The sequence below is a fragment of the Coccinella septempunctata genome, chromosome 5 (genome assembly GCF_907165205.1).
Source record: "Coccinella septempunctata chromosome 5, icCocSept1.1, whole genome shotgun sequence".
NCBI classification, from domain to species: Eukaryota; Metazoa; Arthropoda; class Insecta; order Coleoptera; family Coccinellidae; genus Coccinella; species Coccinella septempunctata.
This window is the reverse complement of record NC_058193.1, coordinates 10,051,168-10,123,256: the sequence shown is the minus strand read 5'-3', so window position 1 is coordinate 10,123,256 and position 72,089 is coordinate 10,051,168. Positions and strand designations below refer to the sequence as shown.

At 37.1% G+C, this 72,089-nt stretch overlaps 2 protein-coding genes across 2 annotated transcripts; both read right to left on the bottom strand.

Moving 5' to 3' along the window:
• Positions 1–26,962: 26,962 nt before the first annotated feature.
• Positions 26,963–60,048, bottom strand: LOC123313579. The gene is made up of 3 exons (XM_044898523.1): positions 59,863–60,048; positions 27,212–27,513; positions 26,963–27,084 (listed from the first exon to the last, which is right to left on the bottom strand). Exons 1-3 carry the CDS (start codon positions 59,941–59,943, stop codon positions 27,036–27,038), a joined length of 432 nt encoding a protein of 143 aa, XP_044754458.1. The 5' UTR covers positions 59,944–60,048; the 3' UTR covers positions 26,963–27,035.
• LOC123313578 lies at positions 33,482–34,715 on the bottom strand. The gene is made up of 2 exons (XM_044898522.1): positions 34,354–34,715; positions 33,482–34,262 (listed from the first exon to the last, which is right to left on the bottom strand). The coding sequence occupies exons 1-2, from the start codon at positions 34,412–34,414 to the stop codon at positions 33,832–33,834; spliced, it is 492 nt and encodes a 163-aa protein (XP_044754457.1). The 5' UTR covers positions 34,415–34,715; the 3' UTR covers positions 33,482–33,831.
• Positions 60,049–72,089: the final 12,041 nt, after the last annotated feature.

Genomic DNA, 72,089 nt, shown 5'->3' with positions numbered 1-72,089 from the left:
ATTCCTTTTGGAACATTCGTTAGAAATGTAGTTGACCCTGTAAGTAAAAATATCTCTACACGGGTTCCATCTAAAACCCAAAACCTTTACTAATGAGTTAGTATCAAAATCGAATGCATTTTTTTCAGATTTATCAGGCAGAAATTCTAACAAATCAGGGCTCTCTCGAAAATACCCACAAGTTGGGTCACTATCAAACGTGCTTCTTCTAACGAATCAGTACCACTAAAGGATATCATCTATACAGGGTCTTTCACGAGGAATATCACCCATATTTATACGGGAAACTACTGAACGTATTTTCGTGAAATTCAGCACTTATAAGTATTTCACGATGCTGATGAAATCTATAAAATATTTTCAAGGCATGAGCACCTCCGTCAACTGACGTCAACTTCCGTTTTTCAAATTAGAACACCATTTTTTTATTGCAGAAATAGATTCCTTAGAAAATTTCAAGTTATTTTGATGTAACATTTTTCAGTTTTGGTTGGAAAATTCTCTCTGAGCGGGAAAATTCGAAAGAAAAATCTAAAATAGAGCTCCGCTGAAACAAGAATAACTTCGAGGTTTTTGAATGGAAAATTTTCATTTTTGGGATTTTTCAAGATGTAAGATTGATGTATCCACTTCAAAAATCGAAATCGCGATTCATGATACAGGGGGTGAAAAAATCGCTTTCAAAGTTAGGGATGACAAAATCGTGAAAAATCAATTTTTTCAAATTAGAACCCCATTTTTTTATGGCAGATATTGAATCTACGTTAAAAAATAATGTGAGTGTATGCATCACACCCTTGCCCTAAAATGGATATTTTCTGAGTTATTCACAAAAAACTGTTTTTCGTCTTGAATTTTCAGCTATTTCTTTTCCCTTCACGCCAAAAAGATGAAATTTTCAGGAACTGTTATTTGAACCATGCTGTAGATTTTTCACCCCTTCTTGAAACCGACTTCAAGTTACTATTAGGAGAACCATGGCAAACTCTCGCAGTTATAACTAGAGAAGATGCTCAAAGTTTTGACCGTTAATTTCTAGACATTTATTTATACGTCTCAGGAATGCTTCGTGCGTTGCTCTTCTTATTTCATCGGGAGGAAGAGATCTGCAAAGGTGTTTTAAAACCAAATTGAGTTTCAAAACTATTAATCTAAAAATCTAAACAAACCTGAACGCATTTCTGACTCGTTCTATGCAGCCCTCTTTATCAGTCAGGGGAGTTGAGTAGACAATATTTTTTATCCTACCCCAAACATAATAGTCTAAAGGAGTTAAATCGGGAGAACGTGGTGGCCAAAGATGTGGACCATTGTTCGCCAACCATCGATCTTCAAATAGCCTGTAGAGGATATTTGACACATTGAGTGAATTGTGTGGAGGCGCGCCATCTTGTTGATACCATAAGTCATTATGGTTCTGTACTAACGGCTCAATTATTTGAGCCAATATGTCAGAATATCTATCTCCTAAGGGAGAACATTCTTTAAATAATGCAAACATGTGTAGTGTTCTATCTTACCAGTTAAAGTCCCATTATAAATGTGAACATCGAGAATTGCATTATTTTTGATGGCGCAAAAAACATTGAAACTCCAGGTCTCTTGAAAGTTCCATTGTCTGAAGTGGTGGTTGTTCTCTTCATCCCAATAATGACTGTTATGCCTATTGAAAGAACCATTCTTTGTGAATTTAGATTCATCTGTCCAAATTATACAGTCCAAAAAGTTTTCATTCTCTTGCAATCGAATCATCATAGCTTCGCAAAACTCTGTTCTCCTGACGAAATCAGTTTCCTTCAAATGCTGTACCCTATTGAATTTATATGGGTGCATTTTATGTTTTTTTAATATTCTCCAAACACTCTATTGAGATAATCCCAGATCAATCTCGGCATCTTAGAGAGAATTTTGAGGATTCACACGAAAACATGCAAGAACTGTAATTTCGTTGTTCTCATCTTCTACTACACATTTTTCTCTGTGTATAGTTTTCTTAACGAAAGATCCGACATTTCTCAAGTTTGTCATGGTTCTGTTAATGGTATCTCTCGTTGGTCTGGGTCGGTCAGGAAACCTCTCAATGAACAGTCGAATCGTTCTATCTACAACTTTATTACATTCTCCATGAAGTAGAATGAGATTTAAATAATCTTCATTGGTAAAATTAGGCATAGTGATCGATTTTAGAACTTAATACGAATTATCATCAAATTAATAGTAAACACAAAATGCTACTGCATAAAGAGGAATTTGGCAGATGTATTAATAATAATAATTAATAATTAATAATAATAATTAATGATATCTATCATTAAAAAAAAAAGATGTTAAACATGGTAAGTTTTTGCATATGGTTCATAAGGAATTATTTATTTATCACTGGAGAGAAAACCGATGGCCGATTAGTTGAAATAAAGAGGTTTCCGATACAAATTCGAATCAAAATTCGCCATCTATTTAGGAACAATCTGTAACTTTTTTCTCTTGCATATTAGGGTAGTAAAATCTAAAACATGGTGTAAGTAACCGTTCCTGAAAATTTAATCTTTTTGGCGTTAAGGGAAAAGAAATAGCTGAAAATTCAAGACGAAAAACAGTTTTTTGTGAATAACTCAGAAAATATCCACTTTATTGTAAGGGTGTGATGCATACATTCACATTATTTTTTAACGTAGATTCAATATCTGCCATAAAAAATGGGGTTCTAATTTGAAAAAATTAATTTTTCACGATTTTTTCATCCCTAACTTTGAAAGCGATTTTTTCACCCCCTGTATCATGAATCGCGATTTCGATTTTCAAAGTGGATACATCAATCTTACATCTTGAAAAATCCCAAAAATGAAAATTTTCCATCCAAAAACCTCGAAGTTATTCTTGTTCCAGCGGAGCTCTATTTTCGATTTTTTTTTCGAATTTTCCCGCTCAGAGAGAATTTTTCAACCAAAACTGAAAAATGTTACATCAAAATAACTTGAAATTTTCTAAGGAATCTATTTCTGCAATAAAAAAATGGTGTTCTAATTTGAAAAACGAAAGATGACGTCATTTCCGGAAAAACCGGAGGTGCTCATGCCTTGAAAATATTTTAGATTTCATCAGCATCGTGAAATACTTATAAGTGCTGAATTTCATGAAAATACGTTCAGTAGTTTCCCGTATAAATATGGGTGAGGTTCCTCGTGAAAGACCCTGTATAAATATCCTCATTTAAAATCGAAATGACAAGTGGAAAGTTCAAACCTTCATCGATAGCTAGTTGTTTAATAATAATGATAATAATACTATTTATTTTCATAGTCAAATTTACATTTGAAAAAAAAAATCGTCACTTAACAAGTGGATGAGAACCCTCTGATCTGAGGCCATGAGATATTCCATGACTGTGTACGGTTCTAAATCAATCAAAAATTTCTTAATTGAAATTTTGAAATATTGAAAGTTATGTATAATTTGGTATTTCTTAGGTAATTTATTGAAAATCCTAATGCACATATATTCCACATTTTTGTGTGTTAGTGTTAGGTGACATGCAGGAGGAATATAAGGATGCATACGTCTTGTTCTATTAGCATTTTCGTATGAACTAAAATAATGACCATTTTTTTTCAGGAAAATCAGACATTTAAAGATATAGAGTCCACTAGTTGTTGGGATCCCTGGGTCTTGAACTATCCGCGACACGAGGTTTTGGGTGTTAAACCTAACATGGTTCTAACGGCCCTCTTTTGAACTACAAAAATTCTCTGTACATCCGAACTGTTCCCCCATACAACAATTCCATAAGACATCGTCGATTGGAAATTGGCGAAATATACCACCTGCATCAACTCCATGTCTGCCTGTTGAACCAAAATGCGAAGGGTATACAGTATTGAATTCAACTTACCCTGTAGTAAGTTCACCTGATCGTACCAATTTTAACAATTATCGACAGTGAAGCCCAAGAACTTAGTTTTTTGGGTAATTTTAATTGATTCACCTTGAAGGTCTATAGTTGCTGGTTTTTTTATTTTCGTGTGGGAAGTTCCGTAAACAACGCACTCAGTTTTTTTAGGGTTAATATTGAAGTGATTAAGTGTACACCGATTAGAGATATTTTGAAAGTACTGTTGAGTAATTTTCACTGTCTCTGAAATGTCAGCTGTTGAAATTAAAAAATTATTGTCATCAACATACTTAATCACTTGACAATCTTTTTTTGATGTTCGATCTCTGGTATGTGCTCCGACCAATTTGTTGTTATCGACTGAGTGGCTGTCAGTATCAGCCTCTTTTATGACTCTGGGTATGTCATTGGTGTAGACAACGAACAATATTGGTCCAATAATGCCACCCTGTTGTACCCCCATATTTGGTTCTTCATCTGAAGATTCATACTGACCTCCAACAATCTCTAGAGATACCCTTTGTCTTCTGCCTTGCAGGTAGCTACGTATTAAATTGAGCTGGTTGTTTCTTACTCCATATAGGTCTAGCTTCTTAAGAAGTTCTTCGTGGTCTACACTGTCAAATGCTTTTGATAAATCTACAAACAGACCCATGGGTACATTTCGTGTCTCCAGTGCTCGAAGGATTGATGTTGTCAATTCAAAGATAGCTGTCTCTGTATTTTTAGATTTTAAATATCCATGCTGATGGTTTGTGAATATGTTGCATTTATTAAAAAAGTTCAGAAGCCTGTTGACCAAAATCTTATCAAATATTTTCGAGAAGGATGTGAACATGGATATTGGTCGATAATTGTCGAGATCTTCAATATTATCTTTCTTGAAAGATGGTTTTACAATCGTAATTTTTAAAGATGTCGGGAAGATTCCTTCTTGGAAGGACATATACAGGGTGGCCATTTGAAAACGAAACAGACGAGATTACAGACGAAATAAATTTTTTCGATAGAAATGCTCGGACAGGTCGATTTATATTTCGAGGGGGACAACTTAAGATGTAGGTTACGGACGCATAGCGCTTCAATTTGCAGTATTTCCAATAACATGCGGTAACACTTGATCGATAGAAATCTCCAAAAAGTCCAAATACGTACATATCTCTAATCAGATTACCAGGTAAGAAAATCAAATCATTAATGATGCCAATAACATGTATGTTATTGGAAATACTGCAAATTATATCGAAGATAATTTAGATTGAGTTTCGGCAAGATTGAGCTACTTCGCAATACGCTTTGTTTGTTCGACATTTTGATTAAAGATTTCTATGTCAGTGGATTGGAGGAAGGAAGCCACAGTCATGGTTGTTTTGAAGCTCAAAATGTCGATTTTTCACAAAAAAACACTACAAGTGCCATGAAAACACTGTGTGCTGAAATCAGTATAAAAATACCTTTCAAATGAGGTATCACTCACCCCATCTTTCCTATTCAAAAATTGGGGGTGAGGGTTGTAGTAGCAAGGGTTGAAGCGCTATGCGTCCGTAACCTACATCTTAAGTTGTCCCCCTCGAAACAGAAATCGACCTGTCCCAGCATTTCTATCGAAAAAATTTATTTCGTCTGTAATCTCGTCTGTTGATCTCTCGACCTCTTGATAATTGACATAGGAATGCCATCATACCCAAATGCGTTCATATTTTTCATGCTTTTAACCGTTTTTATTACCTCATCGGGTGTTATTTCGAAAACGTAAAAAGATTTTGAGTTTCGCGAGATTGGAGAGGATTTAGAATGGCTTACGGGATAGGTCAACCGTGTGTTTGTCGATGAAGATGTATTGATGAACTGTTTGTTGAATGCGTCAGCTAGTTCTTGGGGGTTAACCGTCTTATTAATATTCCCTAACGTATTAGTTCTTGTTTTCCGGTTAGTGAGCTCATTTATCAACTTCCAGACCGTTTTATTTTTGTTATTAGAATTCAAGACACGGGATTTCAAATAATATTTCTTATTATTCTTGATGGTTTCGTCATATGATTTTTAATTTTTTGTAGTGTGGAAGATACTTTGGGTGAGAGAGTATCTGTGAAGAAAAAATCCAATTGTTTTTTCAGGTCCACAACTTGTGGAGATTTATCGATATATTTCCTTTCATGTTTATGCACTTTCTTATTGATGAGGGGAAAAACAGTGTCAAATATGGCTTTACATCTTCCGAAAAAACTATCCCAGAGGTCATCGACGCTATATTGATCCTGTATTAGAATTGGTATGTCCCATTTTTCGTCTATTAAGAGTTCTAGAAATTTGTTTATCTTATGTTCATTTAGCGGTCTGATTTGTCTCGTTACCGATTTCACGCTTGGGTTGTGTAGTGAAAAAGCTAATCTCTGCGAGGAATGATCAGATAGATGTGTCGTTATTACTGTAGTCTCGGTATGTTCAAAGTTTGTGATCATGTTATCAAGACAGGTGGCTGAAGTAGGTGTGATGCGTGTTGGTTCACGTACTGTTATATGTGCGTTACATCCGTCGAGCATAGAAATGAAACACTGTGCCTCCCTATTATCATTTAGTAGGTTAATATTGAAATCTCCAGTAATGATGTAAAGATTGTTTTCTGTTGTTAGTTTGTGCAATATTAAATTCATTTTCTCGAAAAAAACTTTTATATCGCTTTTTCGTCCATTCGGACGGTAAACTGAACCAATAGTTATTTCTTTAGAACAAACATAAGCATCAATTGCCGAGCATTCAATCACATATGGCACACTATATGACTCGGTCAGATCTGAACGATCTCTACAAGTAATCTCAGTTTTACAAAAAATGGCGGATCCGCCATGACGGCGTCGTAATCTGCAGTATTTGGGCACTAATTTATAACCATTAATATGAAAAGAATTTAGTTTTGCTTCGCTCAGCCAATGTTCTGTGAGAGCTACAAAGCATGCGTTTTGATTGGTTATGTATTGTTCTAACCTAAGTAAAGAATTATTGAGAGATCGAATGTTCTGATGAACAATTATGAATTTCTTTTCAACTTTTCTGTGTTTTTCATGAGCCGGAATAAAAAATGATTTATTCTGGTACCTTCGGGCCATAGACTTGGATTTTTGATGTCTTCAAAATTTTCTGCTGGAACCGCGTAAGTTCAGGGCCGTCGCTAGGGGGTAGGCATGGTAGGCGGCCGCCTAGGGCGCTAGGATTTAGGGGCGGCATTTTGAGCTTAAGCCCGTTTGCAACGGCCGAGATTTCTCTAGAAAATTTACTCGAGAATTCATGCGTCGTAAAATCTTTACCGTTACATACGCACTTTCGGTAGTTCTTACCAAAATTTGGTAGAAAATTCTCGGCTGTTACAAACGGGCTTTAGACAAGACAAAAATCAATTTATGTACCGAAAATAAATGCAGTTCAGTCAGCAACAACAGGAATACCGAGAAATTTATTTAGGCGCGGACTCATTGATGAACGCAATATGCAGGGGCAATAAAAAACCATCAAAGGTGCCGCATTCGCATTCTTCTCATAAATATCCCAGACAGCCTGTACGGTCCGCACTGTAGTGGCCACTTCCCATTTTTAAGAGTTATTGATCTTATAACTTATCAAAGTTTTCGGCTTCGCTTTGATAAATATGGCCGACTACTGTTGGGTTTTTGGGTCGGCTTTTTTTTTTTGGTGTAGCAGGGGGAAAATCTGCTAGTCAGACGAACCACTCTCTCCTGATGGGGAACAAGTGTGAGGTTTCTCACTCTCCTGAGCTCGAGACCCACTAAAAACCCTCAACTGCTTCTTGAATTTTGGTTCCGGGCACTTGCCTATAAACCGTTTATCTCTTAGTCGGTTTTCTTCTCGCACACTATCGTGCTGGGATTTATCTGTTTATCCCCTATTGGATTAACACTTTATTGAATTTTTCAATTAGTTTCTGTTGTTATTTTAATCTCTTTTTAATTGATCTCTTGGTCTCCTTCGGTTAATTCGCATTCTCCTTTTGTCTTCCTCTGGGTCGTAGTCCACTAGTCTCCCGAGTTCTTGATTCGGATAGTTTTTCGCTGTTTCGAATAATTTCTCTGCTTTTCTGTTCATGAATTCCGTTATGGTTTCCCATTTTGGGTCCCTATAAATCTGTCTATTTCTGACAAACCAAGGTCCATCTATTGCACATCGAAGCAGCTTGTTTTCAGTGGCCTGAATTCTTTTGATGTGGCTCTTCGCCGCGAAACCCCAGGCAACTGATCCATAAGTCAGTTGAGGCCTAGCAACGGCTTTGATTATCTTCAATTTTGTCTCGTTAGACATGTGGCTTCTTCTTCCTATCAGAGGGTAGAGTCTATTCATCGCTGCTTTCATTTTGTCGATTGCTTGTTTGATATAACTTTTCCAAGTAAGTCCTTTGTCAAGCGTTATTCCTAAATATTTGGCTTCGCCGTCAACTTCCAGTTTCGTTGTGGGTCGCAGTCTTCTCTTCTGTAGTAATATTGCTTGGCTCTTTTGTCCATTGAGATTGATTTTCCACTTTATGCACCAGTCATTTGTTTTGTCAATCGTTTCTTGTAGAACTCGTTCTATTACTTCTGGGTTGCGGTGTCGAGTTGCTATGCCTGTTTCGTCAGCATATAACGTTAGCATGGTTCTTGGATTCTTCGGAATATCGTGAATGTATATGTTGTACAGAAGTGGCCCAAGCACTGACCATTGGGGTACTCCAGCCTCTATATATTTTGTTGAGGAGCATTCTCCTCCCACTTTCACGTAAAATCTTCTATTTTTGAGATAATTCCTGATCAACTTGCATATTTTGATCGAATATCCAGAACATCTCATCTTATATATTAATCCTTCATGCCATACTCTGTCGAATGCTCTGGCGACGTCTAGTAAAACAAGACCTGTAGCTTGTTCATTTTGGAATCCCTCTGTAATGTATTCTGTGAGCCTTAATAATTGTTGCTCTGTTGAATGCTCTCTTCTGAATACGAACTGTTCTGGTGGAATTAGTTTCAGATTTTCAGTTTCCTCATTTAGCCTCGTGGCGATAATTCTTTCTACTAATTTTCCTAACGCCGACAGTAGACTTATCGGTCTGTAGTTTTGTGGGAACTTTTTCTCTTTGAATGGTTTATTGAATACTATGACTTCTGCTGTTTTCCATTCTTCTGGGTAGTGTTCTGTCCTCATAATTCCATTCGCGATATTTGTTAGAGTGGCTATACCTTTTCTAGGTAATTTCTTTAACATAACATTCTTTATTTTATCGCTTCCGGGAGCTTTCCTTTTCTTCAAACTTCTAATTATTTCCCTGATTTCATTTGGCGATGTTGGATTGTCTATTTCAGCAGTCGCTGGTAATTCATCCATTTCTTCATCATTTTCTTCAACCAGTTCTTCCAAATCTTCATTATCGTCGTCTATCCTGTAATTTATTCTCGATTCTCGTTCGATCGAATCCGCCAATGCATCTGCCTTATCAGTATTGGTATACGCCATTCCCCTTTCTCCGTGTAGGGGTGGAATTTTAGTCTTTTCTCCTCGTAGGCTTTTTTGCATTCGCCATGCAGAATGATCGATTGTATTCAGTTCTTGAACTCTTTTGTTCCATCTGCTTGTTCTTAGGTCTTTCAGGGCATTTTTCAGAACTTGGCTATGTCGGTTGACGTTTCTTCTATACAGATCATTTTTATTCATTCTATATATTCTTCTGAGTCTTCAATTTTCTCGTTTAAGATTTTTTACTTCTTCATTCGAGATCATGTCGTCGAGCAAGAAAGGTGTCAGCGAGTCTCTGCAGATATCGATTCCTGAATGCGGTATCTATCTATAGCTTAAAACATTGTGAAGTGCAAAATCTGTACTAAAGTTTATCACCCTGGTTGTGCTAACAGAATTGAAAGATGTTGTGACGAGGTCATAGCAAATCAAAGTGAATCCAGTACCTGTGACGTATCCCCAATGTCGGATACAATTGGTAGGTGTATTACAAATGAATCTACACATCAAGAACTTCTACTCAAGATAATTATGGAATTGGAAGCAGAGAAATCATTATTGATTGAGAACAATTGTTTACTCAAATTCAAAATCTCTTCCCTCGAATCTATTATTATCGATAAGAACAATGAAATCGAACACCTTAAGAAAGAAATCGACACGATTTCATCTGGTAACAATGCAGATAATGAAGTACCTACATATATTCCACCGTTGAGTACTGGAGATGAAAGCGTAATTAGTAGATCCAAATTGAATTTGTCCAACTCCAAAACTTCAAATTCGAGAACCTTTATGAATACCCTAACCGATTCATCCCATGGTAATTTACAACGATGTTCTGATGTTGTCAAAATTAATAATGTACCGAACTCGCAGAGTTCAGAGAGTAGGGGAGATGACTGGAAGCTTGTTTCTCGTCGGAAATTTTCTAAGCGAAACCGTTCTCTGGTTATCGGTAGTGGATCTGGTGATTCTTCTATTGAAGGCATAGAAAAATTTAAGGCTCTCTATGTTTCTAATCTGAAACCGGAGACCACGGCTGAAGATCTTCAAAAGTTCCTAAAAGGTAATTTCTCAGAAGTGAAATGTGAGAAACTCAAGTCTAAATTTCCGGATAGCTACTCCTCGTTCAAACTGTTCAAAGTTCTCATTCCAAGCTCAGAGTATGAGAAAGCACTCGATGGTTCGAATTGGCCAAACAAGGCTAGTATAAAACGATTTTTTCAACCAAGGAAAGCCTATCGTCCAACGGACCGAATGGTACAGAAAAACTTGCTGTCCCCACACGAATTAGAGAAGAACTAGTGATATCTCAAATCAACGTTCAATGTCTGTCCAATAAACTGAATACTCTTGAGGTTCTCTTCAAGGAAAAGAATCCGGACATTGTCAGTATTGCTGAGCATTGGTGTGGAACAATGATTATTCCCGGATATGTCCAAGCTGACTCATATTGCCGTCCCAACAGGTTACATGGAGGATCGTTGATCTATCTAAAACAGAATATACCTACAAAATCATTATTCGTGTCAAGATACTCTGAAGAAATGGTGTTCGAAGTATGTGGAACTATTCTAGTGACTAAAAAGTGTAGATATGTTATTCTTAGTATATATCGACCTTGTGCAGGTAATTTTGAATCTTTCATTAAGCATTTTTCGTACACACTTGACCACATTTCAAAATCAGGTGACATATTACTTGTTTGCGGAGATCTGAATGTAGATCTTTTGGATGATGAATGTCCTAATCGTATTTTATTTTTAGATTTACTGCAATGTTATAACTTATATATCTCATCGGATGCTCCCACTAGGGTTTTTAAAAATGTTACTGGCCACACATCCATTTCTAAGATTGATTACATCTTGACCAGTGTGGATTCTTCTAAATCTGCTGAGGTTTATGAAGCTCACATCAGCGACCATAGAGTTCTGTCACTCAAGTTACCGATGACTTTCATGCCTAAAAATTCTATTTCATACAAATTGGTCAGGGATCTGAGCCCGCAAAATCTCGACAATTTTAATCATTTTATCAAAAATTGTGATTTTCGTCATGTTTATTCTTCTCTTGATGTGGATGTATGCTTTGGAGTATTCATGTCACTTATTGAGGATGGTTTCCAGAGATTTTGCCCATCAATTGAATTTTCATATCGTGCTAATTATGACAAATTATGGATCACTCCTGCTGTAGACTTGGCAAAACGTAATTTGAATAATCTTTATTGGCTCTATACTCAAATGAAATGTCAATCCACTTATGATAATTATAGGAAAGCCAAATCTTCATACAAGTTTCTAATTAGGAAAACAAAATTCAGATATTATAGTAACCTTCTTGAAACTTCTGACAACCGAAACAAAACAGTGTGGAGTATCGTGAATTCCCACACTGGCCGTACAATGGAAAACTGTAAACCTATTGAGTTGATTATTGATGGAACATCTTATGCTGACCCTGAAAATCTGGCGGTTATTTTTGCTGAGTTTTTTTCCTCAGTTACTGAGAATGCCCTGCGCGAGTATTATCGCTCTAGCTTGTCCAGTGCTTGCACAACCTCATCAATCCTGAACTTTAACTTCTTCTTTCAACCAATTCTGGATCATGAGGTGATTGATGTGATTAAAAAATAGCAAGTGTTCTGGAATAGATAATATTTCTTCACGTGTACTGAAGAAGATAGGAACTGAAATCGCACCCCATTTCGCCCATATAATGAATTTGTCAATAAGCTCAGGCGTATTTCCCAATCTTTTGAAGAAAGCCATAGTTGTGCCCATTTACGAAAAAAATGATGTACATGATATTGCTAATTACCGACCAATCTCCATCCTTAGTGTCTTCTCGAAGGTTTTTGAGAGAATTGTTTTCAGTCGAATGATGAACTATTTAGACAAGTACAATATATTGGACACTGCCCAACACGGCTTTAGATCAGGTCGCTCGACTCACACGGCAGCTTTATCTTTCGTTGAGTTTGTACATGGTTGCCTCGACAAAGACTTATATTTTTGATTTATCAAGGGCTTTCGATAGCCTAGCCGTCGAGTTCACCATTGATAAATATTATAACATTGGTTTCAGAGGCATATTTCTAACATGGCCTCGAAGTTATCTAGTAAGTAGAATCATACTTGTGAAGGTTAACAAATCTTTTTCGCAAGAAGAGAATATTGATCTAGGTGTACCACAAGGGTCCGTACTCGGACCACTTGTTCTTTTGTTATTTATCAATGATTTACCTGTAAATTTGAAGAACATGCTATTTTTGTTATCAGGTTATACAGATTTCAATTTATTCCTGAACATTTTAAGATTGGTCTTGTTTGCTGATGATACCTCAGTTGTGATCAGTGCCAAGACGTTCGAAGAATTACAGACTTTATGTCAACTGTTGCTGCAGTGTTTTGTAGAATGGTGCCGTAAAAATAATATAATAATTATAATAATATCAGCAAAACTGAATGCATCCACTTCCAAAATAGAACTGATGGTCTCAATAAATTAACTTTACGGTTTTCGGATTATGTGATAGAAGCTAAACAAAGTGCAAGATTTCTGGGAATCTATCTTGATCAGAACTTGAAGTGGTGCTCGCATGTACATTCTGTTTGCAAAAAACTGAATAGCTCCTTTTATGCCATGAGAAGAGTTAGAAACTTAATTTCCCTACAATCTTTGATGAATGTATACTACAGCCTTGTGTACAGTCACAGTTCTTACAATATAATGTTATGGGGCAACTCATCTGATTTTTGTAGAGTGTTCATAGCCCAAAAACGGATTCTGCGCATGATGTTCAATATTCCACCTCGAACTTCATGCAGACCTTACTTTAAGGATAACAATATTTTGACTGTTACATCTATATTCATCTTCCGGTGTCTTTTGTATGCGAAAGAAAATGAAAATCATATCACGAAACTCACAACATTTCATAGTTATAACACCAGAAATTTCAGAATTATGTGTTTACCCAAGCACAGAACTGCTAAGTTTGAAATGTCATTCTTGTATATGAGTATGAAGCTTTTTAATCACCTTCCAAGTGGTGTACAGTCGCTTAGTCTCAAGGAATTTAGGAAAGCAATTAAAGATACACTTTATGTAAAATGTTATTACACTGTCGGTGAATACTTTTCCGACAGATTGTAAATGTTGAATCATTATATATTTTGACCTGTCCTATGCATGTATAATGTCTTACAGGATGAATAAAGTTATGACTTTAGCCTTGCGGCTTTCACACTCCTCTCAAGAAGAAAATTCCCTTATTCCAGATATCTCAGATATCAAAAAGATTAAGCTCTGTTGGAGCCCTTTCCAGGTTTTCGGGCTCGTGGTGGTGGTCGGGTCCGGGTCGCTCCTCGCCTCCCTGCTGTAGGTTGGATTCCTGCTCCACCCGTACTTCCTGTCGGCGCAGACGGTGTTCCTCTGCATTCCCCATGTACTTGCGTACAGTTCTCGCCGTTCCGAGCAGTACCGCCTTCTGTATGACTCTATAGATATTTAAGTCCAACTGAAGTTTCCTCAAGTTCTCCAGTAGTTTCTTCGGTATCAGGTCTGTAGATGAAATTACAATAGGGATGGTCTTGATATCTTTCAGCTTCCACTGTCTTCTGGTTTGTTCCTCGAGATCTCTGTATTTTGAAATTTTTTCAGTGTGCCTTATTATTATTATTATTATTATCGCCATGCGGATGACTTGGTGCTGGTCTCTTCACTCTTCTCGTGCTTTTTCGTAAGCTTTCAATATAATCTCTTCCAGTCTATCAACCGCACATTCCAGATCCTCTGGAGTGCTTATTGTTGGAATTTCTGTTATTTCCGATTGTATTAAATGGCTGTATTTAGCCCAATTGGTATATTCTCTTATTTCCAGTAGTTTTCCTCTTGGTTCTTCTCCAATTGTCAATTCCACGGGATTGTGGTTTGAGGTTCCATCTTCCAAAGTTTCAATCGAGAATTCTTGAGTTATATTTTTCAGTATTGCGATATCTATTACATCTGGTATTCCTCTACCAAAAGCAAGATATGTCGGTAACTCTGGTCCAATCATTATGGCATTTTGTTTTTTGGCGAAATCCTTGAGTTTTTTGCCATTTCTATTATCTGTTATGCTGTTCCATAATGAGGATTTACAGTTGAAATCTCCGATGCGTCGTCAAGATACTTCTTTTTCAAATAATTTGGTTGCTAGGGGGTTTTTCTAGGAGAGCGGGCTATGATTGTTATTTTTAGACAGATGGTAAAAAAATAAAATAAAGAGACGTACGTCGATTATAAATTCAAACAGTCCTTGTATTTAACATTGGTCCTTCGAGCTTTAAGAATAGTCCTATGGAAGACAGTAAACAGGACAAGATTGAGACGAAATTGAACCATGGAAGGAAACGACGGGAAAACGCCGGCACGCGTTCTCTTGATCCCAATTATGAGTGGCCAACGAGTTTTGGAAGATTTAATGCGCTTGCGAAGGATAATGATGTTAGAGAAACCCTTGAGAAAGACATCATGACATCCCACCAGACAGCAAGTTCCGTTCATACAACGAAATCGAAATACTCAAATTCCAGAAGTGATATCCAAAGGAAGAAACTTGCCTTTGAAACGGAAAAACAAAAAATGGAACTAGAAAATATAATAGAATGATGGAAATGGAAATGCAAATGCAAATGAAGAAAGAAAAAATGAAGTTGAAGTTAATCGAAATGGAGAGTGCAGTGAAAGAAGCTGAAATCATAGAAATGGAAGATACAGGTTCAGAATTAACTTCAGTGCCAAAATGAAAGTTTCTCCGGTGAAATCATGGAAATACAACGAAGACAAAAAATTAAAAGACAAAGTAGACTTCGCAAACTTATGCCCATGATCGATAGTAGAGGTATTCTAGTGATTCAGGGAAGAACTAATTTGGCACCTTTCATGAAAGAATCTTTAAAGCATCCAATAATATTACCAAATAAGCACCCCTTCACACGTCTCCTGATACAGCATTATCATGAAAAATACGGACACCAAGGAATTGAATTAGTTCTTAATGAATTAAGGCAAAGTTACTGGATCATAGACGGTCGCTCAGCTGTTAAATCAGTCTTTGCCAGCTGTCAATTTTGTAGAATAAGGAGAGCTAAACCGCAAGTACCGGTGATGGGACAGCTGCCAGTAGAAAGATTAACACCCAGAGTGAAACCCTTTACATTCACTGGAATTGACTACTTCGGACCTCTAACTGTAACAGTTGGTAGAAGACACGAAAAGAGATGGGGAGTTTTATTCACTTGTTTGACGATCCGAGCAGTCCATCTCGAGGTAGCCCATTCCCTTTTTACAGACTCAACAATCATGGCATTGAGAAGGTTTATAGCACGACGAGGACGACCAAAAACAATTTTTTCGGATAATGGTACAAATTTACGTGGAGCTATGGATGAATTGAAAAAAGCGATTAGAAACATTGACCAAAATAAATTTGAAAACGATATGCAGCTAAAAGAAATCGAATGGAAGAATATTCCACCTGCAGCTCCTCACATGGGGGGAGTATGGGAACGTTCCGTTAAAAAAACCTTTTATGTCATTCTAGCGACACACAGGTTAAAAGACGAACTATTGTTGACACTTTTTGCTGAAATTGAGAACATGATCAACACTAGACCAATTACTAAAGTCTCTACTGATCCAGATGACTGGGAAGCTTTTTTCTTCAAATAATTTCCTCCTTGGAACCTCCAATGGTGATTGTTTTGGAGAAATGGGAAATATTGAATTGAAACGAGAATGGAGGAAAGTACAAAGAATTACAAATGACTACTGGAAAAGATGGATGAAGGAGTACTTACCAAGACTGACGAAGAGAAATGTATGGTGTAATGATAGTAAACCAATCACGAAAGGAGATATTGTTATAATAATTGAAGACAATGTCTTGAGAAACTTTTGGAAATTAGGCAGAGTTGAAGAAGTTTTTCCTGGTCCAGACGGTCGAATAAGAGTAGCCAACGTCAAAACCAAAAATGGAATTTTAAAACGACCCGTGACAAAATTAGCGAGAGTGTTAGAACAGACCTAACTACTGAACTGCGAGGGGAAGAATGTTACGTCGCGTCGTCAAGATACTTCTTTTTTTTCAATTTTCAAATAATTTGTTATTGATTGTTATTTCAAGACAGATGGTAAAAAAATAAAATAGAGAGACATACGTCGATTAGAAATTCAAACAGTCCTTGTTTTGAAAAATGTTGTTTATCTCTTCTTCGAATAAATTGTTTTGTGGTGGCTTATATGCCGAGGTAATTTCGACTCTTTGACGATTTAATTCGGCAACAATCGTCACTTTTTCTGTTTTTCCTTGTGGTTCGTCGGATCTACTTTTGAAGTAGTGTTTCAGATCTGTTCTCACCAATGTTGCTACTCCTCCTCCGGTGTTTGTAATTCTGTCACATCTATATGTTTCATAATTGATGAAATTCAGTCGTCTGTTCCGATTTATTATTGTTTCCTGTAAGGCTATAATACCAGGTTGTCTCTCTGATATTATTTCTTCTATCTCGGCTTTCCGAGTGTTGATCCCGTTCATGCTCCACGAGATTATCTTGAGGGATTTCTTCCTAATATCCGTAATGTCCATTAATTCAGTTTACTGAATAATGCTTGGAGTTTTTTCTCCATTTCCCTCTCAATTTTCAACATTATCTTGTTGAAAATTTTCTCCGTGAAGATATCTAAATCATCGGCTGATTCAGATATCTTTTTCTTTTCCTGTTGACTGTTCACAGCCTGTTTTATTGGAGGCTTCTTCTGTTCTTCTTTTTTCTGAACCGGTTTTGAAGTCTCCCTCTTTTTTTCCTGTTCGGTAGGTTTGGCCTTCGCTACTTCCTGAATTTTTTGAACAGTAGTTTTAGTTTTAGTTACCGGCCTTTTCTTTTCAGCTGGTTTTCGGGAATTCTTTTTTCTGGTCACCAGCTTGAACTCGCTACATCCTTTGTAGCTAGCTGGATGGCCCTCTTCTCCACATAAGACGCATGTGGCATTTCTCTCTTCACCTTTTCTGGTGAGTGTGCAGTCATTGCTGCTATGGCTTCCTGAGCACTTCACGCATCTCCACGGGAAGGAGCATTTGTTCTGTGCATGTCCGTACCTTTGGCACCTAAAGCACTGACTTGGACTTTCAGGCCTCTTTTTGTGTTCAACCACAATACAGAGATTGTAGAGTCGCTTCACTTCGAAGATTTCCTTTTTCTGGGTTTTAACCAGGTAGAGAGGTATGGACTTCTTCGTCTTGTACGATGTCGTTCTGGACACCTCAGCGTCTGATATTCCCTGGAATATCAGGTCGTCCTTAATCAACGCAAGATCAGCGTCGATTGGTAAATGCCTGATGACGGCATATATCTTCTTCTCTTCCTCTATTTGGTAGGTAAAAAATTCTTTACCATGGTGTTCGAAAAATTTGGTAATTTTTCTATAATCATCTACGGTTGATTGGGTCGGCTTCTTTCACATTTCGGACATTATTCTCATTTACAATTCTCCAATCAGAATTCAGAAAGTTGATTCCGGAGTGGAGTGTGAAAGGCTTCAGGAAGTATTTTATTTCCATATGAATATTCAGTATTCGTACGAAAAGAAACGAAAAGTTCATAGTTCATTCCTGAATGTATCAATTATATCATGCATTGCTTGTGTTAAATAAGTTATCAATTTGAAAATCTCTATAACTCGGTATTTTTCAAGAGTTGTTTCTGCACCGGGTAACAGGATGAAAATTTATAGAAAATCCTTATCTATAATATCTATATATTCAATATTTCATATTTGCAATATCTTCACGACTCAGGGAATACTTTTGGACCCAATATGGTTTGAAGAAAAATATAGTTCGTTGATTTTCCAGAATTTAATATGAATGTTTTCAATACATAACTGTGCCTATTTTAATATAGCTCCGTTTTTTTTTCTTCATCATTCGCTCATAGCTGATAGCTGAATAGGTTCAGGAATTTGGACCCAAATAAATGGAAGGAATTTAAACCTGGAAGGAATGGCATTTTATTTTGTGGGCATGCTTTACCGATAAAAAGGCTCCCAATGAATATTTTTTAAATTTTGTTGTCCTCTTAATTTTTGACTATAGATCTTTTCAAAATTTCTCAATTTGCAGATATGTGTTAAAAAGGGAACGATTCATTGCTAATCTATTATGACACTTGTATAATGCCTGTAAAAGCAATTTTCCTGTAAAAAAAATAAAATACGACGTTTGAGCATAAACGGATGGAATCAAAAAATCTAGATGTAAAGTCGCTCTGATATCTATTGTAGCCTTCTTATTGGTAGATCCCCAAAAAAAATGTGATTTCTTCAACTCTTCAACACTTAAAAAATTATATGTATTTTTTTCCTCATTCTCATACAGCTTGAAACTTTTCAAAGAAAGAGCTATATGAGTTCATACGAAAAACCCCCTCAATTTCCGCAGAGGAATCACCTCTTAAAAAATTTCGCTAATTATTTGTTACCACCCTGTATATATTATTCACCTCTTATCAATACCAAATGTATTTTTATACTATAATTCGGAACTATGCTAATTTTTGTTGTTGAGTATGTCTCCATTGCTGATTTAATTTTCTAGAAAAGATTCAATTTTTTCACACTCAGTTTAGGCAATTTGTCGAAGTTGATTTCTCTGTTAGGGCGCCAATTTAGAGCTTTGCCTAGGGCGCCAGTTTGGCTAGCGACGGCCCAGCGTAAGTTTGAAAGATGAATATTCATAGGGCCTTTTGGATTGTATCTTCTCACATGTTGTAGCCGTTTGTTCTAAGATGTTCTTCCAATAAATCTGCTTCCAAAGTAGGATCTAATTTACAGATATGCAGGTAACCGTACTTTGGAACCCCTTTTATGGCCATTTTCTCTGCACTTCCATCCCCAATGATGCTTCTGTCGATGCGCTTAGACTTTTTGTTCTTAACCAGGGTAAAATCACGTTTTTTCTCCTCTTGTGATTCAGTTAGCAGGTTTGTTTTGGGTGTTTCATTCTTGTTGTCTCTCAACAGTATTAGATTTCCATTCGATGAATCGATGTTTGCGTTGTCTGCTGGAGTCTTGTTCAAATTGTGAATAAAGTTTATGTTAGTAGTTGTTTCTGGTTTTTTCTTGGCTTTTTTCATTGTGTTTGATTTCGGATCTTCAATCTGTTCGAGAAGTCTCGAATTCTCCTCTTTCAAATTAGTGACCTCATCTCGAAGACAAGATATTTCAGATTTTAAGCTTTCGATTATTGGAATGACTAGACCATTGAAAGATTTGGTGATAATGCTCTGTATGTTTTGGAGCAATTCATCTGTAGGAAGATGTTATTTTCCTGATGTATTTTCATCTGCAGTTTCTACTTTTGAGGTTATGTCTGATGAACATTCAAAACAAAATCATTTTCTAATTTCTCCGGATTTTCTGATAGTCTCTAGCTTCTCCACACTAATGTTGACACATTGTGTATGAAATAAATGGGAACTATCGTTGGAACATTGAATAGAATCGTCGTAACGACTAAAGGCGGAAACATATTATCAACACGCAACGCGAGCTGACGCGTAAATTGTACGCGCGTGGCGTCGCGTCGGGTGTCCATAGTATGATTCTGGTCTATAGAAAGCAATACATTTGATTCGACTCAACACGCATCACGTTTCGTCAGCTCGCGTCGTGTGTTAATAATGTGTTTCCGCCTTAATAGTTTTAGAGCACTTGCTACATGTAACCGCCATTTTGAATCTACTCTAAATAAATACATCTATTTGCTAAGAACGGTGAAGATGAAACTCCAAATGTAACAGTGTTTAATACGTATTCAGTCACCGATTCATCTTTAGAAAATCTCCAGAAAAAACGTTGAAAATCTCTATGTTTAGGAGAAATGAGAATTTGTCTGAACATCTGCTTAATATCAGCAACGAACACGATTTTGTAGGTTCTGAAACGAGCTAAAAGTTTAACAATATCATTTCGTTATTTCGGTCCAACGTATAAAGAATCATTCAATGACAATCCCGACGAACATTTCTGAGATGCATCGAAAACTACTCTCAGTTTTGTTGTTGGAGAATCATGTGTGAAAACTGCCTGATGAGGAAGATAGAGTGATCCCCCTTCATCAGAAAGTAATGGTGCAGAAGACTCACGACCAGACTTCAAGTAATCACACATAAAATCAACGTATTGAACAAGAATATCGGCATTCTTATATAAACGATTTTTTAAATTATAAAATCTCTTGAATGCAATCTCTCTGGAACCGATGAAATCCGAAGCACAATTTGATAGGAATGGCAATTCAACGATATATCTGCCTTTACTATCTCTACAAGTAGTTTCTGTGAATATTCTTTCGCAACATTCGTCAGCTCTTCAGAGACGAAATCATGTTCTGGAATATGTTCTAATTCCCAAAAATTTTGTGAACTATTTTCTAGCGAATGATAATCAGTCGAATGCGATACCACAAATGATGATATTTTTTTAGAAGAATCACAACAATCAACATTAACTCGACCAGTCAGAATCCAGCCGAATAAAGTGTTTATAGCAGTTGGATCATGTTCACAAAAGCAAAAAGATCAGCAGATAATAACATATCGATCAAACTAGAACGGTAAAATTCAGGATCTGCTAAATCCAGACCAGAAATATGAGACCAATTTTTCGCGGGAATATTGAAATTTGGCATATCTGTACAAATTTTAGGTAAAACCAACATCTCAACCCGAAATTCTCGTTCAGGGGCGTAGCGTGAACTCATACTACAGGTCAAAAAACCTTTAGGTCTAACAGTTCTAGTGTTACCTATACCATTAATTGACGTAGACAATGGAATACACTTCAAACCTAATCTATTCAAATATTTTGACGTAATAAAACTAGCCTGACTAGCATTATCCAGAAGCGCACGCACCTTTTGTTTTAGGGATGGGCGAAAAATATCGATATATCGATATTTTTTCAGAAAATTATCGATAAATATCGTCGATATTTTAAATTCCGATACTATCGACTATCGATATTTTTTGGGAGTATCAAATTCGATATTTTTGTGTGAAGGACGTTGATCTGATGTATTGTATTGTGTGTATAATGGCGACGAGTTATGTAATTGAGTTTCACTATGAATCTATAGATCAATCTAGTCACAGTCGTTCTAAACGAAAAAATATGAGTGTGTACCCATGCACGATCTAATATTGGACCTTTTCATGCTTTCTGCTTACTCGGGATTACAGTGAAGCAGCGATTTCGATTTTAGTCAATTACAAGTTGGCAGTTAGTTGAATGTCGTTGAATTGCATGTGGTTGTACAACCACGTACGTTTTTCATACAGTTCATTCCGAATACTTTGATAAAACTCACGTTTGGTGAAACTACCGATATATCGAAATATCGATATTTTTTCCTCGATATATATCGATACTATTGAAAAATATCGATACAATATATATCGATATTTTTTTCACCCTTGCCCATCCATATTTTGTTTACAACCATGAATATCAGTCACGAAAATTTCTGCTGTGGAAAGCAGAATGAAAGAATTCTTTAAGACCGGAGAAGACTTACTATCAAATGGATTTGAAGTTTGCAGTGAAACAGCCTTACTCGAATCATTATCAGCTTTAAGTTCGCAAGATGAGGAAGAGGAAGGCACTGAATTTTCTGAGGGATTATTTCCCTTAGATACGCTTTCGGATTGGTTGAAATGTAACAACGAGTGTGTCTATCACTTCCGCAAACTCTACATGATGATTTGCTAGAATAAGAGAATATACCAATTGGGCTAAATACAGCCATTTAATACAATCGGAAATAACAGAAATTCCAACAATAAGCACTCCAGAAGATCTGGAATGTGCGGTTGATAAACTGGAAGAGATTATATTGAAAGCTTTCGAAAAAAGTACGAGAAGAGTGAAGAGAACAGCACCAAGTCATTCGCATGGCGATACGCCTAAAGAAGTAAAGATCTTATACGAGAAAATCGAAAACTCACAAGAATATATCGGATGAATAAAAATTATCTGAATAGAAGGAACCTCAACCGCCATAGCGAAGTTCTGAAATACGCACTAAAAGATCTACGAACAAGCAGATGGAACAAAAGGGTTCAAGAACTGAATACAATCGATCATTCTGCATGGCGAATGCAAAAAAGCCTACGAGGAAAAAAGACTAAAATTCCACCCCTACACGGAGAAAGGGGAATGGCGTATAACAATACTGATAAGGCAGATGCATTGGCGGACTCGGTCGAACGAGAATCGAGAATAAATTAAAGGATAGACGACGATAATGAAGATTTGGAAGAACTGGTTGAAGAAAATGATGAAGAAATGGATGAATTACCAGCGACTGCTGAAATAGACAAGACAACATCGCCAAATGAAATCAGGGAAATAATTAGAAGTTTGAAGAAGAGGAAAGCTCCCGGAAGCGATAAAATAACGAATGTTATGTTAAAGAAATTACCTAGAAAGGGTATAGCCGCTCTAACAAATATCGCGAATGGAATTATGAGGACAGAACACTACCCAGAGAAATGGAAAACAGCGGAAGTCATAGTATTCAAAAAACCTTTCAAGGAGAAGAAGTTCCCACAAAACTACAGACCGATAAGTCTACTGTCGGCGTTAGGAAAAGTAGTAGAAAGAATTATCGCCACGAGGCCAAATGAGGAAACCGAAAATCTGAAACTAATACCACCAGAACAGTTCGGATTCAGAAGAGAGCATTCAACAGAGCAACAATTATTAAGGCTCACAAAGTACATTACAAGCTACAGGTCTTGTTTTACTAGACGTTGCCAGAGCATTCGACAGAGTATGGCATGAAGGATTAATATACACTGTGCAAAAAAATTAACGCACATTCTGAAAATCTCAATTTTAATGAAAGTTAACTCTACATTGACTTTATAACTTATTTTTTATGTTCTCTCGGGATGTTTTTGAACGAAAAAAGACATCTTAAATGGAAGAAAAATTCAGGATTTCACCGAATCTTATGAGAAAGAAGAGAAATGAACAATTTTCAAAATACTGAAATGCTGATAAGTGATTTAATACTTGGTATTTCCACCCCTTGCGCTAATTAGAGCTCGGCAACGACGGTTCATACTCCAAATGAGTGATCTTAAAATGTTCTGATCTAATCCTTCCTAGATTTCTCCAAGTTGGATTCGTAAGTCATTAAGAGTAGCTGGATAATTTTCTGAACTTCTCAGCCCTCTATTGAGGTTGTCCCAAACCTGCTCAATCGGATTGAGATCTGGACTTCTTGCTGGCCATTCCATTCAACCTCTTCAAGGTAGTCCTGAACGATGCGCGCACGATGGGGTCTGGCATTATCGTCCATAAAAATGAAATTTTCACCAATGTATGGGGCAAATGGCACTACATGCTCTTCAAGAATGTTCCTTATATACTTATCAGCATTCATAGCTCCATTATCAACGACCACTAGGTCTGTGCGAGTAGTCAAAGATATTCCACCCCATACCATAATCAATCCTCCCCCGAAACCAGTAGTATTTTGCACTGAGCATATCTTTCAGAATCTAGACTCATCTGTGGAGAGAACTCTTTCCCAATCGGCCTCTTCCCAATGGATATGCTCTCTCGCAAAATCCAAACGCGCCCTTCGATGGGCTAGGGTAAGAGCTGGGCCTCTTGCCGCGACACGAGGCCTTAAATCATATTCTCTGAGGCAATTTCTTATTTTCTGAGTGCTAATTTGCACCTCATGAGTTTGCTAGTTTGCTCAAGCTGAATTTGAAGGAGGCGAGCGGTTGCGAACCGTTGTCTCAACGAAAAAACTCTCAAGTAACGTTCTTGAATGGCAGTTGTTAGCCGTGGTCTACCCTGTCCTGGTCTTCGGACATTCATACCTGTCTTCCTGAATCGCTGCAACATTCTGGACACACTTGTATGGGAAACTCCAAACCTTTCTGCAATTCTTGTGTATGTCCACCCTTCTTCTCGCAAAACTACCGCTTGGGCATATTCCTCTTGGGTCAAATTGCGTGTGTTGCATAGCGATCGAGTGTAGAAAATCAAACGAAAAAAACTATTGATCACTAGAATTGATCGAGAACAACTGATTTTAGAATGGAGCCAATACATTCAAAATCTGATAATATCTTTTTTTATTCCTGCTGGGAAAAAACATCTGTATTGAAGAAAACCGTTGAAAGTGGATAACATATGCATGCATAATTCTGATAAAAATAATTATCATTGAGAACACCTTCAGTTGTAGAATAAATTTGAGATTTCCATAATGTGCGCAAATTTTTTTGCTCAGTGTATAAGATGAGATGTGCTGGATATTCGATCAAAATATGCAAGTTGATCCGGAATTATCTCAAAAATAGAATATTTAACGTAAAAGTGGAAGGAGAATGCTCCACAATAAAAGATATAGAGGCTGGAGTACCCCAAAGGTCAGTGCTTGGGCCACTTCTGTACAACATACATTCACGATATTCCGAAGAATCGAAAAACCATGCTAACGTTATATGCTGACGACACAGGCATAGCAACTTGACACCGCAACTCAGAAGTAATAGAACGAGTTCTACAAGAAACGATTGACGAAACAAATGACTGGTGCATAAAGTGGAAAATCAAGCTCAATGGACAAAACAGCCAAGCAATATTACTAGAGAAGAGAAGACTGCGACCCACAACGAAACTGGAAGTTGACGGCGAAGGAATCGACTGAAAAAACGAAGCCAAATATTTAGGAATAACGCTTGACAAAGGACTTACTTGGAAAAGTCATATCAAACAAGCAATCGACAAAACGAAAGCAGCGATGAATAGACTCTACCCTCTGGAATATAGGATATTTCAGATATGACTTGATATATTTTGAAACTTTATATGACTTATGGAACCCAAAATCGTAAGCTCAATTATACAGTTAATTCTTACAAACAACAACTTCTATTTCTAGCATCTGTTGGCTTGAAAACATGTAAATGAATTATTTATTAAAGGTTTCAACAATAGGAGTGTTTTTAGGCATTTTGTTACCTCATACACAGCACTTCAGGATGGGATTTTATGAAATCCAGAGACATGGCTTAAACAGGTAGCGCTATGGGCTTTCGTATAAAAGGATTCTCAGATGGAAAAAAACTTTTTGAGGGGCGAAATTCACTTTTTGGAAAAACAGAAAATAAAGTTCTACCACATTTGTCTCGGAAATCGCGTTATTTTCTCGGGTTCTCCAAAAAAAATTTTTCCTCAAAAAACGAACTGATAAATATTTCTTCAATCTTTGCTCGATACGACGCCTCTTTCTTCACTCTTTCAATATTACTTTTCTGTTTGACAGAAAATGATGAACAAATACTTCTCAGCATTCTATTTTTGAACCGAGTGGAATCAGATCATTTCTTGTTGAATATCGTTTCAACGACAGTGAACTTTCCTTGAAGAACTTTATCCTTGAAGAAGTCATTAAAAATCAAGATTGCCATATAAAGAAATTTTCACTGAGGATGATTATGTCACACACACGAAAAAATTAGCACACGCTTCATAACATTTTCCTACATGAAAAAAAAGGCAATTCAAAATACTACCCGGCCTGTTTGCAGTACTCCTGGTCCGGATCATGCTTCTTATCAACAAATGGAAATGAAAAAAAAAAACGAATGAAACCTACTTCAAATCCATCGTTTTAAATAAAATAAATTCGAACAACGAGCTACCTCTATCAACAACTCGGAGCATTCGTGAAGGAACTAGGCGGAAAAACTATGTTTAAACGGCCATTTAATTTGAACTATCTACTTTCTCTGGGTAGCATGGAATTGAATATGGCCATCTAGAAACACACGGTATCTCTTAACCTGAAATTATATGCCAAGCAGAGTAGTGAACGAACTCCTCTGTTTTTGTTTTTGTGTTCACCCCTTTTCCGAGGCTCAGTGTTGTATGTGTATGAAGAGTAGAAGTCGCCATGATGGCCTCCTGGCGCGTTGTGTCCCAGTTTTTCTTCTTCTATTAGAAGAATTTAACTGCTGCTTTTTCTTCAACAAAATTAATCTGCTGGTCAATGACCAACGTCAAGACCATTAAAAAAAAACGAGCTACCTTTTTTTCGTAAATTACAATTTTGAGTGGGGACCAAGTGGCATAATTATGATATTTTGCTTTGTTTAAACTCTCATACAGTTGAAAATATTAGATAACTATATATTTCAATATATTAATGTACAAAACGTGTCATATGATGAAACCATCCGACGATGTTAAATTATTTGTAGGAATAATGAAGTAAAAATTTTGAAAATCTGGCCGTCAAGATCATTAAAAAATGCTAGAGCTACCTTTTTTTCGGAAATTACAATTTTGAGTGGGGACCAACTGGCATAGGTATGGTATTTTGCTTTGTTTAAACTCTCATACCATTGAAACTATTGGATAACTATATATTTCAATATATTAAAGTACAAAACGTGTCATATGATGAAACCATCGGAGGATGTTAAATTATTTGTCGGAAAAATGAAGTAAAAATTTTGAGAATCTGGTCGTGAAAAAAAGTCGACGTGAGCATTCACAGTCTAAGAATTTAGCTTGCAATCGGTAGCGGAATGATATTTCTAACGTCACTTCTATATCTGCAAGGAATACAAGAAATAGCACCAAAGCGGGAGAAGTTGCGAGAGTGTCTTCATTTTTTCACTGGAGTCAAATATCTATTTACACAATGCTGAGTTTAAAAAATAAATTGAAATAAAATCTTACCGAACATTGGCTAAGGTGTGTCGCCTATTCCGTAAATATCTGTTATGGTATTTCTGAAGATCCCCTATGCTTCCTTGCTCAGCCTGCATCTTTCCTGCTATACAGTAGCAGAGAGCAGCTGCTTGTTTTTGTTTATTTTTTTCTGCTCTCACGGAAATAGTAAGCGAAGGAGTAAGTATGTTTCCCCTTTCTTCGTTCGGCGACTTTCTTTCTGGTAGTTGATTCGTTTCCGCTTGTTCCTCCTCCTGAATACCGTAAAGATGAAATTGTGGACTTATTCTCAAGGAAGCCTCTGTCTCAATCTGAAATGGTGTTGAAGTGGAAATAGTGGAAGATTCGATTTCGGTTAGGGCGCATCAGGGGAAGCAAGCAACACTTCCAGACTTCAACCAGGTTGCCGGATTTTCACTACCTATAGGACATTCTGAAATAATTTCTTGTTTTAATGCAGTTGTACATTGGGAAGAATCTCGCGGTTGCATTTGCTTACAAGATTCAAGTTTAAACTGAATAGCAAATTCAGTCCTAGCTCTTTAAATGCTTCACTATAAAAATACTCTATTATTACTAAAGGTTCTTCCATTAGAATCTTACAAATGTATTTCATTGAAACCCATTGGTGGAGTATAATTCGAAAAAAATTTTTGACCAGGTTGTCAAGATTATATTCAATATGTATTTATCAGCAGAGCCTTCAGATAAAATAAAAAAATTTCTCTTCAATTCAGTTTTTGTATTGAGAGGGATTTTCTAGCCATCCGTATAAGACGTAAAGGGGGAAAGACTACCAGAATGTAGGGTGTTACTAGAACACTTGAACGATAAGTAGAAGTTACGAATATCTACAATAGTTTCCATTATCGTCGAAAGGATGGCAGCACTTACCGAACGTCTTCTTTCAATTTCACCAGTCAACGAATTGTAGCGAGAAATGTAACAAGAATATTCGAGAAATTTTTTCATGTGCAAATTCATAAAAGAGATAATTTCACCTCAGAAAGTTACTAACATGAATGAATATTCCGTTTTTTTTTTGTTTTTTATCTCAAAAAAACCACGAAGGTTATTAGCGGCAGTACAGTATAATATTTACATGTAAAATGAAAAGACAAATTCTAGATTTCTTCCAAGATATGAATAGACTTCAAGTCTAGTCAAGTCAAGTCAAGGTTCTTTGGATCCAAGGCATCTTGAATGTTCTCTGGTAGTCCTGAGGATTGCCGCTCTTCTCAGAAGTCGAGACACTCCATCATACGGGTAATGTCAGACGCGGCGATTTTGTCCGAGACGTTTCTCGAGAGTAGAACCGTATCGGAGAGTCGTCAATGGGTTTCAAATGGACCATGTCAGACGTAGCGGTATGAATCGCCAGGCGATTTTGAAACCGACTCGAAGGATCGTCGGGACCACTATCCGTCTCGGTTTTTATGAGCCTTTCGTACAGTCATCAGTGGTATGTATATGGAATATGTCAGACGCGGCGGTTTTATCGTTCTATTCAGGACCTCACACCGCCTTGTATTTTGGATATAAACCGACGCGATTAAATCGACGCGTGTGACATCGAACAGGTGATCGCTAGCGGGAACCGTCTCGGTCAAAACCGCCGCGTCTGACATTACCCTAAGGCTAGGAACATAGTGAAGCGACCAAGAGGTGCGAAGAGGATAGTAGAAAGGATAGCGGTTCCCGAGAGTAGCGGCGATGACGAGGTGTTATCTCATAGTGAGGCGACCAAGAAAGCAAAGCGGCAGTCGGATTTAAATGAATCTATACTGTTGTTGGTACTGAACCTATGGTGTCTGATAAAAAATGATTTCGTATTCACGAAATAAATAAATCTAGGAAAATACATGGCGAATTTCATCACTTCAATAAAGAATTACGCAAGCATGCAGAAAAATTTCATTCATATTTCCGAATAAAAATTGAAACGTTCGACTACATTTTGGAAAAAATTGAATCCAAATTAATGAAACACTGGACTAATTTCATTCGCGACCTTATCACTCCCACAGAACGTCCAGTGGTGACATATCTGATATAATGTTGAGCATCTCTTTGATCCCACAAAGCAATCTTCACAAATATCGAACTTATGAACGCTTCAATATCCATTTGTATTCAATACTTGCTACGTGGCGATGAGAGAAAACAAACTTCCCCGATCGCGCTTTTATCCTTGCTTAGGCTATGTACACATGAGAGCGTTAGACGCCGCGTTGAGCGCGCGTGCATGTGTACGCTCCAATGCCCAGTCTAGTAACTCGAAGCGCGCTGTAAACGCGACGGTCGAAGTAAAAACTGCAAACGCGCGCTCAACGCGGCGTCTAACGCTCTCATGTGTACATAGCCTTAAACGCATCGCGCTAGCGTGATCACGACCGCGGCACTATGTACTCCCCTATTACAATTCATTCGTTTGAATTTGCCTCTATCCTCTCTACTATCCTCTTCGCACCTCTCGGTCGCTTCACTATGTTCCTAGCCTTAGGTGTCTTACGGTCATCACCGCGTTCAATCTGGTATGGCCGATTCTGGGGCGATTTAATATGACTTGATGTTTTCGTGTCATCCGTTCATAATAGACTGGATTCAGATTCGTGTTAACAGTCTTAAGTTTGTTTTTTCTAAAGCTTGCCATCTTTCCTACCATGTTTCTGCAGAAAAGTCGGAAATTCGATAATAAATCTTCATGTGGCACTCGAAAGATCTGGTGATGTGGAGTTTCTGGATTGTTGTCTTTGGCTATGGTATCAGCTATTTCATTTCCAATTATACCAACATGAGAGGGGACCCAAACAATAGCTACACGTTTACCCAACTTTGTCAGTTTTCCCAATTTAGACTTAATGATTTTTAGCAATGCATTTTTGGGGTAGAGCTATTTTATACCTTCTCCTCCTTAGGGAGTCCGTAAAAATAACGACATTTTTGTCTGCTTCCCTCGAGTGAACAAAAGCTTTTTCTATAGCATACAATTCTCCTGTGTATATACTTGAATATTCGTTTTTCAATGAAAAAAATTTTTCGTCTTTGTCCGTTTCACGAATAAAAATAAATTCTGACTTTAGTAGAAGACGAACTGAATTGAATTATAATGAAAACCTCATATGAATTAGTGGTTTCCGACGTAAGATATTCATTTTCTTTTTGAACGGGCCATTAAAACGGTGTAGACCTCTCTTAACGACGAACCAGGACAATAAATCCTCATTTAATATTGAAACACGAGAAAACAAATAATATAATGTATTGAAGCGAAGAGCTCGCGTTTAATAACAAAGAACACTGGGAGCATTTGAAATTTTTATCGCCATGAGCTATTTGGAAGATACTGGCAGATCAGGAGATCCATCTTTCCGGTTGATTAGCCCTAAAAAAACATAATGAAACGAGTTCAATAGATACCGAGACAAAAAAAAAATGCTACTTCTCGCTATCGATGAGTTGAATCGGTAGTACCCAATCTTGTCTGGGATCTCACCTTTGTCGGTTTGGCAAACTGAAAACTAACGTAGATTTGTGCAATTGGTAAACGTAAAATATCTCGAATCTCTGAAGCGTTTGTTCCTTATTTCCTACTAGCTGCCCCAGCTAACTTTGTTTGGCCTTAGAGATACATAAAGTTGTACTATTTTTTTTTCAAGCAGGAGATATATTAGGTGAAATCAAAGTACAAAATATACAAAAAGTTTAATTACATTGAAATAGGTATGTACATTGTTATTTACATTAAAAGAATTCTCTTTACTTAAGAGGTAGGTACCGAATTGTTGTACATATAAAAAAATTTTGTTTCAAATATTTTACAATTCCTTCATTGTAGTACCTTGTGATGAACGACATTTTTAGTTTTTTTCCCGGGTGCGAGAATAAAAAGGACAGAAGGTTTTCCAACTCGTGAACACGCAACATACAACTGGCCATGAGAAAACTACTATTTTCTAGATTTAAGCCACACACACCCAAGAACTGGAATTGCGATTTGTGAATTGTCATAGCAAACGCAAGACGAATGGGAAATTGAATTCTCTTAAACTCAAATGGCATATCTATTGGGATTATCGGAATTCTGGGAATAATAACTTCCTCAACGTTATACTTTCCCTTGAGTATCGTGCAATGAATCACGTTACTTTTAAGGTGTTTCACCACCAAACGTGTTCCGTTGCATAATTTTGGCTGGTTAAGATTTCCCAACATAATTACAACTGATCCAACCTTAGGTTGCAAATTGTGTGGGGCAAATCTGGTAAATCCATTGAGTTCAAAAACTCAGTGGGATTATTTGTAGTTTCATTCTCGTTTGTTGCACTATCTATAGATTTAAAACAAAGCAGTGGAACAATAATTTCACTTTGAATGATCAAATTTAACTAATCAACATCTTTGTTCTTTACCGCAAGAATGGCTCGTTCACTCAACCAATTCAGGTTTTTGTGGTTGGCACTAGTATTTGGAAATACTTTGCTTATGAGCTCATCCTTGGTTGATACAAAAGTGCAGAAATTTGGAGGAAATGATATCAAACCTTGATCGACCGGAACACGGCCATTACCTATATCCAGCAATTGTTCAGAGAAAATTCTTGCAGATGGATCACTCAACAATGCAACTCGCATGTTTGTAGTTAATTGTAGTTTTCGCACATAGCGCCACAAAGTTGATGATTTTAGGCAAGAATTAATTTCATCGGCAGCCGTTGATTTTGGAATGACCGGTAATGTTTGTCGAAAGTCACCAGACAATCAAGTCACCAGACATAATCAATGCGCCCCCAAAACATCTTGAATCATTGCGCAAATCTTTCATGGTCCGATCCAGTGCTTCCGATGCTCGTTTATGTGCCATTGTGCATTCATCCCAGATAATTATTTTACTTGCAGTCAGAACCTTTGCCACTGCTGACTGCTTTGCAATATTGCATGTTGGGTACTCAACTGTCCTCAGGTTTAACGGTTACTTAAACGCAGAATGAGCTGTTTTGCACCCCTCTAGCAACGTGGCTGCTATCCCAGAAGAAGCGACTGCTACTGCAATTTCTGGTTTTGCACGAATAGAGGCTAAAATTATTGAGATTAGTAAAATTTACCAGTTTCAGCGGTGGCATCAAGAAAAAATAAGCCCCCCTTCCCTTCTTCAATTGTCTTCATTATCCTATCATAAACTCCCTTTTGTTGTGAATTCAATGGTGGTACATTTGTTTGTACTAATTGGTTTAAGGCATCTCGATCATACTCTCGTTCGCGTTCCAATTCTCTATTGAAAACGTCGTTAGTTCCACGATGGGGCGATGGCATTCCTAACTTAACCAACAAACTGCCAGACATGAGATAACACAGGATCTCCGCATTCACCTCTAGATTAGGATTGCCTGACGAATACGATGTAATATGTCTTCCGACATGTCATCTTTGTACTTATTCCACAGTTCACATGGATTCTACGGAAAGCATGCCGAAATAATGATGGCAAATAATGTGCGAATCTGACTTGCAGATGCAGAAACAATTGCTTCAGCGATTGTTATATCCCAGTGAGTATCGCTTTCAAGCAGATTGAGCTTTCGGCATGCAGCATGTTGGATACACAACACCATCGACAGTTCGAAGAGACTCGAAAGATGTCGGCCCATGAACGTTTACCAGCAATAATCGCAAGTAGAAACATTTGTCATTTTTCGGATGAACTGTGTAAATGCGACCAAGAGCATCAGTTGAACGCACATCTGGATGGTTGGGCCCCACATTACCTTGTCTTCGACTTTGAAATTTCTTTGGAAAAGCATTCCAAGTATAATAGCGTGGCATCTCAGAGTACAAATAGATCACTTTGGCATATAGAAAAAAAACTGGTCAATGTTGTTGCTGGAGGTGTTTCAGCTCGTTGAGCCATATTTGTAGAATTGAAAAACAATCTTTGTCCACAGTCGGATAACGTTTATGTATCGGAAATGAAAATATCCGCCAAATTGCCTTATTGCAGCTGGCATATCGACCAATTTGATACTGCGTGATCTCATCATTGGTATTGGGATTTTGTACACCAACAACCGCCATATCACTACATTTTGTAACATATTTACAGATATATTTGATTGACTTCACTGAATTGCAGTACTCCACATTGCAATGGGCCTTGAATGTTTTCAAAAGAAGTGGTGAATAAGGAACAATCCAAGTATTATCCACTATAAAATCAGATCCATTAACTCTCCTCATGGTGATACAGTGGCGATACAGTGGATAACCATCGTTACCAGTGATAGAGTCCGGAGTGTAATCTCTTGGATAACGCCCTGAACATTTTCCATTAACCATGCATGGTGATTGGGGATTTATGATGCTACATGGTCCATGCATCATGTTAGTAACTACAATATGATGCAGTTCAGGATCATTCACATGATCAGGAATCTCGACACATATAACGTCATCTATCTGTTCTGGTCGAATTATTTCTACTAACCAGATGATAATGTGTGCATGTGGCAGGCCTCGTTTTTGCCATTCAATTGAATACATCCAGCATCGAGTATCCCCAAAGACATGATGTTTTGTAATATAATCCATTAGCGACTTCACTTTTTGTTTGAACACTCGTGCAGTGACGTCATGTCAATCAACTGATGTTTGTCCGGGAAGAAGTAGTTGAGTGATTTTTTCCCATTTTGGATTGCAGGTAAATGTAATGAACAAATCAGGACGACCATAATTTCGAACGTATGTCATTTCATCTTGTGCATATTCATGTATATGACGCGGGCTGCCAATATAAGTTGCTGGTAAAATTGTCAATCTACCTACATTAGCTGCATCTTCTTCGGTGGATATTGCATCTCGTAAATGAATATATTCCTCTGAACGTAGTTCAGATTGATTAATTCTGATATAAGTGAGGCGCTCCGTTTCAATTTTACAATACATGTCCACACAATACCGCTGCAACAATCGACGAAATCTCAGCAAATAGTTATCAGCATTTTGACGAACCATTAAACGAAATGCAAAATAATTCATCGAGCTAACTTTCTTGGTAGTTTCCTGACCTGAAATCAAATAATTCAAATTTGTATTGAGTAATTAAATAATTCAAATTTGTAATAATTAGACATTTAAAATTTTAATATAGGTACTCACCATTCAATGGATTTATCATCTTGATGTTGAAATGATATCCATCATCACCTCTCCAAAACATTAGCGGTTATTGCAGAGCATCGTATGAACGGTGTGTTTCATATATTCGCTGCAATTCTCCAGTATTGCGACGCGTAAGAACAATATCACCTACAATCACGATTGCCACTTCGTCTATTGTAAGGGCGTTCAATTGGCGTTCATGTGCTTCAACAGGTCGTTCATCTGCTCTAATCACAACCTTGTTATCTTCACTTGGCATACGTTCCAAAGCAGTTTCAAACAATCTAACCAATGCGTGATTTTGAGGAATTTATGCTGTGCAGCTTCAAGTGGTTGTAATGATCAAATTCGATGATGAATCTGGCCTTGGATCTAAATAGCAGAAAGGGAAGACAAAATAAGTGATTTAAAATCATTAATGTTAACATTATATTCTTACTTTGAATATTGGATTGAATCCACGTTCTTGAATTATCTTTTGTTTTTTTGTGTGTTGGATAGGAAATGTCTTGATTCGGATGTTTCTCCACGGAGGAGAGAATTCAATGGTTCAGGTGGAAAAGGCAATAATGGCAATTGCACCTTGCCATTTAGACAGCACAATCCCGGAATTTCTACAGCAAACCTCAATGCATCGCAATAGAGCATACAACTTGCATCGGGCCAATTACAACGGAATCATGAGAGCTGTAGTCAATTGAACTATCATATTGAAAACCTTTTCCTTTCAAATTTATATTTGGGTCCCTTCTTGTTCGATTACGATTAGCTCGAAGCTGTCTCATATCCATCTGAGTAGATCGACGTACTGCCTCTCTTTGCTCTGGTGTTCGTGACTCACGAAGTAGGGCCATACTTACACGGCGCTGCTCCCGTGCTCTTTCTTGATCTTCTACAGAGGATTGACTGGAAATATTCCGAAGCCTAGTAGCATTACGGCTTCGTTGAGATGTATTAGATCTTCTGGCACGTGGCTTTGTAAATAACACTGGAAAATAAAACAAATCGTTACAAATCAAAAAGACGATGGAATTAAATGGATGATGAATAGTTTCAATAACGATCACCACTGGTCACTGTATGTATAAACCACATTAGTTTTGCAAATACAAAATAAATATAATAAACATACAAAGGACAAGGCTGAAAATTTGAATTGAAGACTGTAGTTGAACATTGACATACTATTCTCTTATTATCCACTGTTGTAAGGTCTTTGTCTATGAAATAATGTTGATATCGCCCGATTGGTCTTCATAATGAAATTCCGTTTACTCACCTTAATTTTGTAAACTGTATGAAATATTGAACACAATCTTGAACAACTCTCACTAAAACAACTTCGTTTGGAACCCAACCCAGCACTGACCTACTTCTTTTCGCTACGTCACACTAATGCGGCTTTCACAGGTTACAGAAATAAACCTTGTCTTTGCCTGTGGTACTTTCACTTCTTCTTCTTCTTCTTCATGTGTTCCAGTACTATGGAGAGTAGAGAGAAGGGGAACGATCACCGTACTAAAAATGTGTCCCCGAAAACAGGGAACACAGGACAGGTGTCGTTGCGATAGCTACGCAATGAACAGCCTTCATTTTATTTTAGGTTATGTGTCATCGTCGTTTTTCTGTTGATTTTTCACCTTTCTTCAAATCAATATTAAATATGAGTTCTCTGAATTATATGGAATAAAATACAAGTCATATTATAAAGGGGACTTTGTTATCAGCTTTATTCATTCATAATAAATGACGAAATCAATTAAATTCAAAAGAAATCACTGATCAAGAAAATTATACCTACTTTTGTTTATTGAAAACAGGTATGTTAGTTGGTTTACCGAAATCTTCAAAATTATATGAATTCGCAGTGAGTAGTAGTACACATCAAGACAACAAAGGGTAGCAATCTTAGATTTATCACTTAGGTATTAGAGTAGATTCTGTTTCCAATACTCAGCTGAGAACCGATATAAATCATATATTATGTTATGCCAACAAAATTCTTCAAGAATATCCACTTCTGAACCACTTAGCTTTATTGGTTAGATATTCTTATTCAGAAGAGTCAACTTCTCACGAGGGATGACAATTTCGATTTCGTTTATAATGAATCCATCATATTTTTATATCTTCATCGCAAAAGTGCTTTTGACACACAAATTGATTCGGAGTCGATTCTTGAGGTAAGCTTTTTTCCAATTTTCTCTCAAAAATGCTCTCGGTGATTTAATCATCTCTTCTTCTTTTCTTTCCGATGCCAAAACACTCTAACACTAGCGCACGCTTCAACATTCCACCATGGTCATATATTGTTTTCTCATCAAGAATCGGAAATGATAATAATAATCCTATCATTTTTAGGTGAAGAAAATGAAGAAGAAATGGATGAATTACCAGCGGCTGCTGAAATAGACAAACGAACATCGCCAAATGAAATCAGGGAAATAATTAGAAGTTTGAAGAAGAGGAAAGCTCCCAAAAGCGATAAAATAACGAATGTTATGTTAAAGAAATTACCTAGAAAAGGTATAGCTGCTCTAACAAATATCGCGAATGGAATTATGAGGATAGAACACTACCCAGAAAAATGGAAAACAGCGGAAGTCATAGTGTTCAATAAACCGTTCAAAGAGAAGAAGTTCCCACAAAACTACAGACCGATAAGTCTACTGTCGGCGACAGAGGGATTTCAAAATAAACAAGCTACAGGTCTTGTTTTACTAGACGTCGCCAGAGCATTCGACAGAGTATGGCATGAAGGATTAATATATAAGATGAGATGTGCTGTATATTCGATCAAAATATGCAAGTTGATCCGGAATTATCTCAAAAATAGAAGATTTTACGTGAAAGTGGAAGGAGAATGCTCCACAACAAAAGATATGGAGGCTGGAGTACCCCAAAAATCAGTACTTGGGCCACTTCTGTACAACATATACATTAACGATATTCCGAAGAATCCAAGAACCATGCTAACGTTATATGCTGACCACACAGGCATAGCAACTCGACACCGCAACCCAGAAGTAATAGAACGAGTTCTACAAGAAACGATTGACGAAATAAATGACTGGTGCATAAAGTGGAAAATCAAGCTAAATGGACAAAAGAGCCAAGCAATATTACTACAGAAGAGACGACTGCGACTCACAACGAATCTGAATCGCAGTTGACGGCGAAGAATCGACTGGAAAAATGAAGCCAAATATTTAGGAATAACGCTTGACAAAGGACTTACTTGGAAAAGTTATATCAAACAAGCAATCGACAAAACGAAATCAGCGATGAATAGACTCTACCCTCTAATAGGAAGAAGAAGCCACATGTCGAAAGAGACAAAATTGAAGATAGATAATCAAAGCCGTTGCTAGGCCTCAACTGACTTATGGATCAGTTGCCTGGGGTTTCGAGGCAAAGAGCCACATCAAAAGAATTCAGGCCACTGAAAACAAGCTGCTCCCATGTGCAATAGATGCACCTTGGTTTGTCAGGAATAGGCAGCTTTATAGGGACCTAAAATGGGAAACCATAACGGAATTCATGAACAGAAAAGCAGAGAAATTATTCGAAACAGCGAAAAACCATCCGAATCAAGAACTCAGGAGACTAGTGGACTACGACCCAGAGGAAGACAAAAGGAGAATGCGAGTTTACCGAAGGAGACCGAGAGATCAATTAAAAAGAGATTAAAATAACAACAGAAACTAATTGAAAAATTCAATAAAGTGTTATCCATTAGAGGATAAACACATAAATCCCAGCACGATAGTATGCGAGAAGAAAACCGACTAAGAGATAAACGGTTTATAGGCAAATGCCCGGAACCAATATTCAAGAAGCAGTTAAGGGTTTTTAGTGGGTCTCGAGCTCAGGAGAGTGAGAATCTCCACAATTGTTCCCCCTCAGGAGAGGGTGGTTCGTCTGATTTGCAGATTTTCCTCCTGCTACACCAAAAAAAAAAAAATAAAAAAAAATTCAGGTTATGTGTCATCGTGGTTTTTCTGATGATTTTTCAAATACCTCTTCAAATCTATATTGAATATGAGTTCTCTGAATTATATGCAATAAAATACAAATTTGTTCATGAAGTACTTCCGTACATAATCAAAATTATGAAAAATAAGACAAAATATATAGAGAGTATCGACGCAACTCTCACCCTTCATAACACAATTCAATGAAATCAACAATGCTATACATAAATTGATCCAGCAAGTCCAGTACACACCTGGACTTAAGCTTGTAACTCGATCAACCAATTGCAAGGAAAGACCTTCTACCATGAAATCAAAAAACAGTCTAGATATAAAAAATTCCACAAGATCCCAACAATCGTTAGTAACAATAAAGAACATAAAACAGACATTTTTGCACATCACTTGAATAAAACATACCAATATGACAATGATGAACAATTAGACGTGGAAATGGAAGAGATAGTGGAAGACTGAACAAGAGCTATTTCTCCAAGAAGTTGAAAAATAGCACAACTATCAAAGTAGATGAAATACTCCATAATTCAAAAATAATAACGTAACATTCATTCACATATATAATGGAGTAATATGAACAACGGCATATTTCCCCAATGTTGGAAAATAGGAACAATTATCCTCATACCAAAATCTAACGGTGATAACACAAAAGTAGAACCAATGTGCTGGATAATAGAATATGGACATTCTCTTCTTGCAAATTACAAAGAATCGATTTGGAAGATTCTAGAGGCTGAAACTCTGAAACCTCATCACTGAGGGCAATTACAATGTTGAGAAACCCAAGAAATCGCCTACATAATCCTTCCAACAAACTTCTCTACGAACTGACAAAAGTGATACCAATCAGAACACGCAACAAACCGAATAAAAGGTTCCTCGAAAGAATAGAAGATGATGGAGATATCCTAGCTCAGTTCCATTGTGATCAAGTAAACCGTCGACATAGGAAATTCCCAACCTGCACCACCGGTGTGAACTTAGCTGCCACTTTCTAGCAGCCACTTCAGATCTAGCGGCCGTCTGACCAGTGGCGTCGGGTAATTTTTTGTTCGCATACTGTGCATACTGAAATCGTTATTAGGTCTCGGAATTGAATGAATTCTTTCAAACTCGGAGTGTTTATTCATTAGAGGATGATAAATACTATTTCAAAGATTTTTTATTCCTACAATGTTGAAGTGTGAGTTCCAGCCATAAAATGGATATTCGAAATATAATCGAAAATAGGTCTAAAAAATGAATAAAGGGTTTGAAATTTGGTGTATGTATTTATAAACCCCCAAGGAACGATATTGCAAGAGCTTTTTCCTTTGCAAGACTTGGAAGGGTGATTTCCACCTCCTTTTCTCAGAGTCCACAAAATAATTCGAAAATAGGTCTAAAAATGAATAAAGGGTTTGAAATTCGGTGTATGTATTTATAAACCCTCAAGAAACGATATTCCAAAAGATTTTTCATTTGCAGGACTTGAAAGGTTGAATTTCACCCCCTCATCTCAGAGTCCACAAAATATTCCGAAAATGGGTCTAAAAAATGAATGAAGAGATTGAAATTCGGTGAATGTATTTATAAACATTCAAGGAACGATATTTCGAGAGCTTTTTTATTTGCAAGACTTGGAAGGGTGAATTTTGCGCCCTATTCTCAGAGTCCACAAAATAATTCGAAAATAGGTCTAAAAAATGAATAAAGGGTTTGAAACTCGGTGTATGTATATATAAACCCTCAAGGAACGATATTCCAAGAGCTTTTTCATTTGCAGGACTTGAAAGGGTGAATTTCACCCCCTCTCCTCAGAGTCCACAAAATAATTCGAAAATGGGTCTAAATAATGAATAAAGGGTTTGAAATTCGGTTTACATATTTATAAGCCACTATTAAACGACATTCCGAGAGATTTTCCATTTGCAGGACTTGGAAGGGTAAATTTCACCCCCTCTTGTCAGAGTCCACAAAATAATTCGAAAATTGGTCTAAAAAATGAATAAAGGGTTTGAAATTCGGTGTAGAGTCATTCGGGGCAACTGTGCGCACTTTTGCCTTTCAAGCCATACCCTGTTTCAAATGTTGAAGCTAAGAAAATTAAAACATATTCATAAGATAGAGAATTTTCTGATCTTTAAAAAAACATCAAAAAGCAAACAAACAAAAACGTTTTTTTTCCGCAAAAAAAAATTTAATAGTGAAGGTCGGCGTGCGTTCACATGCCCCGTATTACGGGTAAGTATGCGCACCCTTACGGGGTAAGTGAACGCAGTGCTTAGTGAGCCACACAATCAAAACAAATTACAAAATAATGTCATCAAAATGTTACAATATTAGAGAAATGCTGTTTATTGTCAATACAGAAGCGCCTTTTTACAAGCACTGCATTATTTTTCGTGCCACCATTCCTGGTGAACACAACACTTGATACATTCCCCTGTTGGTGGCTCCTTATATTTTTCTGAACAAATAGGACAACTTTGATCGAGTCTTAACCAAGAAAATCAACAATGTCATAATTTATTCCTCACTGAACTAATGCCCATATAATGAATCTATGCGCACACTTACCCGCGCACACTTTCCCCAGCAAGCCAAAATTTGAATTGACGTTCTTATAGAGTTGAGTAGCTAAGAGATCCAGAAATTTTTTATTATATATTTAGATAAATATGCGCATGATCGAATAAAATATTGTTTAACACTGTCGGAATCGGAACTTGGACCTGGCAGAATTTGCAGAGATGCTAAAAATTAACAAGAAAACTAGTGAATTTGTATGATAGCAAATAAAAAGTTAACGAAACGTCGCACGGCGCACTCCTATGAAAAACTAATTTGGTGATTCTGCGCCCTTGCTTCACCCAAATGAACCTCTCTTTTATACATTGCATAGTTGAGATATACGCACTGCGCACACGTACCCTCTGCGCTCAGTTACCCCGAATGACTTTATGTATTTATAAACCCTCAAGGAGCGATATTACAAGAGCTTTTCCATTTGCAGGACATGAATGGGTGAATTTCACCCCCTCCTCTGGGAGTCCACAGAATAAATCGAAAATAGGTCTTAAAAATGAATAAAGGGTTTGCAATTCGGTGTATGTATTTATAAACCCTCAATGAACGATATTACAAGAGCTTTTCCATTTGCAGGACTTGAAAGGGTCCACATAATAATTCGAAAATAGGTCTAAAAAATGAATAAAGGGTTTGAAATTCGGTTTACATATTCATGAGGCACTATAATAATAATAACAATAATAAAGAGTTTATTAGACAGTTTATTAGTCAAAAAACTCAACATTAACTGTGAGCTATTCAGAAATTGATAACTGTGTACATCTGTTAAATTAATTTTTTTTCTTCCAATTCTAACGGCAAAACCAAACAATATTCATATACTCTATGAAACCACAAGATCACCAATAATAAAATTAAAACAAAAAATTTAACTTCAATGGAAGAAAACGAACAGAAAAAATGTCAAATTTGGGAGTTCCTTCTCAATCGGTAAGTCTGCTCTTCATTAGTGGTATTGGCCTATATCGGTGGTGTTTGTCTTCATCGGTACTATATTGGTCTGTATCGGTGATTCTTTGTCTTCATCGGTGTATTGTCCTGTGTTAGTGATTTTTATTAGGGATCAATTACTACTCAATTATTAATTTATTCATTCATAGCTGCATCATCAGGTAGAATTTATTATCCTATGGATCAAGGTCCGATTTCCTAATTGAAACCATTTTTTTAATTCTTTTTTGAATTTTTTCTTGTTTGTTATATCTCTTATTGTATGGGGTAATAGAGGGAACAATCTCGACGCTATATAACTGAAATATCTCTGTCCAATTCTCTTCTCTGCTCTCGGTCACTCAAAATTGTTATCCTTGGTGGAATAACTATGTTCTTTCAATGATATTTTTATTTTTTGTTGTTGAATATCAACTATTATTTTCTGGGCATATAGTTGTCTAATATCTAGTACTTTGGAAATTTCATAGGTACTTCGACTAGCAACAGTGTTTTTCTTTCCATACATGACCTTCAGGATACGTTTCTGTAAAACATCTAAACATTTTTTATGGCAGTCCAAAACTCCTCCCCACCCAATTATACCGTAACAAAGTTGTGATTGTACCAGTGCATCGTACAGTAAACGGAGATGCTCATGCTCATTGTTGTGTGAGAACTTGACAAGAGCGGACGTGTTGTAAAAAAGAAAGTGGAAGAGAAAGTCGAAGTGAAAGTGTACACTAGCGAATCTACGGAATTTTTGATTCCGTCTATGAAACTTCCGAAGTTTTTTGTAATTTCTATAAGTGTATGTGTTATAGAGCGTAAATTCGTTCAAATTCAGTGTATTCAGTGTCTGAGTCCAGATCATCTCTAAGATCGTTGGTTCCATGGATATCACTGGTGAGTCGATTTATTTTTCTGATAGTATAGAAAATATATAATTTAGTAACATAGCTTAATAGTAATATAGTAGTGAGGATTTCCAATATTCATTATTGTTCAGAAATACCTCATATAGTTCAATACGGACAAAAAGCCATGTCGGAGGTCTCAGACAATGAGAGCTCCTACATGGAAGCTACGGACACCGAAGAATTCAGCGATGGAGAAGCAGAGGAGCTTGTAAGGCTCAAAGAAGAGAATGGGCAGTTGAAGGCTCAAATAAATAAACTAACTGAAAACGTGGCTCTGTTGGTCGGGGAGATACGCCTCTTGAGAGAGGAAGTTAATAAGAATAAAGCGCCTCAATCCCCTAGTTTTGCTGAAATTGCGGAACAGATTACGGTACAGAAATCCCCCACATTTGCAGAAATTGCAAAGCCGGTAGCGGTCCCCAAAAATTCCTCCAAACAGGAAGTAGCTCCAGAACCGGAAAAGAAGAAAAATTTTGCAACTCAAGTTGCAAAAACCCAGAACGCGCCGCCCACAGAACGCGCGCGTAAAGAAAGTTCATCTTCAGACGAAGAGACCCCAAAAAAAGTAACGGAGTTACCTAAAAAACATTAAAATACCACCCTTCACGACGATGGGTACAGCCCATTGGGTAGAGATCTCAAAAGCTCTCTACTTGAAGAAATTCAGCTACAACAGAGCAACCGTCGTAAAAGACGGAATTAGGATCGTAGCCTCGACTGTGGACGACTACAGAAACATAACGTTAGAGAAGACTATATGGAGAGGAAGTTTGTGGAATGATGAAGAGCCTCACTAACCTTAAGAACAAAGGTGCACACATCACTAATCAGAAAATATTTCTTATGAAGTGCAGACAGAACGGTGTCTATCCGAAACATATAGTTAGTAACGTTAAATGTATTTTTAACCTGAATTCTTTTACAAGACATTTCCATCATATCATAGATAAAACTTACAATAGTTTCAGAAAATCATTATTGAACATTGAAATAAAAATATCACACTGGGAACACACACAAATTAACAAGGAAATAAACATATTTTCACATGAATTAAACAGCATCTTGCCTTCCAACCTATTGCAAAGTTGGCACCTGACCATAGACACCCATGCAGATGAGATCTTTAAAAGAATAAAAATTAATAATCAAAAAAAAAACTCAAGAACCTAATAGAAATACAAAAACCATTTACAAAACAAGAACTGAATAACTGTGTCAAAAACATGACCGACATTAAAATACCAAAAGATGTATTGAACATCATAAGTTTCGGTCCCAAATTTGCATATCCTCTGACCAAAACAGAGTTTGAACAGATGATTCCAACTATAATCAAGGATACTGAGTACATACTGCGGAGGTCAGACACAGAGTACACGGAACAAAACAAAATCCGAGCTAAACTAATCACGGCCATCCTTAATCAGAAGCATTTTAATGATAACAATAAGAAAAAGATAATCCCAATCAATAGAGAATTGAAAAAACCAGACAATTCTTGAAACAACACCCAAAAATAATAATTACCAACTCGGACAAGGATGAAACCAGCGTTATATTGACAACAACAATGTACAAAGACAACATGCATGACATCTTGAATGACCCTGCAACATATAGAAGACTAAATAACGATCCTACTCTGAAAACACAAAGATTAACCAGCAGAAATTGAGTCGGTATCGTGGCAATATATTTATTATTCAATTCTTACAAATTGCTACAGTTTCGAGGAACGGTTGTCCTCTTCTTCAGGCTAAAAAAACAAAACAATGTACAGACTTCATCGAGTACGAAGGGAGGAGGCAACCTACCAACATATAATGAAATTGAGAAAATTAACGACATCAGCGGTATAACGAGAACAGATAGGGCATGACTCTACTCTAACCTAAAAAACGGTGTAGAAGTCACATGTACTGTGGACGGCCACAGAAAATCCTATCAACAATAGTCACAGAATAAAACTACAACTAGGGGTTACAAAATACAGTTTTGTGAACAAGTCAAATGGAAGTGATCTCACTTAACAGCGTAGAGATCACGAACAAACAGTCACAGGACAAAAAGAGAAACATACATTTGACAACAACTATCCATTCCAAATTTTAATTTTATTGATGAGATGGCAATATGTACTACTTAAATTGTCTGTGTCACTTCTAAAATTAACAGAATTATCAAACTTTTTGATACAAACCATCTCAGATATCATCCTCTTTCTATGGTCTCTTTCTCTATCTAAAATGCAAACGTTCTCTAACTCAAAGTCAAAATTATGGCCTGTGGCAAGATGGTGTTCTACCAAGGCAGTTTTATTGTTGGATAGGTTCCTTATTGAACTTTTATGATTGGACAATCTAGCCTTTAGGTGTTGTTTTGTGGTGCCTATATAGCAGCCATCACAATTGTTACAATTTATTTTGTATACCAAATTTGATTCTAGTGCTTTCGGGGTCTTAGACTTAAGTTTTGAAAAACAAATATTTCCCAAAGTATTCCTGGAATATGTGACAAACTTCAAATTATCTAGGTTTAAGATTGACATCAATCTGTTAGATAGGCCAGGAATTAGTGGTATCTTCACATAATGCAAGTTGTCTCTAGTTTCATTAGGTTGATTTATGTTGTCGTTAATGCATTTGTTGACTAATCTTCTGGGGAAATTATTTTTAACTAAATCTGCTGTTAACACTCTCAAATTGTCTCTTCTAAAAACGGGATCACTTAATCTTGCAACCCTCTTAACTCTCTCTTTTATTACATTTATCTTTTGGTGCAAAGGGTGCAGAGAATGGAAATTTATAGTCCGGTTTGTGCTTGTGGGTTTTTTATATAAGTTAGTCCTAATTCGACCATCATTGGGATCTCTCATGAGTAGCACATCCAGAAATGGTAAGGAGAATGAGTCTTCATCCTCGAGTTCACAAGTGAACTTCAAATGTGGGTCAATAGCATTGAAAATGTCAAGGACACGGTTGATTGAACTCTTCTTTATCACGGCAAAAACATCGTCCACATACGAGCACAAGATTAAAAGGTCTATACCAGATATTCTTACCACCTCACACAGAACATAATCCATCACCATATCTGCATATTTGGGTGAGCTGGGCGATCCCATTGAGCATCCTGAAACCTGTTCGTAAAATTGGTCCAAGAACATCACATAGCCACTACGGAAACTGAACTTCACTAGTTCTAAAAAATTATTGAGGTCCAACTGAGTAAAAGGCTGTATATTATCCCAGTTATCCGAGATAAGCTGCTCAACAAGAGGCTGTTTTATGTTTGTAAACAGACTTTCTACATCAAACGAGACAAGACAATAGTCTTGTGGTACTGATATGTCTTTCAGTTTTTCTATAAGTTCTTCTGAATTTTTAATATTGTATGAAAAAGTTGGAGTCAACTGGTTGAGAATTTCGTGGATGAATTTGGCTATATTATATCCTGGTGAATCTAAATAGGAAGCTATTGGTCTCAACGGCATGCCAGTCTTGTGTATTTTGCATAGTCCATACAACTTTGGTGGTATACAGTTGTATTTGACGAGTCGATTCTTCTCTGACTCTGAAATGTAGCCTTCTTTAAACAGTAAGAGAATTATTTTGTTGGCTTCTCTCTGTAGTGGTGGTGTAGGATCACCTTTCAGTAATTTATATGTGTCAGCATCTTGAACTAGCTTGATCATCTTGTCTAAATACTCTGGTTTCATCAACAGTACTGTACGGTTACCTTTGTCAGCTCGAGTGACCATGATCTCTGGATTGTTCTTAAGGAATATTTTTGTGCTCTTTAGTTTTCTTCGAATTTCATCATCTATTGGTCTTCCATATCTTCCAAAGGATGACCTATTCATAAAATTAGTGATGGCATTAGTGCAAAGAGCTCTCTTCTCTTCTCTATCCACCTCTGGTACTCTTTCACCGATTAAACATTCAACATCCTTTAGTAAACTAAAAAAAGGTACTTTGTCAGGATTGAAAGGAGTGATGAACTTAGGACCCATTGCTAGTATGGCACCAACTTCTTCTGGCAGGGTGACATTTGTTGTGTTATATATCCAATCATGATTTTCTTCTATCTTGACCACAGATTGTAACGATGACAGTTTTCTCAGTTTCTTCTGATGGACTAAGTGTATCCTCTGAGACGCTCTGTTAAATCTTATGTCCTGAAAACTAATGAAGTTCTGGACAACTATATGGGGGATCAAGGTGGATGTCTGTCTAACAATCTCTCTGATTTTCTTATTTATACTACTGATATGCCAAAAAGTTATCATTATCTCAGTGTTGAGACATTTCTTCTGGAAGCTAGTGATGATGTTGTTCACTTTGTGTTTATATGGATGATCAGACATCATCATTCCATAGACTGAATTGAAGTTCTGTTTTATGTGTGTAGGGATAAGTTTCATGCTTCTGCATTTCAACAAGAAAACTTTTCTACCTTCCAACTTGATCAAGCTTTCCCTTGCATTGGACCAAGCTTTGAGTGCCATCCTCGCCTCAAAACTAAAATGAACCTGCACTTCTTCGTAGAATGTCATCTCAAAAGTTGTTCGTATCAACAGTACCGAAGGATCCAATCAATGAAATACCTCTAGTTGCCAAAAACAAGAATCAGCAGAAATTGAGTCGGTATCGTGGCAATATATTTATTATTCAATTCTTACAAATTGCTACAGTTGTCCTGAAGAAGAGGACAACCGTTCCTCGAAACTGTAGCAATTTGTAAGAATTGAATAATAAATATATTGCCACGATACCGACTCAATTTCTGCTGATTCTTGTTTTTGGCAACTAGAGGTATTTCATTACAAAGATTAACTACTAACAACTTAATATCTCAGTTGCACATACAAGGACACATAAGTGAATACAAGTCCAAAAAACTGAAAAGGTACAATAGCATTCCAGCTAAAATCTACGCCCTGCCGAAGACACACAAAAAGGGTCCCTTAAGGTTCCGTCCGATCGTGTCAGCAATAGGATCTCCAACATATAACATCTCTAAATATATACATGACATCCTTGTACAAGTAGGCAGCACATTACCCTATAATCTGAAGAACAGCTTTGATGTCAGAGATCAAATAACACGAGTCAACATACCTGATAACTTTATATTGATGTCTCTAGATGTTGTGAGCCTCTTTCCATCAATTTCCAAAAATCTAATAATTGAAATAATTAACATAAAATGGAGTACAATAGAAGCGTATACACACATTTCCTCAAAAAGTATGTTCCGACAACTTGAAGTGACAGTGACAAAAAATTCCACCAAAATAATTTTAATAAAATCAAGGAATTACTAAAAATGAATAATTACCCAGAACAGCTGATTAACAAGATCTTCTACTCCAGCAATCAGATAAAGTACAAAGATGATGATGTCAAATATTATAAATTTCCTGCAGTGGGCACAGTTGACAAGAAAATACAAACAGCTTTGAAAAGACATAAAATAAAACTAGGCTTATATATCCAGAAGAATAACTACAATCAAATATACACAAAGCTAAAATCTAAAACAGATAACATGCACAAATCAGATGTGGTTTACAAAATATCCTGTAAGCAATGCCCTATAACATACACAGGTAACACAAGCCAATACTGCTACATGCGAGCGAAACAACACGCTAATGATATTAAAAACAATAAAGAAACCACATCACTCGCAAAGCACGCTAAGGACTTCCAAGACGAATTAGATTTCGAGAACGTGAAGGTAATGGCAACGGAACATGTCCTAGAAAAGAGAAAAATCTTGTAAATATTGGAGATTCAGAAAGACAAAAACAGCAGCAACTTCAAAACAGACACAGCGAAGTTGAACACAATGTATAAAGTCCTACTGAGTTGACATTTCATATACTAAAGTATAAAGAAGAAAAAGGGTTAAATAAAAAGATTGTGCGGGGTTGATAGAACATACGTGGGCGGCATCCAGCGGACGGGAGTGGAAGCGACGGTGTACTGATCGTATGACAACAGACAACTGTTTCAACAACGACCTAATAATGACATTTCATTAGGTAGAACGTAGTCTGACTGCATCGTGGTGAAAAATAAATCCTTACTCTTGATTTGAACAATTTTAAATTTATATAAAACTTACTCCGTGTACTCAATTCATGATTCCGAGATTAAGAATTTTGACAAAGGTGAAAAATAAGATACTGTAAGTGTTTCCCAATAAAACCTTGTAATACCGTTGTGTGTGTGAAGATGTTATTTTGATATAATTGTGTAATTGTGTTGTCGTGTATTTTAATATTGTATGGTTGAATGATTTAAATTTTAATGTTGTACATGTTAAATTTCTGCAAAATTGTAATTTCCGTATTTTCAGCCTCTGATGAAGCCAAAATAAAGTTGGCGAAACGTTAGGTGAACTCCTAGTATATACTTACCTGCTACACCTGTCCTAGCAACCCGCTACAATACTTTCATCATAATATTGGGGACGCGAAACATACAGACATAACGAAATATTTTGACCACATTGGTAAGGAGTACTTTACCAACCAGATGGAGGAAGAGAAAAAGATCTACGCAGTCATGAGGTATCTCCCAATTGATGCTGACCTAGATATAATCAAAAATGATCTGAAAGTCCAAGGAAGCCATGACGCCGAGGTGTCCAGAATGACATCCTATAAAAACAAAAAGTTTATACCCTTATACCTGGTCAAAACTCAGAGAAAGGAGATTTTCGAAATAAGACGCCTCTACAATCTCTGCATTGTAGTGGAATCAAAAAGAAGGACAGAAAATCCAAGTCAATGCTTCAGATGCCAGAGGTATGTACATGCCCAAAACAAGTACTCTTTTCCATACAGATGCGTTAAATGTTTGGGCAATCATTGCACAAAAGATTGCGAACTTACCAGAAAAGGTGAGGAGAGAAATGCCACATGCGTTCTGTGCGGCAGAGAAGGCCATCCAGCAAGCTACAAAGGATGTAGCGAATTCAAATCAGTGACAAGGAAGAGGAAAACAGGCCAGAAATCGGCTCAGCAGAGCACGATTACTTAAAAAGTCCAGGAGAGAAAGGAGCCCACCCTCTCCAAAGTAGACGACAAGAAAAAAGAAGTACCTAAACCAGTACAGAAGAAGGAGCAACAGAAAATGCCCAAATAGAAACAGTGACGATTGTTGCTGAAATAAATCGACAAAGAGTCGAAGTCACATCGGCATATAAAAGACCCCCAAATAACTTATTGGAAGAAGAAATCAACAACTTACTAGATGGAACAAACCCGAGAATCTGCATCGGAGATTTTAACTGCAAATCTCCAGAATGGAATAGCAGGATGGAAAACAGAAATGGCAGAAAACTGAAAGATCTCGCTGAAAAACATGGAGCTATCGTTATTGGACCTGAAGAACCAACGTACCTAGCATTCGGAAATGGATTACCAGATATAATAAATTGATATCGCAATTATGAAAAATATCACTAGAGAATTCTCGATAAAGACCTTGTGGGACATAACTTCTAACCACAACCCCATCGAATTAACAATAGGAGAAGGGCCGAGAAGAGAACTAATGCAAACAAGAGAATACACCGATTGGACTAAATATAGCCATCTGATACAATCGGAAGTAACAAAAATACCAATAATCAACACACCTGAAGACCTAGAAAGAGCAGTTGATAAACTAGAAAAGGATATACTAGATGCCTACAAAAAGAGCTCAAAGAAAATAACGAGACCAGCATCGATACATCACCACGGTGATACACCCAGAGAAATCAAAGATCTCATCATCGGAGACTAAGAAAAACATACAGGCTCAACAAAACAGATATAAATAAGAGAAATCTAAACCGACACAGCCAAGTTCTAAAAAATCCCCTGAAGGACATGAGAACAAATAGCTGGAACAAAAGAGTTCAAGAACTGAATACTATCGATCATTCTGCATGGAAAATGCAAAAATGTCTGAGAAGAGAAAAGACTAAAATACCACCTCCTCACGGAGAAAGAGGAATGGCATATACGAAAATCGATAGAGCAGAAGCAATGGCGGACTCGATCGAAAGAGAATCGAGAATAAATTACAGACCTGCTGACGATAATGATGATCTGGAAGGACTAGTTGAGAACAACGAAGAAGAAATGGACGAACCACCAGTAGACGACAAAATAGAAAAACCAACATCTCCATTCGAAATAAAGGAGATAATCAGAAGCTTGAAAAATAGAAAAGCTCCTGGAAGTGATAAAATAACGAATGTTATGTTGAAGAAATTACCTAGAAAAGGTATAGCTGCTCTCACAAATATTGCAAACGGTATAATGAGGATTGAACACTATCCGAAAAAGTGGAAAACTGCAGAAGTCATAGTGTTCAACAAACCAGGCAAAGATAAAAAATTCCCCCAAAACTACAGGCCGATAAGTTTATTGTCCGCCCTAGGAAAAGTAGTAGAAAGAGTAATCGCTAGGAGGCTTACAGAAGAAACTGAAAATCTGAATCTCATTCCAGCAGAGCAATTCGGATTCAGAAGAGATCACTCAACAGAACAGCAATTACTGAGACTCACAGAATACATAACAGAAGGATTCCAAAATAAACAAGCAACTGGTCTTGTACTACAAGATGTCGCCAGAGCATTCGACAGAGTATGGCATGAAGGATTGATTTACAAAATGAGATATGATGGATATTCAATCAAACTGTGCAAGTTGATTAGGAATTATTTGAGGAACAGAAGATTCTACGTGAAAGTGGAAGGAGAAAACTCCACAACCAGATATATGGAAGCAGGGGTGCCACAAGGGTCAGTACTTGGACCGTTACTGTATAACATATATATTCACGATATACCAAAACCTCCAAGGACTATGCTGACACTATATGCCGACGACACGGGAATCGCAATGCGACATCGCAAGCCAGAAATCATAGAAGGAATATTACAAGAAGCTATAGATGAAATAAATGACTGGTGTATTAAATGGAAAATAAAGCTCAACGGACAAAAGAGCCAAGCGATATTACTGCAAAAGAGGAGACTGAGAACTACAACAAATCTAGAGGTAGATGGAGAAGAAATCGAATAGAAAAACCGAGAGAAAAACGAAGCGGAATATTTAGGTATCACCCTAGACAAAGGTCTAACTTGGAGAAGCCATATCAAACAAGCCGTTAACAAAACCAAGGCAGCGATGAATATGCTTTACCCGCTGATAGGTAGAAAGAGCCACATGTCAAATGAGACAAAATTGAAAATAATCAAAGGCGATGATAGACCGCAACTGACTTATGGATCAGGTGCTTGGGGATTCGCGGCAAAGAGCCATATACAAAGAATTCAGGCAACAGAAAACAAGCTACTACGATGTGCCCTAGATGCGCCTTGGTTTGCCAGGAACAAACAGATATATCGAGATTTGAAGTGGGAAACCATCACCGAATTTATGAAGAGGAAAGCTGAAAAGTTATTCGAAGCAGCGAAGGAACATCCAAACGAAGAACTCAGGAGACTAGTGGACTACGATCCGGAGGAAGACAGAGGAAGAATGAGAATTTACAAAAGGAGACCGCAAGATCAATTGAGGAGAGATTAAAATGAGAACGAAAACTATACTAAGAAGAGATATCCGAAATGGACGAACATGAAAACCCTAGCACGACAATGTGCAAGAAGAAATTAACCGATCAAGGGATAAATGGTTTATAGGCAAATGCCCGGAACCAAAAAAAGCAGGTTAGGTTTAGTGGGTCGCGAACTCGGAACCGATGTGAAGTTAGCGGCCACTTTATCCGGAGTTAGCAGCCGTTTCGCCAGTGGCGTCGGGTGAATTATATTTCATCATAACTTTTCACTGGAACATAGTTCGCATATGAAATTTGTAGAGATTCTCTTTGGGGTCATTTCTAATGCCATATCTTGATATCTGATTAATTTTTTTTCCCCAATCTGTGAAAATAACCCTTCAACAAAAACATACTATCTGTTTTCTTCCGAAAACCATCGAAGTAAAAAACCTCTACAGATGAAAATAAGAGACAATATTTATAATAACAACAAAAACAAATTCTTACAATTTCATCGCATTCGAAAGGAGCTGAGGGGTGAAAATCACCGCCACCCCCATAAATCATATTTGTGGGGAAAATATAGAAGGAACCGTCCTCTACAGATGAATATCACAAGTGAGTTCTATGTAACCCAAGAAACAATTTTTCATCAATTTCATTGAATTAGGAAGGGGCTGAGGGGTGAAAATCACCACCACCCCCATAAATCATATTTGTTGGAAAAGTATCGAAGGAACCATCCTCTATAGATGAAAATCACAGGATGAGTTCTGTGTACCCCAAGGAACAATTTTTTATCAATTCCATTGAATTCGGAAGAGCTGAGGGGTGAAAATCACCGCCACCTCCAAAAATCTAATTTGTTGGGAAAGTAGCGAAGGAACCATCCTCTACTAATGAAAATCACAGGATGAGTTCTATGTACCCCAAGGAACAATTTTTTATCAATAACATTGAATTCGGAAGGGGCTGAGGGTGGAAAATCACCGCCAACCCCTTAAATTATATTAGTTGGGAAAATATCGAAAGAACCATCCTCTACAGATGAAAATCACAGGATGAGTTCTATGTACCCCAAGGAACAATTTTTTATCAATTTCATTGAATTCGGAAGGGGCTGAGGGGTGAAAATCACTACCACCCCCATAAAATTGTTCCTTGGGGTACATAGAACTCATCCAGTGATTTTCACCCCTCAGCCCCTTTCGAATGAAATGAAATTGTAAGAATTTGTTTCTGTTGTTATTTTTAATATTGTCTCTTATTTTCATCTGTAGAGGTTTTTTACTTCGATGGTTTTCGGAAGAAACCAGATAGTATGTTTTTGTTGAAGGGTTATTTTCACAGTTTGGGGGAAAAAAATAATCAGATATCAAGATATGGCATTAGAAATGACCTCAAAGAGAATCTCTACAAATTTTATATGCGAACTATGTTCCAGTGAAAAGTTATGATAAAATATAATTCATCCGACGCCACTGACGAAACGGCTGCTATCTCCGGATGAAGTGGCCGCTAACTTCACATCGGTGAACTCGGAAGAGTGAGTAACCCCACAGTGTTCCCTAGAAATGGGTTCCCCTAGGCGAGAAATAGAGCCCCGTGTTTTCACGGTCGCAGATTCCCCCTGCTATAAAAAAGGGATGCTTTTTAGATTTGATACTCTGTTGCATATATCTGAACACATATAAAACACCTCTTATCGTTTTACTCAGATAGAACATGTGTTCATCCCATTTCAGATGTTCATCTATAATAATTCCGAGATATTTTGTCGAGTGCGCCTTTTGAATTTGAAGTTCTCCGTCAATTTCTAGATCCCCGAAATCTGGCAGTCCCATCTTATTTGAAGTAAAAGTCATGTATCTTGTCTTTTTATGGTTCAAGCTTAGTATATTTAACTGAAACCAAAGTTTCAATTTGATGAAGTCTTCCCTAACTTTCAGTTGTTTCCAGGTTACATCCTCATAAATTACTAGAGCATCATCGGCGAAACTTACGATTTGACCACAGCCATTCAATTCAAATGAACTATTTATATAAACAATAAACAATATTGGCCCAAGAACAGTGCTCTGAGGCACCTATTCTTTCCACTGTATTTTCCATTCACTGACACTATCTGAGTTCTATCAGAAAGGTAACTGCTAATGAGGGCGTGTATTTTTCCATGAAATCAGTTTCTCCAGTAATATCTGATGGTTGAGGGTATCAAATGCCTTTGCTAGATCTATTGCAATTGCTAAAGTTGGTATTTTTATCAATATTGTTGTAAATAATTCCGGTTACTTTTCTAATTGCATCCGTCGACATTCCCTCTCGGAATCCGAACTGATTGTTTGATAAAATTATATGTTTATCCATAAATGCAAGCATACGCATTGTAATTACTTTTTCAAAGACTTTGGCTATGTTTGACACAAGAGTTATAGGCCTATAATTATTCATTTCACTTTTGACACCGCTCTTGTACAAGGGTTTGACAATTCCTAGTTTGAGGGTTTCCGGAAAACAAGCCGTTTCAAAACAGACATTGATCAAATGAGCAAGAGGGCGTGATATCTCTTGTTTTATTTTCTTCAATGTTTCTGAACGTTTTTCATCAAATCCGGCTGATTTTTTCGATCCAAGACTGCTTATAATATTTTCCATTTCGGTTGAGTTGGTTGGAAACAAAAAAAAGATTTATCCTGTTGGTGAATTTGGTCCGTGAAATCTTTAGGAGTTTTAATTTTATTGGCATAATTTTCTCCCAACTCACTGAATTTCCTACGTTGAATTCAAATTCTAAATTCCCTACATTACTTGGCGCATAACTTTTCGGTTCAATTAAGCGACACATGTTGATAAGTCGTCCATCTCTTCTCGATTATTATTGATTGAGTATCTGTATGCATATGCACATGCAGAATTGCTCGCTGTATCTCAGAATTAAAATCCATTTACATACTGATATTTTCATCCCTGAAGACAGTGTTTTCTTGTGAAAACCCCCCTTTTATATACGAAGTGCAATTATTGAATGCATCACATATATCCTGATCATCTTCAATTTTTCTATTTTCCAGCCCTTTAATATATTTTATATGTGCTACGTTTCTGTTAGTATTGGTCATGTTTTTCAAATACTGCCATAAGCCCTTAGCTTATTATTATATACATTGGTTTCTTTCGATGGATTTTTGTAAATATTGTTTTTTAGCGTCCGATATAAGAATGCGAAGGTTGATTTTCAGTTTAGAATATTCACTTCTTAATTTTGCATTTTCGGGTTCTTTCTTAACCTTTTTATACATATTTTGTTTTTTTATCTATTTCTTTCAATATTTTTGGAGTCATCCACTCTTTTCTGGCCTGTGTTTTTTTATTTACATGTACTGTGGTTGTGCTATCTTCTATTTTTTGTCTTAAGATTCTCATGAAACTCTCCGTTGCATAATTTATATCCTTGTTCTCATATATTTGATACCATTTTTCATTTTTAAGTGGATTCTTCAATTCAGTATAATAGACATGTTTTTTTGTTCCTTGTTTTATTACTCTATATTTTTTAATTTTGATATTAGCGAACAGCATTATAGGATAATGGTCAGTGATAAGTTTCAGTCAATACAATTATATCAAATGAGATTTGCGCGTTCTCCATAAATAATTCAAATTAGCTGAAATTCATTTGAACACTACGTATATTCATGTGAAGAATTTTGAATTCATTGCATATTTCTATTTTATTGAGTTCAGTGATATCATCAATAACAACAGTATCATAGTCTTCGTTATGGTAGTGCCTTATAAAGTTATCCATATTAACAGTTTTTTTTATTTTCTTTTTATTTGATATAATATGAGCTCCTTCAAACTTTGACAATATCAGTAGATATAATACATAATTAGTTTTTCTTTTCTGGCGCAGATTTATGAAAAAGTTTCAAATTTCCACTTCCTTTAACAGGTGATATTTTCTTACTCCGCCATATTTTCTTGTGCGTTGCAACGTGCGGCGTTATTATCCTACTATCTCGGTTTCTATTTTGTGTTCCCGATGGTCCTGGACGTGAATCTGTTATACCAATGATCAGATCCTTCTCTGTGTGCACAATATTATGACCTGTAGTTGTTGGAGTACAAGGTGCGCTGCTCGTTTTCCTTTCTTCTTCGTATGAGGTCTCTAAATCTTCCAAGGCATATATTTCCCTGCCGACCATGTTATTTCCCCTTATGTAGGATTTTTGTTCAGAGCTCGCTCTAGCCTTCAATAAAAATGCCTTCAATTTATGAAACTCCTGTCGTTGTTGCAGGGTTAGATCATAAACAATTGTAATATTTGTTACTTTTAGTTTTTCTGTATTCTGAAGAATGAGCTTTTTAGTGTGATATGAAACGAATTCCACCTTAATTGGACAACCTTCCTGTCTACCCAATGTATAATAATCGCTCATTTCCGACGATTCTATCTGAACATCCAATAATCGATTTATTTCTTCTTTAATATATTCGGACGTCAAATTTGAATCTGCTTCAAGTCCGAATATTACCAAATTTTTTCTCTTACACCAACAATCCGTTTGCTCTAGTTTTTCTTTCAAATGTTTATTTTCACTTTCCAGAGCCTCGTTCCTTCCTTTCAGTGTTTGTATTTCCAGTAGCAACCTAGCTTCGGTTGCAAAAATACAATTTTTGATTTCCTTCACTTCATTTTTTGTACCCTGTATTTCCTTCAAAATTTGTTTCAGCGTTACCGCGTCTACTTCGCCCGGCATTATCAATCAAATATGTGATTGTGTGATACCCTTCAGATTCCTCGGAATTCCCGTTTACACTGTTCTTATATGTACAAACAAATGTGAACACATGGATATTCAAAATAAAAATTTCTTATCTTTCATGCAGTTCTTCGATTATGTTGAAAAGATATCGATATAATTGATTTAAATTCAAAGTTCCTCTTATTATCCACTAATATACTAACACATCTGTTCAGTCCTCAAAATTTCTAATACTCGAATTACTATTTGCAACTTTTGAAACCTCAACAATCGTGTTCATATTCCGCTCTATTGATTCGCTGAAAAACACCCGTTCGTTCGCCGCTCGATATACTATTAAACGACATTCCGAGAGATTTTCCATTTGCAGGACTTGGAAGGGTGAATTTCACACCCTCTTCTCAGAGTCCACAAAATAATTCGAAAATAGGTCTAAAAAATGAATAAAGGGTCTGAAGTACGGTTTACATATTCACAAGGCACTATTAAACGACATTCTTAGAGATTTAACATTGGCAGGACTTGGAAGGGTGAATTTCACCGCCTATTCTCAGAGTCCACAAAATAATTCGGAAATAGGTCTAAAAAATGAATAAAGAGTTTGAAATTCGGTTTACATATTTATAAGGCACTATTAAACGACATTCTGAGAGATTTTCCATTTGCAGGACTTGGAAGGGTGATTTTCAACCCTCAGCCCCTTCCGAATTCAATGAAATTGATAAAAAATTGCTCCTTGGGGTACATAGAACTCATCCTGTGATTTTCATCTGTAGATGATGGTTCCTTCGCTACTTTTCCAACAAATATGATTTATGGGGGTGGTGGCGATTTTCACCCCTCAGCTCCTTCCGAATTCAATGATATTGATGAAAAATGGTTCCTTGGGGTACATAGAACTCATCCTGTGATTTTCATCTGTAGAGGATGGTTCCTTCGATATTTTCCCAACTAATATAATTTAAGGGTGTGGCGGTGATTTTCCACCCTCAGCCCCTTCCGAATTCAATGTAATTGATTAAAAATTGTTCCTTCTGGTACATAGAACTCATCCTGTGCTTTTCATCTGTAGAGGATGGTTCCTTCGATACTTTTCCAACAAATATGATTTATGGGGGTGGTGGTGATTTTCATCCCTCAGCCCCTTCCGAATTCAATGAAATTGATGAAAAATTGTTTCTTGGGTTACATAGAACTCATCTTGTGATATTCATCTGTAGAGGACGGTTCCTTCTATATTTTCCCCACAAATATGATTTATGGGGGTGGCGGTGATTTTCACCCCTCAGCTCCTTTCGAATGCGATGAAATTGTAAGAATTCGTTTTTGTTGTTATTATTAATATTGTCTCTTATTTTCATCTGTAGAGGTTTTTTACTTCGATTGGTTTTCGGAAGAAACCAGATAGTATGTTTTTGTTGAAGGGTTATTTTCACAGTTTGGGGAAAAAAATTAATCAGATATCAAGATATGGCATTAGAAATGACCTCAAAGAGAATCTCTACAAATTTCATATGCGAACTATGTTCCAGTGAAAAGTTATGATGAAATATAATTCACCCGACGCCAATGGCAAGACGGCTGCTATCTCCGGATAATGTGGCCGCTAACTTCACATCGGTCTCACGAGACAAGTTGTACGAGATCAGAAGCCAATTATATGGTCGTGCACTGAAAGTTTTTTTATTGATCTCACAAGAATATTGGATATTTATCTCATATGGAAGTGTTTATTGACCCAAGGTGGATAATAAATATTTAATCTGTAATTGTTTTGTACAATAGATCAAGAAATAACCAATATCGGGTAAAAATTGTCAAATGTTTACGTTTCCGACCCCAGCCAATGTTAATAAGTACAGGGTGACCACAGGAAGTATTTACATTTTGAAAACAGCAATACGGTGTTAATTTTTTAAACAAAAAATTTATTTACTTTTCTGACATGTTTGTTAGGATATGCCATTTAATTTAACTTGCAAAAATAATGTCAGGAAGGTGACGGCCGTCTTCTCTGATGCAGTTTTCAATTTTGTTGAGGAAGCTCTGCCATACTAGCTGTAGTGTCTCCTCGGTGATTAGTGCCACCTCTTCACGAATTGCCTCTTTCAAATCTTCCAAATCACGAGGTTTGCGTTGAAAAACTTTCTCCTTCGAATGTCCCCACAAAAAACAATCGCAGATGTTGAGGTCGGGAGAACGACGAGGCCAGGGCACATCTCCAAATCTTGAAATGACATGACCTGGAAACAAGTTTCGCAGCAAAGTCATCGAAACTCTTGCTGTGTGTGCAGTAGCTCCATCTTGCTGGAATCATACGTCCTGTTGCAAGTTGAGCATCTGCAGTTGTAAGAAAAAAAATCGTTGATCATACGCACGTACCGATTCGCATTCACGGTCACCGCAACTCCGTCCTCTTCAAAAAAGACTGGAATACCTAAATGGCAACTGCTAAGGAGGTGAATGACCGCCCGCCCAACCCCCCCTAATTTGCCAAGGTACAGTCACATCAAAAATGTAAATACTTCCCGTGGTCACCCTGTATAACAATATACAATATTGATCCAATATTTTCAACATGAAGCTGTATTGTTATTCAAAATTGAGCCAACATATTTTGTACCTGGATAATCGTTTACTATTTGCTCGGATTTGAACATTGTTGATACAAAAAGAGCAACACGCGGATGCTTCCCAAGGTTCAACATATCCAGCATTTTTAAATCAATAAATCTAATGTGAAACTCACCTGTTGCTTGAATCCTTGGAGTGCCGGGAAGCAAATGCTTACACAGACGAGAATCCTGAGTAAAAATACAAAAATCTTCATATATCTCTGTGACACACGAAAATTTGGAATTGCCGGTACATTACCACAACCAGAACAATGAATCGCAAAATTCGTACACGAACTTAACAAAGCACAACGAGGTTCTCGAACATTAGATTCATAACAAAATTTTATGAATTGATTTCTGTATATATAAAGCAAGCACGATGACGCAGTTGGGCACATAAGGTTATCATTGATTTAATGTAGAAATACCTGTGTGTAGTAGTAGGATTTTTTGAATCTTTTGATATTTTGGTGCTGCTAAAAATGATATCTGTGTTTTCTGAAATTATTCTGATCGTTTATTTTGTTCATAAGTCTGGAACACTTTTCATTCGGAAATTTCAAGAACAGAATATAATTTCATGAGGTACGGGCGTCGTTCTTTCATAAAAACGATCAGTTTCATACATTGTAACCTCAATATTACGGTCCGATTCACGTTTTCACGGTTTGGATATTCGTGAGTAGCGTGATGGAGTTTTACGGGGAACCCGAAAGCCGGCTGAGCTGGCGTTGTACTGAATTTTTTTCCTATTCGTCACTGGAGGCGCTGCAGTCACCCATGCCGGCCCTACTAAAGACGACAGTGTCAGTGGTCTAATAACGATATGCTATTGCGCATGGAGAGTTGGAGACACAGATAGAGAATGATCTGTTTCACTTCATACAATGTGACGTCACGATCGAGGCAAAATCGAGCAATTTCAGAGGAAATATTCATTAAAGCTGTCCCTTCTTGAAAACAAGAGGGAATTTAATGGTGGAAAAATACGAAAACCGTTGCTCGGTTTTTTTTTGATAGAAATGGGTTGTTACCATTATACTGAACATTGACTATAGGATGAAATAATTTGTGCATCGAAAATATCGAAAAAAGATCATTTCTGAAGTTGTCCATATTTGCTGGCTTCAGCAGACTTACGCTGTTAATTATGGCCAAGGTGAAATATATAATGTATAATGTATACGCTACAGTTATATCCATCCGTTTGTTTGATATTGGATATTTCCTGAATATTTAATTTAGATTTCAAACTGGTATGCTCGAACTTATTATACAATATTTCAATAAAATTGAATGAACTGTGCTGGAAATCAGCAAAAGCTATAACCCAATGATTACGACTAGAAACGGTTCCAATTAGAGAGAGAGAGAGAGAGAGAGAGAGAGAAAATAACTTTATTGATTCGAATCGAATCAAATAGCTAGCGACCATAGACCTAATAATACATGGACAGGCCTTCACGTGGTTTTCCCGTTCACCGCCCCGAGGAATACCCACGAGAGAGAGGGGGGTGGTAGAAAAGAGAGATAACAGCAGTCACAGGATTTTTTTTTTTTTTTGGTGTAGCAGTGGAAAAATCTGCAAATCAGACGAACCACCCTCTCCTGAGGGGGAACAAGTGTGGGGATACTCACTCTCCTGAGCTCGAGACCCACTAAAAACCCTTAACTGCTTCTTGAATATTGGTTCCGGGCATTTGCCTATAAACCGTTCATCTCTTAAGCCCGTTTGCAACAGCCGAGAGTTCTCTGGAGAATTCTCTACAAAATTCTCGCAAGAAAAGGGCGGAGCCTATTTAGTACGCAACTGAACAGAGAATTCTACCGAAAGTGCGTATGTAACGGTGCATAATTCACGGCGCATGAAATCTCGAGTAAATTTTCTAGAGAATTCTCGGCTGTTGCAAACGGGCTTTAGTCGGTTTTCTTTTCGCACACTATGGTGCTGGGATTTATGTGTTTATTCTCTAATGGATAACACTTTATTGGATTTTTCAATAAGTTTATGTTCTGTTAAAGTATTACTTCATCCGGACACATATTAGAGCGGCAACCAACATTACACCACCAGAAGCTCACTTAGAGTAACTCTAGATCCTTGAGAAGAAAAAGAAGTAGAAGTATCGACTGTCTATGGAAAGAGTTGATGTACCGATGGCTAACCTAGCAATCGCCCCTTTTTATCGAGAGTCCGAGTCTGAGAGCAGTTTTAGAGGCTTAGAAGTTAGAAGTTTTAGACGTTGAATAAAAGCTATTAGAAGTTATTTAAACTGTGTTTCTCTGCTTAGACAAATTGATAAAGAAAACCCCTATAAATGCAATAGGTTATAGGAGCCCAGTGCACGCTTCACTACGCACAAAGAGATAAACAAACAAAGAAGTGTTTCGTTTTGGTGAACGTGGTACAATAATTCATTGAGGTAAGCTGAATTTTAACATAAATTCAGAGACCTGAGATGTTTTTGCTTAGTACCGTGGATTGGACATGAGTTCATTTCCATTCACTGCTGAAATAGAATATTCCTCTGTAACTGAGTGAACGAATCAACTTGTTTGATTCCCAACGATTAATAACCGTTGATGATTAGAGAAATGAGATGTTTGATGTTACACATTGCTTAGAGGCTTAGACGATATGAATTTGGAGTTTTCGAACTCATCACTTAGAAGTTGAGATGTTTGATGTTACACATCACATGGAGATTTAGACGATATGATTTTTGAACTCATTACTTAGAAGTTGAGATGTTTAAGAGTGTATTCATCATGTTTGATGACCAATTCGGAAATTATTTATTCACTGACTTACATATACTGCAGTTCTATAAGTTCTGTGAATAATCCATATTTCAGGGCTTCTTTCATGCAATACTTGCTGTGCGGTGTTGTGTGTTTGTAAGCTAGGGATTTCATATGATTCAAGCGTGCGTCCCGTACCTGTACTAATGGCCATACCTATTTCAACAGGTACTCATTGCAGTGCGTGATACCGCACGTTGAAGAAAGGTATACATGTACGCGGTGGTGCTGCTCAAAAACTTGACCTCCCCGTTTCGAATTGTATCAGATTGCCGTGCGTTTGAGACAATTCAGAAGCACGAAACGAAATTTTATATCCTATACCTGGTAGTAGATAATATTAAATGTATAAAGTGTGCACCTACTGTACAATAAATCTTGAAATACATGATATAAATATTTCTGTTTGATAAATCCTGAAATAGATGGCAGACAAATGAATTCTAGGAAAAGCATTGGTGGATTATAATAGTGATTCAGACTCTATCACTTCCAGTATTGAGGATATAGGTATTTGATGAGGAGGAGTGAAAATATTTTGAGCAAGAGTAAGTTTTTTCCATGCAATTAATAGTTGCAATCTTCCTGATCTGCATTCCGATTAGAATGGTATTAATGTATGATACCAAAAATATTAGATGAAAGATGTTAGAGAAATTTTTAGAGACATTAGATGAAACCTGAGACGTTAGAGACCAGAGAGTTGAGAGAATGTCGACATTGGAGTTGTGAGAAGTTTTAGAAGTCAGATTGTAGAGATTTAGAGTGTGAGAAAACCCAGGTATAATATAATATTTTAATAAATGTTACAGAGAAGGAATCAAAGACTGCCGGACCGGACAAAATCATAAAAGTGGTTGAAAATATCACTATTCAAACTGCTGACGAACAGCCAGACATATAAGAACGAATAGAAGGAGAGGCCAAGAAGATTAAGTTGGCAGCTGACCAAATATTGGAGGCCGGTAACATACTTAAAGAGGTAATGCAAAGGGTCTATGACTCAGACCCTAGCACAAATCTCGCAGAATAAGTTAGAGTCAGAGAAAACCCGCCTCAGAATATTAGAAGAGAAGAATAGGCATTCTGTTCTGGTAGATTCTCATGCCCACGAAAATCCGAGGAGGAGAACCACTGAAGATGGTGGCCCTGAAACAAAACGAACAAAATCTTCTGTGGACAATCCCACAAACACTAGAGCAGATTTGTCAAAAAATTTGGAGGAACAAGAGATGCTCAGTACTAATCTCAATATCAAAAGAGATTCCGAGGTGAAGAAAAATTCCAATTTCGAGGTATGGATGGACTACTTGCGGTTAGAACTTCTAACGAATAACCTGTTAGATGTTATAGACCCAAGTAGAAGAAGTCAGAGCTGGTCAGAGGCCAACAAGATGAAAAGGAACAATTGGGTGAGAGATATCATCATCAATAGGATCGATGAGAACTACCATAAGAAGATCCTCAATATAAGAGAACCAACAGAAATAATAAAAATCTTGAGGTCCTCCAGGAAGTGTGAGTCGAATGTCACACACACTTCAGTAAGAGCTCGCCTGTACTCCATTAAAATGGAAAAACAGGAATCGGTTAATGATTTCTGTGAAAGATTTGACGCGATAGTGAGGGAGTATGAAGCCTGTGAGGAGGTGATCGAGCTTACAGCTCAAGAGGTTAGATCTGCATTTCATCAGGCCGTATCGCCTCTAATTCCTGAATTAAGGAATGCAGATCTAATTAAGAGACAAACTACCAGCCAAGAGATGAGTTTAGAGGAAATAAAATCATTCATCTCTCAGTTAGAAGCCGAGAAGAATTCTGAAATTAAAGAGGATGTAGTGACCATACAACGAGTTCAACATAAAGTGAAATGTTTCCGTTGCAACAATGAGGGCCATATGTCTAGAGACTGTCATTTGAGACAAGTGGTTTTGCTATAGTTGCAGGGCAATCACGAATCATAAAGGAGTTGACTGTCCCAATAATACTGCAACAAATGAAACGCGACCTGCTCCAAGAGGATTGAATAGAGGTAGATTTAACAATAAACCCAGTTTTAAGACGCAGAGGTGGAGCCAGGAAGACCATAGAAGAATTAAGAGAGTTAGAGGAGAGAAAATTAAGAGCAAACCAAACCATCACAAGGCAAGAAGGGCTCGGAAAATAGAGGCTGGGGAATCTAAAAATGAAACAGGTAAGCTTCATCCTACCATAACTTTCATTGCATATTCCGGAGCAACAGACCATATTGTGAGTGATAGTCTGATTCTGAGAAACTTTGAGAGTTGCCACAACAAAATAATAAAGAGCGCTAATAAACATGATATAGCAGACATCGTGATAGATGAAGGTCAATATGAAAAAACCAAATTGGATCATCAATCTCAAAGTGAGAAAACAGACTTCTGAGGGAACTGACACTGTAAACAGAGAAAATAAGCATGAAGTTTACTGTTGCAGAGCAACGATGAGGGAGGCGGATGAGATGGATATGCAATCGCAGAAGTTCTTAGATTCGAAGGGAAAACTGGAATCTGAGATTGGGAGGGAGAAAGAGTATGATCTCATCGCTTCGACTGGGGAGAAAGTTCTACAAGTTTCATCAACTGAACAAGTAGAGGTAACACAATCGCAGCAAGATGGGAGTATGAAGTATGCATAATGTCTAGAATGGAGAAGCTACATTTTAAAGAGACAAGAACTAGAGCTGAGAGACAACTTCAGTGGATACACACTGACATAATGGGACCCATCAAACCGACCTCTCACCCGGGAAGAGATTTATCAATGTTTACATAGATGACTATTCGAGACTGGCTAAGCATATACATTAAAAACAAAAGATGAATCAGCTGAAGCATTAGAGAAATATCTTATCTCAACAAGAAATTTGTTGGGGAAAAACGAGCAGGTGTGTTTCATCAGGTCAGATCAAGGCACTGAATTCACTGGACGGAAATTCTTGAAGGTACTGAAAAGAGAAAACATAGAGAACGAGTTTGCAGCTCCATATACGCCTGAACACAATGGTGTAGCGGAGAGGTTTAACTCCACAATCCAGAAAAAAGTTCGGCTTACATGTTCGATTCTGGATTACCCAAGAGTATGTGGGAGTTTGCTGTTGATGCATCCATACATGCCTATAACAGAACGCCACATAAGTCCATTGGATATCAAACACCACTAATAAAGTTCACACCAAATGCAAAATGCCACTATGAGCAAATTAAGAGATTTGGATGTATTGCATACATCAAGATTCCAAAACCGAGCTTGAAATTTGGAGAACGTGCCCTGAAAGCTGTCCTAGTGGGTTACACAGCTACAGGATACTTGATGTGGCATCCAAGCTCAGGAAAGTTTTTCGAATCTCGACATGTAAAATTCAACTAAAAACTTGTTTATAAAGATGTCTTCAAAAAAAACAACTTGAAGAAACTAGAGGAAAACTAGAGACCAAGGAATCCATAGACTGGGATTGGATGAAAGACTGTAGAGAGACCATCGAAGAAGAAAAAGAAATAGAGAAGGCTGAACCTAGGAAACGAGGCAGACCTAGGAAAGAAATGAGAATGAATAAATCTAAAGTATGTGATTCAGGGAAGTTCACAAAACCTTATACAAGAAACCAAAACAAAAGAACCGCTGATGAAAAAGCAAATACAGTCGCGTTTGAACACTTGTGGAGTACACATGTATGATAACGCTCGCATACGTAGAAATACGAAAGTTGCTAATTTTCAAGTGAACAAATACGTAAATTTTCAAAATTTCGCAAAACAAAAGAGTAATCACCGCCGATGAATTCGAGCAGTTCTGCAGCCCCATAATGTCGCAAACAAGCGGAACCTCAGCCCATGAACTCACGGATGATGGAACTCCATTGAATCTGGTCGGAAAGAAGAAACGAAAAAAAGGAAATCGATCTAATACTCAGGTGAAGAAACAAAACAACAATAAATCACCCGAAATAAGAATGGATCCACCAATGCTACCTCCTAATAAACCACAAAAAAATCTACAAATAACACAATATCAGATAAATTATCGCCCAACATATTGTCAACAAAAACAAACAACTTTTCACAACAAATGTTTCACAAGATAAACAGAAAATACCAACACTGTTTTTACTTATCAGAAACAACAGATTATCCTAGAACACAGATGGCGAATATATGGATGAATCATTCCCCAGGAAGCAAAGATATCATAATAAAAACAAAACAAGGATTCGTAGTCAAATCAGATAGCAAAAAGGAAAATATCGTCGAAATCCTACAAACATTAAAAACCAACAAAACAATAAATTCATATGAAGAAACAAACTCAAAAACCCCAATCTCTCGAGGAAATTCACCCACAATGAGCTATTCAGTAGTAATAAGCCATGTCGACCATGACATAACAGATGAGGAGATAAGCGAAGAACTCAAAAATCAAGGCACTGAACACCGCTACTGTAAACGAATTATTTCGAGAGCTACAGGAAGGTCGACACAGTTAATAAGAATAATCACAGGAAACATCAATGCATTTGAATCTCTCCTGGCAGAGGGATTCTTCTACAAATGTCGTCACTACCCGGTCTTTCCCAGCTCACCACCTGAACCTATTCCGGTACCATGTGCAAAGTGCAACCAATATAACCATACAACACCCAATTGTAACTCAACCATAGTATGCAATAAATGTAAAGGTAACCACCACACAAATTCATGCACTTCACCTCTGCCAATTTCATGCACCGCCTGCGGTGGAAAAGATCACGTCGCATGGTCAGTGAAATGCCCAAAAAGGCCAACAAAACCCATCGAAGGCATCCCAAACATTAAAATTAAATCGATAAACAAAAAATCGAATGAAATGAAACCATCCATCCGAGAAAAAACCCGTATTCATAAACCAATAACAATTCACGATAATATTATTGACACATATATACGAAAACTAAACAATCCCCAATACACTGACCGACAAATGCTCATAAACAAACTGAAAAAGAGATTCATAGAGGCACACAATATAGACACCACAGCAATATTTTCTGGAAGCCGCCTATACATATTGATGTTTGATCTGAATGAAGAAAATTCAATTTTGGCAACGGAACCTACAGAAGGCACACAAATCCACATACAAAACGACAACACAACTTCTGAACCAAATACCAGCCATGGCTAACATGAAATTACTCTATGCCAATATAAACAGCTACCATATCAAGAAATATTCAATAAATCATGTGGAAAACAACAATATAGACTGCAACCTTTTCGTAGAGGCTAAACTAAATGAACAACACAACACAGAATACCGAAATTGGACAGTCATAAATGAAATCGGTAATATAATTACCAATACCAGAGGTGGCAGTATGATTCAATGTAGGAGAGAACTCAAACTAGGAAAAGAAAACCCACCAGCAATAAACAACCCACTAAATGAAACGCTCCACTGCAGTATACCCATAGGTAATGAAAAACTACACATTTTCCTATCATATATACATCCCTACTCTAAAAAGGAAGATAACATTTTCCGAAAAGCAGCACAATACAAATATGCTCAACTAGTAGGTGACTACAACTGCAATAAGACAAAAAATAAACAAATCCAACAATTCTTGGACAATTCAAACTTCGTCCAAATAAAAACGCCACCGACATTTTTTATGGGCAATAATCCACCTAGTACTCCAGACATACTCCTATGCACCAACAACCTAAAAGAACACATCACAACTGATCTCGTTACAGAACTTGGATCCAACCACCTGGGTATTCAGATCACACTTAATCTTCCCAATCATTTACCACCCTCTACAGAAGACACATATCTGAACCTAGAGAAATGCAATGTAGAAAGAGTTAATGAAGAAATGAATCATTTTATAACCGCTGAAGCTCCAATAACTAACACATACATAAGCGATTTCCAAAACAAATTAACGGATTTAATACATAAGCACACACCCAGACTTACAAAGAAATATTTTTTACATACTCTGCCTCCGCATATTATAAATCAAATTAAGAAGAAAAAACAACTTTACCGTGAACTGAAACTAAACTATGATCCCGACCTTAAGAAACTTTACAACAGGCTCAACAAAGAAACACACGAACTCATAATGCAATACAGATCGAACAGCTGGACAGAAGCATGTAAAAGAATCAACGAAATGAAAGGCAGAAACTACTGGCATGAGATAAAAAAGCTGACCAGGTACAATAAAAAACCCAGCATAAGTCAAATTTCCAGCAACGGTCAAACCTACATTAACGACGATGAAATAGCCACAGCATTTAAAGACTACTACAAAGACATCTTCACAGAAAGAGACAACATCATTTTCAATAGTGAATTAAAATCCAAAATAGAAAATTATATGAAAACAAAAGAGACAACTAATAAACCTGCGGTTCCAGAAATCACAGACACTGAATATGAGAAGCTCTATGTAGAAAAAACAGCGCGCCAGGATTTGACAACATTACAAGGAAAATACTACGACAACTCGATCCAAACATACATAATGAAATCAGAAGAATTTACAACTATTGCCTCAACACCGGTTACTTCCCGTCAGAATGGAAAAAGGGTATAATCATAACCATTCACAAACATGGCACAGACCATAACCAGGTGTCAAGCTACCGTCCCATCACCTTACTACCTATTATAGGGAAAACTTTTGAAAAAATAATAAAAACAAGAATGGAGCAATCAATTGGACAAAACATCCCTGCATCCCAATTTGGTTTTAAGAAACACAATTCTACCATACACCCACTTGTAGCCCTAGTGTCAAACATCCAAACCACAATGAAAAAAGGCCATAAATCCGCCGTTGTTTTCATGGACATCAACAAGGCATTTGATAATGTATGGCATGAAGGTCTTTTATATAAACTCCAACAACTGATCACTCCTACCTACTTACAGGACATAATAAATAACTTCCTGAAAAATGGATCAATGATGGTAAAATGCAACAAACACTTATCAGCATCATTTACCCCACAACAAGGGGTCCCTCAAGGATCTCCGTTATCATCTCTGCTCTACAACATTTACGTTCATGATATACCAACAAAAGATCGAAATTGCTACATTCTCCAATATGCCGACGACACCGCAATAATCGCACACAGTAACAACATAAAGAACACAATGAACGAATTACAAAGCCTATGTGACAGAACAATGGAGTGGATGAAAAAATGGAGAATATTACCCAACCCCAACAAATCCAGCCTTGTTATTTTTGGCCGCCACAAACTATCGGATACATCACCATCTATTAAATTACTCCAAAACGACGTAAAACCTGTACAACATACAAAATATCTGAGAATCACCATCGACAACAAGGTCAACTTCAAGAAGCACTCATACAAGAAGAAACAAGAAATCAATGCAAGATCCAAACACTTTCGTTTTCTTACATACGGTAATTAGGGCATACAACTCAAAACAGCATCTAAAATCTATAAGGCTATCTGTAGACCCATCCTAGTGGACACCTACTCTACATCAACTGCAGAAAACCAACGTTGAATAATATTGAAGTAGCAGAACGTAGCAGCCTAAGAATTCTGAGCAGAATGCGCCACCCTAATAACCCACTACACAACCCCCCCAACTCACTCCTTTATGAAAGGATGTTGGTAGAGCCAATACTGGAGAGATTCTGTAGCCTGAGAAGAAAATTCGCTACCACACCTCACAACACCGCAATCCTTCAACCAATTCTTCTACAGGGATACAATGAAAATGGGAGTCGAAGGAAATACCCTATCAAACCGCTAATGGACTCTTAGCTGCAAATGACATATTCTATGTTAAACATATTTAATTTTTTTTTTTTGCGAGAAATTCACTTCGTTCAGTTGAAAAACCTTAATTTATATAATGTATAAAGACCACACTGGCAGAAAGACCAAAGTCGTTAGCCATTTGCGCTGCAATAAACATGTTATTATTATTATAAAAAGCAAATAATAATAATAATAATAATAATCTGCATCTAGTTTTTCACTGTGCAGCGCTAACGACAGCGAAAACCATGGGGGCAAAAATTCGCCGAACGAACAACGATGGTCCAAAATTACACAAATTACACGCACCAGCATGGCAGAAACGTCTTCAACACAAAACAGAAAGGCTAAGAAGAGACATTGGACGACTGACGGAGTACTTGAACGGGAATCGCGGAAGGAAGGTTGTGAAAGCTGCCAAAGAAATCATCGATAGAAACAGAACACATACCGAACGAGAGACGGAGAATGCTACAGCACACCATTGCCTTGACACTCTGAAGCAAAAATTAAGTCTGTATGCAGAACGCCTGAGGAGATATAAAAGCAATTATAGCCGGAAAAGAGACAATAATTCATTCGAAAAGTCTGAAGAATCTTTCTACCGGTCACTCACATCGTCGGATGGAGAAAATTTAAAGTTACCACCAAAGGAAGCCATTGAACAATTCTGGACCGAACAACTATCAACAAAACCTCAGTTCAATGGAAATACCGGATGGATTGAAGATGAAAAATCTGAAGCTATAAAATATGAGCCGATGCAGCATGACATGATCACAATTGAAGAAGTAAAATCAGCTATCAGAGGACTGCACAACTGGAAAGCACCTGGGCCTGATGGATTACAGAATTTCTGGATCAAGAAACTTTGGATCATGCATGACAAATTGACCTCCGCAATAAATGATGTCATTGAAAATCCTGAAAGAATGCCAGTATTCCTTACACATGGCACAACATACCTGTTACCTAAAGACCAAAGGAATACAGAAGACCCATCCAAGTACCGACCAATCACATGTCTTCCAACGATGTACAAATTAATCACATCGTGCATTTCGAACCGAATTTACAACCATTGCGAAAGGAATAACATCATCGCCATGCAACAGAAAGGATGCACCAAAGACAGCCGAGGGTGCAAAGAACAACTAATAATAGATTCAGTTATCTGCAATCAAGCGTTCTCCAAGCGAAGGAATCTTTACGCTGCGTACATAGACTACAAAAAAGCATTCGATTCTATACCTCACGAATGGCTCTTGACGATCTTGAAGATTTACAAGGTGGATCCCAATATTGTTAAGTTCCTTAAAAACGCCATGTCAACTTGGCGTACTAGTCTTCAAATGAAAGCAGCAGATTGCTCCATTACAACAGGACCTATTCCAATAAGACGCGGAATTTTCCAAGGAGACTCACTGAGCCCTCTGTGGTTCTGCATGGCCCTGAATCCCTTGTCTCATAGATTGAATTCTACGGACTACGGATTCTCCATCAAGAGCGGCAGTAGAACTATGATGAAACTGAATCATCTCCTTTACATGGACGATTTAAAACTCTTCGCATCTACCAAAAAACAAATGCAACTGATGCTGAAAATGGTGGAAGGATTCTCGGAAGACATCAAAATGAAGTTTGGACTAGAAAAATGCCGACTGCTAAACATAACGAGAGGGAATATGGAAGATGGTACGTTCAAACTCAAGGAAGGTGCAGAAATTGAAGCA

What these genes read in the sequence shown, in the direction of transcription:
- LOC123313578 (XM_044898522.1), bottom strand. Translation starts at nt 34,414, where the DNA reads ATGTTTTGGAGAGGTGATGATGGATATCATTTCAACATCAAGATGATA. An exon ending in GATGATAAATCCATTGAATG is followed by an intron (nt 34,263 to 34,353) that starts GTGAGTACCTAT and finishes ATTTGATTTCAG; the next exon opens with GTCAGGAAACTACCAAGAAA.
- LOC123313579 (XM_044898523.1), bottom strand. Translation starts at nt 59,943, where the DNA reads ATGAAGATTTTTGTATTTTTACTCAGGATTCTCGTCTGTGTAAGCATT. An exon ending in TCCAAGGATTCAAGCAACAG is followed by an intron (nt 27,514 to 59,862) that starts GTGAGTTTCACA and finishes ACACCATTTCAG; the next exon opens with ATTGAGACAGAGGCTTCCTT. An exon ending in CACACCTTAGCCAATGTTCG is followed by an intron (nt 27,085 to 27,211) that starts GTAAGATTTTAT and finishes TATTCCTTGCAG; the next exon opens with ATATAGAAGTGACGTTAGAA.